Genomic DNA, 72,089 nt, shown 5'->3' on the forward strand with positions numbered 1-72,089 from the left:
ATCTGAATCACAAAAGAAAAAAAAAAGGGTTCAGTGTCCCTTTAAAAATAAAACAGTGACATGTCTCCCATTAAAATCCCCTACTTGTAAATCTGAGAATGAAATCAAGTGAAAACATAACCAATAATAAGTATAAAGAGTAAGAAGCTAATTTAGCCCAATTACATTAAAGAAAATACATCAATTATATTATAACATACAACAAATATTAATTAAAGGGACAGTAAACCTACAAAATAATGTTATATAATAGTGCAGAATTATAGAACATTAGCTTAGCGCCAACTTTATCCATCAAAGTATATCAGAGATATTTTATTTTTTTCTCAACTTCTTTTTATTAAGAATCCAAAAGGGGAAAAAAAAGAACAATACAGTTATTCATGTTGATAACAAATTTGTTTCTTAACAGTATTAACAATAAACAGTAATAGTTACAGCATCTTAAAGTGATGGTAAAGTCATCTGTTGTGCAGTACATAATCCTTTTTCTTTTACCTTAACTAGCACATCGATGTGCTTATATAAATAAAAAACAATTTATTCACTCTGTAATGATGATTTTATTTCCCCTCCGTAGAGTTTTTTAAACAGCCTCTCTATAATTTTTTCACCGGTGCAGCTTTGATTGACAACGCTTTTAGCCAATCATCAGCTCACCATGCGCCCTATGTAAAATATGAACCGCACGCTCCCGGCATCTACACTAACTCTTTGCTACTTACTGCGCATGCGCACTTCTTACGCTAACTGCGCATTGCTATCTGAGAATACTCAGCTCCTGGTTTTAGCCGATGTAAGTAAACAGTAAATCATTCCTTTCGTAATGATTCACTGTTTGCTTTCATTTCTCTCATCAGCCAGATATTTTTCGATGTCTATATGTTTCAATGTTTGCTTTAATTTCTACCATCAATAATTTCTCTCTTCATATATAAAATAATTGTAAGTATTTTTTGGGCAAAAAATACTTACAATTATTTTATATATGAAGAGAGAAATTATTGATGACAGAAGCTGGTTTGATCTATTAGTCGCTTCCCAGGTATGTATGGTTTCTACCGTGATAGGGTTGGTTATCAATCTGAGTATATGTTTGATGTTTGGGTGCCAACATATAGATCTAAGGTTTATTTCAGGATTCAAGTTTCCTTCCAGAACGACCCAACGTTTTTCTTGTGCATGTAGTCTCCAGTCTAGGATTCATTGGATAAATACAGACTGTCAATAGGATTCTATATTTGGTACTCCAAGTCCACCCGAGAATGTAGGAAGTGACATAGTATGTTTGTTTATTCTGGGAGGTTTTCTGTTCCAAATGAAAGAACTAAAATGTTTTGTAATTGCGATATGTAATTGTGAGGTAAAGGAATGGGAAAAGTTTGCAGGATATATAGAAGTCTGGGGAATGCATTCATCTTAATAGTGTGTATTCTACCTAGCAGCGTTAGATTCTTGGAAGTCCAGGAAGAGAGGTCTCGCACTAATGTGTTTTTGATTGGGATGTAATTTAATTTTAATACCGATTCCTGGTTGTCGACTAGTAAAATGCCTAGATATTTCAGTGAGCCCTTACACCAATTAAACGGACAAAGGGTTTTAATTTGCCCCTCTATTTGTGGTGTGAGAGAGATTCCCAAAATCTCTGATTTATTTGGATTTATTAAAAAATTGGATACGTTTTGGAATAGGTTTAATTCTTGTAACAAGTGGGGAATTGCTTTTTCTGGGGTTGTTAGGGAGAAGAGGACGTCGTCGGCAAACATAGACAGTTTATATTCTTCGTCTTTAAGTGTTATACCCGGTATGTCAGGATTGTTTCTAATTTTAGTGGCGAAAGTTACTATAAGACAAGTGAATAGAATTGGGGATAGGAGGCATCCCAGTCTGGTCCCGTTTGTGATTTGGAATGAGTCAGAAAGAATACCATTCAAGGAAATTTGAGCACTAGGGTTTAGGTATAACGCAAAGATTCTATGTAACATGACCTCTCCTATGCCGAATGTGTGTAGTGTTGCTCTAAGGAAAGACCAGTTATCCAGGTCGAAGGCCTTTTCCGCGTCGGTAGAAAGCCAGACAGAGAGGATACCCCTCTCCCTGACGTATCTGAGTAAGTGTAGATTACGGACCGTGTTGTCCTTTGCCTCCCTGTTAGGAACAAAGCCAACCTGGTCTTGATGTATAAGGAGTGGTAGTATTCGATTCATTCTATCAGCTACAATTTTTGCATATAGTTTAGTGTCGATGTTCAGCAGCGAGATTAGGCGGTAGTTTGCTATTTGATTAGAGGGTTTATTAGGCTTAGGGATTATTGCTATATGAGCCTGTAAGCGCCCTCGTCCAGGGAAGGAAATGTCTTTGTCAATTTCATGAAATAGGCTAGTAATCGGGTGCTAGGAGGTCTTTAAATTTTGTGTAGTATATGTTTCCCAGCCCATCTGGTCCTGGGGACTTCCCAGTGGGGAGTTGAAGAAATGGCCAGGTTTGAGTTCTTCCAGGGATAAGGGTGTTTCTAGTTCATTTTGTTGCTCGTGGTAAGAGTAGGTAGGTGTAAATGTGGCTAAATAGTTCTGTATTTCATTTATGTTAGGCCTTGATGGTTTTGACCCTAGGTTATACAATTTGTTATAGTAATTTTTTAAAAGCGTTCGCTATGTCCTGAGAGGAGGACCATTGTTTTCCTAAGTCGTCTGTTATGTGTAATATATAACGTTGGTTTTCTTCTCTTTTTTTAAGTTGCCTTGCCAACATTCTCCCCTGTTTATTAGCCCCTTCATAGTATCTCTTCTGAAGATACGATGCCCTACGTTTAGCTTCTATACCCAGATGTAGAATTTTTAGTTGCTGTCTTTTATGTTCTAAACTATCCTGAAGAGATCTATTATGTGGGAATTGTTTGTGAATTTCTTGAAGTTTATTAAGGTCATATAGTAAAGATTTCAGGTATGTTTGTTGCTGTTTGACTTTGGCTGCTTTCATAGCTATTAATTCCAACCCTTTATTATACATTTATGTGCATTCCATATGTTTTGAACACTAACATCTGGTGTGTGCTTTAGTCTAAAGTATTCCTCTAATGACTTTGTGAGTTGTGCGTTAAATCAAAGGGTCTTCAGTAATGTTTCGTCCAGTTTCCATACTTTGTCAAATCTTTGAGAGGTAGGCCATTTAAGAGAGCAACTAATTATGCATGGTCCTGACCATGTAATTGGGTGTATTTTTGTGTGTTGTACTAAGGTCAAAGCTAGTACCATCTGTTAAGATATAGTCAATTCTAGTGTTATTTCAGTGGGGGAATGATAAAAGGTGTCTGTAATCTTTTGTAGGATGGGTGGTAGATTCGACCATGGGTCGTGTATAGCTAAATTCGGTTACGTTTGATTTAATTAGATTTAAGGTCGGGACTGACGATGTTACTGAGGAACAGTATAAGTTGGATTCTAGACAATGTCTGAAATCCCCTCCCAGTATCAAGCTCCCCTTAGCTGTTTCTAAAAGGTGGTTTCAGAATTGTTTAAAGAATTGGGATGAGTTACTGTTTGGGGCGTAAATGTTAGCTATCGTAATTTGTTCTATTAAACAGTATTCTAGTGACAACAATGTACCTCCCCTCTTTATCTTTGCTAATCAAATTCAATTTGAATGGCCAGGCTTTATGAAAGAGAATGCCTACACCGTTACGTTTGACGGAGTTTGATGGCAAAAAAGGATTGTCCCAAATTTTTTGAAGGATTGTTGTGGTTCGTGACCTCTCTTAAAGTGTGTTTTCCTGTAGCAGAATTATGTTACCTTAAGTTTTGAGTAATCTCTAAGTGCTATGGACCTCTTTTGGGGGATATTGAGCCCCTTTACATTATGGGAAATGAATTTTTAACATTTAGTGGGTCTGAAGGCATTAGTGGTGTATACTGGTGGGTATTTAGAGTAAAGACTGGAGCTATGCGTTATACGGTAGTAAGGGTAAGAGGTAGATAACTTCTGAGACACGGAGTAGAGCTGCATAAATACATACAAAATCACAAAAAATGATAAACAATTAAATATTTTCTCTTAACAGTATAAAAAAATAAGTGTATTTTTCTCATTGTACACCATGGTTGGGGGTAGCAATGCCAAGGTGTATTCTTAGTATGCAAACCAATATTAGGTGTTAAAGAAAGAAACACATAGAAGCCGTTTAAATTATTAATTTAAGTTGAGGACGCTCCATTTATATAGCACTCAGTTGCTAGCTAGAGAAAACTCTTAAACATACAAAGTTTTAATAAAAAGGAAATTCAGTCACAAAACCCATGTTAAGAAACAGCCAAAACATTATAACCTAAATAAACTTGTTATTGTGTAACATATGCCAGAATGAGTGTCCATGTTCATTGGTCCACTTACACAGGGTTACGAACCCATAATCAGTAGAAGAGATCTTCTTACCCTACTTTCCTCTTGGTTATTATTATTGGAGAGGGTCTAAACCAACCATAGGAAATGGATCCATGACCTGATCTTTTTTATATGTATTCCATATACTCATATTTATCAGTTGAATCCATAGTTACCATTATGAGTCCAATGGTGGATCAGGATGGTGAAGGGCTTGTTTTTCTCTGCTTTGGTAGGACCCTACTCCATTGAGGGCGTTGTTTTTTGGGTTTGGTATGTTCCTCGGAAGGTTGAGGGGGTGAGATTGTCATCGTACTATTGGGTGGAGGTACAATGGAAATGTTCAGATGTTTAGCCAGATTGTCCAGATCACTAAAATGCTTGTATGTAAAATGAGAGCCATTGTGGTTTATTATTAGGCTGAAAGGGAAGCCCCACCAGTATCTTATATTATTTTCTCGTAGGGTATTGGTGATAAAACGGACCTCTTTTCAGCGTTGTATAGTTTGTGGGCTAAGGTCCTGGTAGATTATGTCCTCGAAACGAAACAAATTGTCTTGATCTGGCAGCTTGTCGAATTTCCTCCTTAAGGGTATATTTCAGGAAACGCATGATAACGTCTCTTGGAGGTGCAGGTGGCTTTGGAAGCTGTCTCAAAGTCTATGTATCCTCTCTATATCCTCATTATTAAGGTGTAGAGAGCGAGGAGAGATATGTTGAAATAGGTCTTTCACATAAGATCTAAGTTGGTCTTGTGGTATGTCTTCTGGGATTCCTCGGATTCTAAGATTGTTCCTTCTCCCCCTGTTGTCCAAGTCCTCTATTCTATCATGTAGAGTTTGTAGCATAGAGTCTTGGATTGATATTTGTTGCATGTTGGAACTTTCTAGGTTGTTCAAAGTATCTTGGCCTTCTTCTAAATAATCTATCCTGGAACCCATTTCATTGAGGTCCTTCTTAAGATCTCTCAGCTCCTCCTTGATAAAGGATTTTAGGGATTCAAGATCTGTTTTGGAGGGTAGCCCAGCTATTTGAGATTGTATAGCACGTAACGAACCCTGTTGAGTAACTTCAACATCTGATTGTGGATCCATGCCCGTAGTTGTAGATAACTGTTCTGTGGCCGGTGTATCAGGGATTTGAAAAAAAGAGGATACTGAGGGTACTGGGTTAGAGGGTTTAGTGTGCTTGTCTTGCTTGGGGCCCTTTCTTGCAGCCATTTCAGTTATTGCTGAGCTGTTGTGGATTCTTCTAAACATTATATCAGGTTTGATAATAAAGAGTCTCTTATGTTTGTGAGAGAGAAAATTCCCCTTACTGATAGGGGTTCATTTCCAGACCTATTGGTTTGTGTTATGAACTGGGGGATCTTATGCTGTATTGCCTCTTTTCTAGTGTATTCTTATGTAATTTAATGTCCACAAGCTCAAGGCTTATGCTTTCACACTGTCTGATGAAATCAGGGCCGGTAAGGCTGCATGGAAAGCCTCAGTTGCAGTTATATGTTTTAATGGTGCAGTATGGCCTTATGGAGGGAAGCTGCTTGCCATATGTTGTGTTGCCTCCTATTACTTCGGCCAGCTAAGATCCCGAAGTGGACACTACCCAGCATACAGGTTCTGGCCAGAGTCTGAAAGACGCCACAGGTCGGAAGTGACTGGTGTCGTGGTGGTGAGACCGCCCTGCAGAGAGCTCTGCGATGTTCTTTTGGAGCGATCGCGGACTTGTTAGCTTCAATTTCGGCTCCTCTCACCAAGACCAGATGTTGCTGTGTCTCCCTTCTATTACCCGCTGCCGTATTCTTGGGCAAGATGGCGGAGCATCCTCACCTCAGGCCCGCTTGTATGATCGGAAGTCCTCACAGTCCAAAAGCCTCTCAGGTCGAAGTCAAGTGTAGGGGGGAGTATATTAATCTGTATCTGGGCTCCTTAAAGTGTGAATTTGGGCTCCTTGTGACTTATAAATTGGCTGAGATCCTTGGCATTAACAGAGCGCTGCTAATGTGCGTCCATGTACCTGCACGGCGCGGCTCTGCCCCTATATCAGAGATATTTTATTAAAAAATGTTCAATTTTCCAGAACGCCACTCCTGGCTCTACTGAGCGGGTCTTTTTTTCCCTAAGCGCATCGCAGGCACGCTGTCTACTCACAGCGTGACCATTAAACTGAATGTAACAGGAGCAAGCTTCATTCAGTGTAATAGCGCTATCAGGCACACTAAAAGTAGACAGCGTGCACGCAATGTGCTTAGTGAAAAAAAAAGACCCGCTCAGTAGAGCCAGGAGCGGCGTTCTGGAAAATTGAGCTTTGTGATAAAATATCTCTGATATACTATGATGGATAAAGTTGGCACTAAGCTAATGTTATATAATTCTGCACATAGTGCAGAATTATTTAACGTTATTTTGTAGCTTTACTGTCCCTTTAAGTAAAATTTTAGAGTGAGAAAGGCAGTCTGACTGAGCTTCATCTGCCTGCAAACAGAACTAAATCACCTATTAAATTCAATTTTAGCATTGGCCCGTTGCTTTTAATTTACAAGAAACCCGAATATTTCCAAGCATATGGATTGTTATAACGTCATATTGGAGTCGAAAATATTGCAACTTTTTTTTAGAAGTGTCAATCACTGAAGACCAATACGTTTTAACAATATTACACTACCACCAGATATGTAGGATGGTGCCCTCCTCACCACAACCTCTCCAGCATCTGTCTGAGAACGTCAGGATATGGTGCAATCTCTGTGGAGCAAGGTACCACCTGGTGATAGGTTTAATATTGGTTTCCGCCACTGCTGTGGAGATTTAGGATTTGTGCATAGCAAGGAATATCTTACCCCAAGTCTTGTCTTCAACAGACATGTTCAGATCTCTTTCTCATTTGGTTACATAAGGATTATTGGGGTACCATGCTAATGTTAACAATTTATAGCAGATTGAATTTGTATTCCACAGGCATGGGAATTATTAATGCATAAACTCCTGAAGGACGGTAGAGGTCTGCTAAGGTACTTTTTATATGGATATGTTGCAAAGAAATTCCTTACTTGAAAATATGATATCCATTGGTTGAATGGGAAGGAAAAGTCTGCCTTGAGAGAATGGAAGTCCTTTAAACCATCATCACATAAAATAAAGTGATTTGGTATGTTAGAGAGAGCCATTGAGTTCTATTGGTGTTGGTGGTGATCCAAAGGGAAGAAGGGGTTTGTGTAAGGGCATTACGGGGGATGGGGCAGGGGAAATCAGAATTGATTATTTTATCCCAGATTGATAAATTTTCCTTGATTAGATTATTCAAGCAAGTAGACTTCCTATGTTGTTTATCTAACCAGCACTGGCCTCCCAACCTGTTGGTTTGCACAAGATTGTTATCCAGTTTGACCCATTGCTTGCTATTTAATTCCATGACACCAACAAAACTATCCTCCCCAAGTATGTTGCATAATAATAAAGTAACACTGTAACATGGTGCACCTAATCCCCCTTATCCCTAAAATTGAACATAACTTTGTTATTTAGTCTTTGTTTTTTGTCTTTCCAAATAAGTTTGTCCAGTAGGCCCTCCAAGTTTCTGATATACATAGCAGGGGACTAGTCCAGGGATGGTTTGGAAACAATAAAGGATTTTTTGCAAGATAGTCATTTTAGTGGCATGTATACAACTTATCCATGAAAGGTCCGAAAGTGAGTTCCAGGAGCCCAGCTTGAATGCTATTTCTCTAAATAGAGTATCAGTATCGAATTTCGTTCTCTGCACATCAGTATTTTGAAACATGAGATAATTAATACTTGAGATCAGTTTGACCTCTAAACTTACAGACTACACATATAGCAATCAATTGTTCATATACAGGTGTAATATTCTATTAATTATTCCATGACGTGTATATTCCGATTTTTTTTTTTAAATTAACTATTGATAAACTTTATTAAAAAATTAGTGTGCAAATTTAAAGAATATTAGTCAAACTCTTGCAGTGAGTTTAATAAGTACATGTTCATATTTGGAGAAATTAGAATATCTATTGTATCATATCAGCGGGGTTTTATCAGTTGTGTGTATTGCCCAATTGGTTATTAGCTCTGAAACGCCCAAAATATTATCTGCATTAAGTGATATTTAATACGGCAAGTTCATATATGGGCCAAAAATAAGTTACTTATGAGTGTTCTTGCTTTAGTTAATCAGCTGGAGTCTCTATGGATTGTGAGGTCTCAATTACTCAAAATATTGAGTACCTTCAGTGATGCTGCGTATGGTACATTCATATGTAGGCTAAGAATAAGTTGTTTTTTTTTTAAATATATTCTTAGATATGCTCAAATTCATTGCCAAATACAATAATATTTATTGCAATAGGATAGTTAGAGTAATATTTACTATCAGTACCTTAAAGGGACAAGATACCCAAATGTTAAAGCTCTTGAAAGTGATCCAGCAGAACTGTAAAAAGCTGACCAGAAAATATCACCTGAACATCTCTATATAAAAAGGGAAGATATTTACCTCAAAAGTTCCTAAGTATTTACACCCCACTGTAAAAGGACTTTAAAGGGACACAACCCAATTTTTTTCTTTTGTGATTCAGATAGAGCATGATATTTTAAGCAAATTTCTAATTTACTCCTATTATCAAATGTTCTTCATTCTCTTGGTATCTTTATTTGAAATGCAAGAATGTAAGTTTAGATGCCGGCCCATTTTTGGTGAATAACCTGGGTTGTTTTTGCCGATTGCTATATATACATAAAATGACAATTGCACTATAAAGGCAATCTCCTCTTTGTAAATTCTAAGATACTTTATATATCTGTATAAACTGAATTCCTATTTTTTAATGGAGGAGTGGTGGTAGCATTTAATAGAATATACAGACAATTTGTGGGGGGGGGGGGGGAGGAATCCCTAGAAAGAAATGCTTTGTTAGCACTCTTCGCAAAGACTAATTGTGGAAGCAGGAAATGCTTAAAACATAACCTTTATTTGAACTTTTTAAAAGATGGGTAAACAAAACAAATTAAATTTGGCCTTCTCATACTATTATTATATCAGGTGACACTGTAGTATTTGTGAAAAATTGTTTCTATATAATGGATTCGGAATACTAGACAATTAGTCTAGCTGTTTGTACCTACTACAGGGACACGTTGATATTCTGACATCATAATTGCTCAAGATAGGGATTTTAATTTGCTGTGTTCACCCATCTTTTAAAAAGTTAAAATAAAGGTTATGTTTTAATAATTTCCTGCCTCCACATTTAGTCTGGGCAAAAAGTGCTAACCAAGCATTTCTTTCTAGGAAATATTTTTCCCTTCTTTTTCAAATAAAGATAGCAAGAGAACGAAGAAAAATTGATAATAGGAGTAAATTAGAACGTTGCTTAAATTTGCATGCTCTATCTGAATCACAAAAGAAAAAAATTGGGTTCAGTGTCCCTTTAAGCAGCCAATCAGTATACTAGTCCCAGGACTTGCAAGGGAGTGAGCATCTGGCAAGTGCAGGCATAGTCATGTTATTTCCCTATTCAGTTTACCCCTTTGGCCATACTTACGTACCATTAAGTCACAAAATGGATCTTAAGGACCCTAGTGACGTAATGGTACATATTCCCATTCCCCCGTATTTCCTCACCCGCCTGCAGCCCCAGAACTTGCCTCACAACTGAGGCAGTGTTTTTGGGGTGAGTCAGATCCCGAGCGGTCATGTGATGGCCAGTTTAAATACTCTAAACTGGGTACTGGCTGTATTTAAGATGGCCACCACAAGCGGGAGGGTTAGAGAGCTGCTTGGGAGGGATCAGAGAGGTGGGAGGGATGAGGACAGATCCTTACACTGCAGACAAAAAAAAGCCTTAAAGGGACAGTAAACCTTAAAAATAATGTTATATAATTCTGCACATTTAGGTGCTATAGCTATAAATGTGTTTTTTTACCTTTTAATTTGTTAAAAATATGGCGCTTTTACAGACCCGCTCTCTGCTGAGCGGGTCTGTTATATTTAGTCAGCGCATCGGGCCAGCTGTATAGTCACAGCCCGGCCCGACCGCGCCATAAGACTAAGTGCAGCTCGCTCCTGTCACGCATTTATAGCTATAGCACCTAAATAATGTTATATAATTCTGCACTATGTGCAGAATTATATAACATTATTTTTAAGGTTTACTGTCCCTTTAAACTGCACAATGGCAGACTCTCTGCCAGTACCTAAGATGGAGGGAAGGAGTGTGTGTGTGTGTGGGGAGTTCTTTGGGAGGGATCATGGTCCTGGGATGTGACAGGTGGGATGTAATCCCTGCATTACTATACTATTTCCCTTACCAGCTATCTAATTAACCCCTTCACTGCCAGGAATTTCAGAAGAGTGGTGCACAGCTGCAATTAGTGGCCTTCTAATTGAGAAAAACTAATTTCAAAGCCATGCATGTCTGCTATTTCTGAACAAAGGGGAACCCAGAACCTTTTACAACTATTTGTCTGATGACTGCCGTAGTTGTGTGCAAATAATTTCAGTGAGAAACCCAAAGTGATCGCATTTGACAGCGAAATGAAAATATACCAAAATTGGCCTAGATCAGTACCTTGGGTTGTTTCCTTAAATATATAGTTTTGATAGGTAAACAAAACAAGGCTCTATTTCTGTTTAACCTTTTAAAGCCGTTATGCCGTTCCATTCCGTCATAATTAGACTGGGCTTTAAAGCCGTTATGACGGAATGGAACGTCATAACTAACGGCTGTCCTGAGCCTTCTGTGCTTCAGGGATTTAATCGCGGTCTGGAGGGCGTTCCTAGGATTGTAGGGACGCCCCCCAGATGCGATCCAATAATTGAAATCTCGCGATCGTATGCACGATCGCGTAGTTTCAATTTGTCTACATCGGAACAGTTGTTCCGATGTAGGCACTTTAACCCTGTCACGAAAGGGTTAAAATGAAGTAACTGTCACAAGAGCACTTATTCTTGTAAGATGAAGACATTTTGAGCTAAAATATCTTCCTTTTTTACATAGAGATGGTATTTTCATGTCAGCTTTTTACCGTTATGCTGCATCAGTTATAAGTAAATTAGCATATGGGTATTATGTCCCTTTAATCAAGGTTTTAATTTTATTAGCAATATATTAGGTAGATTCCAGCCAATCTCTAGTGATGCAGTTTATTTAGCCATAATATTAACCCATTTTTTTTATAACGTTCTGCTTGTAAAAGTGGCAATCACTTGCTATGCAATTTTTGTTTTGTGATCATATATTTTTTGAATCCCATATGCAAATGATGGTATTACTTAGTGAGTATTATATAATTCCAGCAATTAAGATAATAAAAATACACAAATACTGCACTAAAAAAAGCAGGTACATAGATAAAAATCTCATATAAATAATAATTCACTCAAAAATATAAATTCACTTAAAATATATAAATATGATTTAATTTAAATTGATTTAATATAGTTAATTATAAACAACCACCGGTGGCTAAAATAGAAATAAAAACATATATAAAACACATCAAACACATTCCATATAAAAGAAGGGGGATAATGGAAAATAATGCTGAACGACTGATAAGTTTGTTCAGTCAGGAAATGTGAAATCAATCATTGAATTCACATTACCTGACTGAACGAACTTATCAGTCTTTTTGGGCTTGTTCTGACTTTATGAACTTATTTCTCCTGGGCTGTATAGCCCCATTTGTTGCACAGCATTTTTGGCCATTATCCCCCCTCTTTTATATGGAATGTGTTTGATGTGTATTTTATATATGTTTTTATTTCTATTTCAGCCACCGGTGGTTGTGTATAAATAACTGTATTAAATCAATTTAAATTAAATCATATTTATATATTTTGAGTAAATTTATATTTTTGAGTGAATTAGTATTTATCTATGTACCTACTGTTTTCTAGTGCAGCATTTGTGTACTGCTGTCAGAGTGCTTTTCCATCTTTGATGCTTGTTGGTACTAAAGTAGAGAGAGTAAATATATTTGTTTTTTACATATAATTTCAGCAATTAATTGTATTATTCTATATGAATACCACTTTGCTTATTACATTGCAGCTCTTATTCTGTTATATACTGTTCATAGATATAACTTAGAAGAATAAATATTGTGACGGACTCCGGATACCGCGACTGTGTATCTCTGCCAGAATGACCTCTCTTTACCCTGGAACCTGTAGCTGTATAACGGGAAAAGTGATTCTAGTAGCCCACCCTAATAACCAGACCAGTATTAAGGTTAAACACGACAGACTTTATTTGGACAAACACACAGCTTATATACACATTTGCCATCTGATAAGAGCCTTATCTGATCAAGAAATCACCGCCCCTCCAGATAGGCTGGCGCCTCCATAGGAATGTAGAGATCCCACAATAGCTAGGTTGTAGTTTCGGGGTGATCCAGAGGGAGGGACGGCTATTAGAGAGCCCCAGACCCCAAAATGTCACAGTCCAAAAAGCAACATAACCTGTGGCTGGGGCGGCAGCCTGGCAAAGGTTTACTTAGGACCAGCATGAGGTAGCTAGGTGTCCAAAACCCCAGGTTCCAGAGTGAGCTCCCTCCTAGGGATGACCCCAACCCATGCCCATCAGAGGTATAACGAGTCCCCAAAAGAGCCTATGGAGCGACCTAGGATAAAGTTCAGCAGGGATCTCTAACGAGCCCAGACGGCGAGTAGTTCCATAAGATTTTGGCTGGGCCTTGGCAAGTCAGAAAGAGGCCAGGCAGGGCAGTGATTAGCTCTTTCAGGGCAAAGTGCAGTCATGGCAACCATAAAAGGGGAATTGGTGGGAACACAATAATCAACAGGAGAGGGTGTTGGCCTTGGCAGCCTGGTATCCATGACAAATATCCCTCTGCACTTTCGTCTGAATCGTTACTTAAAGCATATATTTATTATATTCCACCATGCTATATTGTTAGCACTCCCCTGTATATAATTGTATCAACTAGACCTTCCTGTTCCTGGTAATGTACTAAAGGTAACTAAAGTCTGACTTTTGAGTGCTATATGTATATTCTGCAAGTTTAGTGGCCAAAATATATATTTATTTAAAAACACAGCACCATCGTGCCTATTTATAAATTCAATAATGTTTCAATATTATTAAAGAAAGGCAGTTCATAAGTTTTTATATTAGGAGGTGATGCCACTAATTTTTCTATCCACAGAATCAGATAATTGAGTTTGGGTTTTAGGAGAGGTATGAATTTGCATAATTTTAGATTTTGATTTATTAATCGGTAAATTGGACCATATACCATATCTCTCTAGTTCCCTCTCTAGATGTGGGATAGACAATAATTGTATGAATTAAGTATGTTAAATATTGTCGGCAAAGAGAGGCAGCTTGTGCTTGTTTAAAGCAATTCTATTGTCTTTAATATTATCATTAGTTCAAATTCTGCTGGCCAGGATTTCAACCGAAAGAACATATACAATGGGAGAGAGGGGGCAACCTTGTGATGTACCATTAGTAATACTAAATGAATCAGAGTTCCCCATTCACACGTACTCTAGCTCTAGGCTGATTATATAATGCAAAAACGTGTTCTGTGAAAACTGGACTAAACCCAAACCTTGACAGTTTCCAAATATTGCCAATCCACCCTGGCAAAGGCTTTCTCTGCATTTAGCGATAGAATCCATTGAAAGTATATTTTCCTCTTAGACCTAGCTAAATATTTTGCATTGTTTTAATAGCATTATCCCTAGGACAACCCGGATTGGTCAGCATGTATCAACTTTGGGGAGGATGTGTACTACACTGATGGCCAGAATCTGTGTGTATAACTTGATGTCCATATTTAACAGAGAAATAGGACAAACATTTTGTGTGGGTTTGGGTTGGTCAACTATATATGCCTCTAACATTAATTGATTTCTTTTTTTTTTTCTTATTTCTTCACTTCGTTTTTTGTATTTTTTTTTCTTTTCTTTCAATAATAAGTTATGATCCACAATTGTGTTTTCTTTCCTATATGCATGATTAAGAGGTGTTAACCCCGAAACTTTGCTGTAACTTTGATGTCCTAATAAAAGAAATTCATACTTTTAAGTGCTGTGGACATTTATACATGTTGTACTACTATTGGGTGAATGGGCAGCTCACCTGTCTTCACAAGCACTGGATACAGATAGTGCTGTTCTATCATCACAGACTAATATTGATATGAAATGATTATTCCCATTTTTTTTCTCCCACTAATACTAGATAATGGTTCACTGATTCGCCCCCGTTTCTCCTTTCCCTTCCTTTGAGATTCTTCTAGGTGTAATGGCAAGGATGTTATTGGTGAATAATGAATTTGACCATAACCATTAAATGGTTTGTATGAGTTAGTTCCCCAAGAGCTTTAGGATTAAGGCTCATTCATTTTATATTATTTATATTTTGTATATATTTTATATTATTATTTATTTCCTTGCTTTTTGACACTAGCACCATTTTGTGGCATTTCCCTCTTATGTTTGAATTGCACTATTTTTTAGGGTTTGCACCATTATTTTAGTAAATTGATTACTTTATATTAAAAACGTATAATATGGTTCAAGTACCATTTTGAATATATATCTTTTTGTCTTCTTGAAATGTTGGGAGGTGTGACTCCCTGGAGGCCACAAAAAGCAGATTCCATCCATAAATGGAACAGTTTTGTTTCACCTATATATATCCTCTGGAGAGCATCTAAAATAAAGTAGCAAGGAAACTAGAGCATCTGAAATGTATATAATCCATTTCCTGCTCATCAGCCAGGAGGTGCCCTGTATCTCATTAGTGAATGAAGGAAGATAATATCATTACTACTTACAACTTTAAACATATTTAAAATACAGGGAGTGCAGAATTATTAGGCAAATGAGTATTTTGACCAGATCATCCTCTTTATGCATGTTGTCTTACTCCAAGCTGTATAGGCTCGAAAGCCTACTACCAATTAAGCATATTAGGTGATGTGCATCTCTGTAATGAGAAGGGGTGTGGTCTAATGACATCAACACCATATATCAAGTGTGCATAATTATTAGGCAACTTCTTTTCCTTTGGCAAAATGGGTCAAAAGAAGGACTTGACAGGCTCAGAAAAGTCAAAAATAGTGAGATATCTTGCAGAGGGATGCAGCACTCTTAAAATTGCAAAGCTTCTGAAGCGTGATCATCGAACAATCAAGCGTTTCATTCAAAATAGTCAACAGGGTCGCAAGAAGCGTGTGGAAAAACCAAGGCGCAAAATAACTGCCCATGAACTGAGAAAAGTCAAGCGTGCAGCTGCCAAGATGCCACTTGCCACCAGTTTGGCCATATTTCAGAGCTGCAACATCACTGGAGTGCCCAAAAGCACAAGGTGTGCAATACCCAGAGACATGGCCAAGGTAAGAAAGGCTGAAAGACGACCACCACTGAACAAGACACACAAGCTGAAACGTCAAGACTGGGCCAAGAAATATCTCAAGACTGATTTTTCTAAGGTTTTATGGACTGATGAAATGAGAGTGAGTCTTGATGGGCCCGTGGCTGGATTGGTAAAGGGCAGAGAGCTCCAGTCCGACTCAGACGCCAGCAAGGTGGAGGTGGAGTACTGGTTTGGGCTGGTATCATCAAAGATGAGCTTGTGGGGCCTTTTCGGGTTGAGGATGGAGTCAAGCTCAACTCCCAGTCCTACTGCCAGTTTCTGGAAGACACCTTCTTCAAGCAGTGGTACAGGAAGAAGTCTGCATCCTTCAAGAAAAACATGATTTTCATGCAGGACAATGCTCCATCACACGCGTCCAAGTACTCCACAGCGTGGCTGGCAAGAAAGGGTATAAAAGAAGAAAATCTAATGACATGGCCTCCTTGTTCACCTGATCTGAACCCCATTGAGAACCTGTGGTCCATCATCAAATGTGAGATTTACAAGGAGGGAAAACAGTACACCTCTCTGAACAGTGTCTGGGAGGCTGTGGTTGCTGCTGCACGCAATGTTGATGTGAACAGATCAAAACACTGACAGAATCCATGGATGGCAGGCTTTTGAGTGTCCTTGCAAAGAAAGGTGGCTATATTGGTCACTGATTTGTTTTTGTTTTGTTTTTGAATGTCAGAAATGTATATTTGTGAATGTTGATATGTTATATTGGTTTCACTGGTAAAAATAAATAATTGAAATGGGTATATATTTGTTTTTTGTTAAGTTGCCTAATAATTATGCACAGTAATAGTCACCTGCACACACAGATATCCCCCTAAAATAGCTATAACTAAAAACAAACTAAAAACTACTTCCAAAACTATTCAGCTTTGATATTAATTAGTTTTTTGGGTTCATTGAGAACATGGTTTTGTTCAATAATAAAATTAATCCTCAAAAATACAACTTGCCTAATAATTCTGCACTCCCTGTAGATGTGGAATTGTGTCTTTTGGTAGCAAATGAAAGCCGATTATGGGGCCACCAGTAGCATTTGGCTATTTTTACAGCCATATTTCTTCTTGTGAAAATGTAACACACTAAGATCTGGGTTTTCACAAACGTTGCACTTTAACATGAAGAAATAAGTCACTTGAAAATAGTCAAATGCCGTGGGTGGTCACCATATTCAGCATTCATTTGCTGCCGAATGCAAATGTCTAAACTCAGATGGAACATGTTTAGAGCTGGGGTCATGTGACCAATTAAGCAGAATCTGGGTGACTAAGGGGTGATTAGCAATTCACCAACAGATTATGGATGGTCTGAGAAGGTTTTTTGAATGCCTGGTCAGGGCTTGGGCAGTCCCAGGTTTCCTAATGAGAAGCTAGGACAGAGAGAAATGTGGGCAGCAATGCTGAGCTCAATCTCCAGCTAAGAAGTAGGCCTTTATTCGTTCTCATGTACCTAACTTTTGATAACGTTTTACCTTTGTACAAAAGATGTACCTAACTTTTGAAAACTCATGTACTTAACTTTTGATAACTTTTTATCAATCTTTGATAAATAGAACCATAACAAGGGAATATACACATTGGCCTTGTATAACCTGAATAACCAAAACTAGATATAATTTAAAAAAAATCCTAATCTTCTTCATGTCAAGTTTAACATGAAGTCCAGCAAAGTGTAATAAATTAAAGGGATAGTCTAGTGAAAAATAAACTTTCGTGATTCAGATAGAGCATGCAATTTTAAGCAACTTTCTAATTTTCTCCCATTATCAATTTTTCTTTGTTCTCTTGCTATCTTTATTTCAAAAGCTAGAAAGCTTAGGAGCCGGCCCATTTTTGGTTCAGCACCTGGATAGCACTTGCTGATTGGATGGCTACATTTAGACACCAAACAGCAAGCGCTACCCAGGTTCTGAACCAAAAATGGGCCGGCTCTTAAGCTTACATTTTAGCTTTTTAAAATAAAGATACCAAAAGAATGAAGAAATGTTGATAATAGGAGTAAATTAGAAAGTTGCTTAAAATTGTTGGTTCTATCTGAATCATGAAAGTTTAATTTTGACTATACTATCCCTTTAAGAGCCTCAAATCACTTCCGAAATCTATTTATGAAATACAAATTTGCAAATCTTTTGTCTCCTAACATTTATTATGGGTTATTTGTAGAGCCCCACCACTAAAATCATATTTTAGGAAATAGTGCAATGCAATGTATATAATAAGCACATCTGGGATGTGCTGTTACTGTCTTTAGCATTGGAGAAAGAGGTTGAAGGTGCTTGAAGATAAATCAGATTGTACAATATGGATTGTATATTGAACATGAACAAAAAGGCTTCTTTCCTCCATTATTTCCAACATTGACCCTATATCACTAATATTCAGGTTATCAATCAAGTTGAGTTCTAGGCAGGAAAACACCTCTCCTCTCCTGCATGTCTTTTATATTTAAATGTGAACCATTTGGTGACCTTCTGCGCGTCTCCTCAACCTGCTGCTCCACAATGTTTATTACAAACAGAACAAAGTCAATGGTAGAGATCAGAAACACACTGGCTCCTCTAGATCTTTACCGCTCCTGCAACCACATGGTTGCTAAAATAAATATGTTTAGAGCATTTATTCTCTACGTGAAATTATAACTTGAAAAAAGTGGCACTGTGGCACGTGACCAAGAATACTTGGGAGGAAAAAAACAAACTCTAAATTGAACGATCGTGGATGAAATCGTCACGAATGCTACGCCATGATTAATGAGACGTCAGTTTTTAATTAATACTATACAGCAATACGTTTTTTATCCAACGATAATGCGACTAGCTTACTATACGGTATAAATCACACAACACCGAGAACACAGCAGAAGCAAACTTGGTATTCGATACCTGAACAAAAGATGAATAAACAGATTAATTACTTTTTCTAAATACACCAAACTTATACTAACATTTATATGGAGCGCAACTTCCGCCCGGCTTTTAACGTCACATCCGTTAAGCAGGCTTCCGGCGGCGTTGCCAGGCAGCGGGGTTATGATGAGCGGAGGAGGAAAAGCCGAGTCTGACAGGTTTAGTTACCTGCAGGCGCTCGTCACCGAGTTTCAGGACACGGACAATGCGGGTGAGAGACACTGCACGTGCCCCCTTTGTGTTACAGCAGAGCCAGCCCGTGCTACCCCGCCATAATAATACTAACACGTTGTCAAACACATGTAATGACACAGGTGCTTGTTTCATACCAACAGCTGCTTCTTACTATTATATTGCCCTATATAATACCTCTTCATCCACACTCGTTTATTATAACACTGCTTCCTCTTAGCCCATGATGGTGTAAGTGATATCCCATTATAGGCATCTACTCACCATATACCCATTAACACAAAACTACTCCCTAGATACCCAACTGCATCAAAACCACTTCCCAGATCAATATGTGTTCATATTAGAGTTCATTAACCAAGAAAAAAAATCTGTTTAGTCCACTTACCCTTACAAAAGACTATTGAATTATTTATACTAAACCAGAACATCGGGCTAAAGTACTTGAAGGGTTATAAATCTTTGAAAAATCTATACCAAAAAATCTATGTAGTATGAAAAGAAAAATAAAGTACTATAAATTCACTTAAAAAAATATTGAAGTTTCAAAATAAATACATTTCTTATATTAAATTCTCAGTTAAAGGGACATAATACTCATATGCTAAATCACTTGAAACTGATGCAGTATAACTGTAAAAAGCTGACAGGAAAATATCACCTGAGCATCTCTGTCAGTTTACCTCACAATTTCCTCAGCTCACCAGAGTAATTTCTGTGTAAAAAGTTATACTCCGCTGCTGCCCAGCTGCAGGTAATACAAAATTAAGAAATGAACAGCAGCCAATTAGCATCAACAGTGCTGAGGTCATGAACTCTTTTACTGTGATCTCATGAGATTTTACTTAACTCTCATGAGATTTCATAGTAAACTTCCTTAAACTGAATAGGGAAATAAGATGAGTGTTCACAAAGCTCACTCCCTTAGCTGTCCCGGGACAGACATACTGATTTGCTGCTTAGAAGTCCTTTACAGTGGAATGTGGCTAGTGAGGAACTTTTAAGGTAAAATATCTTTCTTTTTTACATAGAGAAGTTCAGGTGATATTTTCTAGTTAGCCTTTTACAGCTATGCTACATCACTTTCAAGTGTTTCAACATTTGGGATCATGGCCCTTTAACCAGCGGCAATGACCGTCCATATAAGAGGCTGATTATTGCAGAAAGTCTGAACCATGCTTTATCCAATCATGATGGAGTAGGAGTATTCTAATTATATTCATTATGCTATGTGGTGCCCGAAATCTCATGCGCAATAACGATAATTGGCAAACGCATGCACACTTTTTATGAACCTTCCTGACGGAAATCTTTGTTATCTTAAATGAGCAAATGCGCAGTTGAAGCGCCATAATCAAAATTGCAGTTATATTCCTTGCTCCTTACCCTAGGGTTGTTTGTAATACACCTAGTATCAATAGCTTCTGCTGCTTCTCTGTCCGCTACTTTGGCAACGTCTGTAGTCTGGTGCGCCACATCCCCTGACTTTGGCATCACAACCACGTTCCCTTTGTGTTCATCGCTTGGTTGCTGATGCTCCTCAATACAGAGCACGTAGATCCATATAGCGCAAGATGACGGTGGACTACAACTGCAAATGCGGGGGCTGCTACGATGGTTCCACCTGGGTAAACCATCATTATAGGGCCCGCATATTGAGGAAAACTGTGGGTTGGGCAGCAATAAGAATTTTGAGGCTTAAATACTGGTAAACGTTAATAAACCTTTAATAACTCATAATTACTAATAATATTGATGTTTAATAATGTTTTAAAATAGCTAACATCATTTTTTGTTTCCTATCCCTTTAACCCTAACTCAAAGAGGAAGTGCACTATACCCTTTTTTCTTTTTTTTAGTTATTTGAGTGGTGGTAGCACAAGGTCAGTTTATCCACAAACCAGACCTTATCTGAATAATAGTGCCAGTTTTTTCTTTCTTCAATATTTAAAACCATCATACACTATTGATCAGTATTCATGGGTTTTGTGGTTCCTGTGTTTGATATCATTTTTGGTAAAATGTTATGGAATATTTGGTTGAGGTTCTAATTTATTGTAGTTTTTGTTTGTTGTCAAAATGTGTGTTGTTAACGTGCCGAGTCTCACACAAATGTTTCTCCTTTAGAGGCCAAAGAGCAGGTTCTGGCTAATCTGGCAAACTTTTCTTATGACCCCCGGAACTTTTCAGACCTTCGTCAACTGCAGGTTCCAGATCTCTTCTTAGACATGCTTACAGAGGACAATGAGACCTTTGTTGAGTTTGGAATAGGTGAGTATTCATGGACCATGAAGAAGTGGAATCCCCAACCAGCATGCTGTAGAACAGTAGTTCCCAATCTTGTTTTTTTGACCAAAGCGCATCAACTTGCTTTTAACTTGATGGGAGATAGAAGTGAGTGCTGGGATTAGCATAGAGGGCACTCGTAGGTAATTAGTGGGAGAGAATACTAGTGAGTCTCCTAAAGCTCAATGATCATAATTAGTTGCACTTTAGTCTAGATCTCTGGTTTTCAAACCTGACATCAGGCCTCCCCAACAGGCCAGATTTTCATGATTACCTTGGATGAGAGCAGGTGAAATAACCATGTTTACTAATCAGCTGAATATTTAACCTGTACTCCAGTTCAGATGGCCTGTTAGGGTGGCCTGAGGACAGGTTTAAAAACCAGTGGCCAGATTTTGAGGATATCTGAACTAGAGCACAGGTGAAATAATAAGCTGATTATTAAACATGGTTGTTTTACCTGTTCTCACACATGGAAATCCTTAAAATCTGGCCTGTTAGGGAGGACTGAGAGCCAGTTTGAAAACCAGTGGTCTAGATTAGAACACATCTGTGCTTCTCAACCCCAGTCCAAAATAAGCCCCTGAGTGACGGTAAGAGGTTAAAGAAGTGCTATTTGTGCTTTGCTTTGTAAAATATAGGATATGCATTGCTTAAAGGGATAGTAAACCCCAAAATTTTCTTTTATGATTTAAATAGAACATACAATTTTAAACAACTTTCCAATTTAATTCTATTATCAAATTTTCTTCATTCTCTTGTTATCCATTGCTGAAGGAACAGCATTGCACTACTGATAGGAAGCTGAAAATACCTATTTAGCCAATCACAAGAGACAAATGTGTGCAGGCACCAATTAGCAGCAGCTCCCACTAGTGTAAGATATGTGCGTATTCATTTTTTTTAACAAGGGGTACTAAGAGAACCAAGCACATTTGAAAATAGAAGTGAATCTAAAAGTGTCTTAAAATGACCGGCTCTATCTGAATCAAGCAAGTTTCATTTTGACTTTCCTATCCCTTTAATTATCACATTGTTTACTCTCAGGAAACACCATTACATTTGTATAACTATCGCTGGAGTCACAGCACCTCACAATAGACGGCAACTGTTCTGTTCTGCGAGCTCCCATCCCATACATGTGTTTCTAGCATGACACTGGGGACCAGTACATCAGCTTACCCTCTGCTGTATGTGCTGCAGACACCTTCCTGTACTACCCTGCATGCTGCGCTCTCACTATCCATATGCTGTTTTCCTTTTGGCAGGATGATGTTCATGTACTTTGGAATTCATCCCCAGAATAATTTGGCAGTGTCTAGCTTAACCTAAGAGTTACTGAAGGATCTTGCAGTGCAGTGGTAACTATCAGCCACTGATAACCACAAAGCCCCCTGGCCCAATCCATCTCTGGTCCAGAAGTAGTGCCCATGCATGGGCAGCTGCTCACTTTGGCTAGATCTAACAATGGGCCTGGATGCCACCCTAGTTCCAAATCTACCAGTGTACTTGTAGTACACTTAAAGTTATGTGCCGGCGCAACAGTTGAAAACCACTGCTGTAGGAGTAAGCACGGCTGTCCTGTTTGCCACTTCCCTTTTTTCCTCTTTAAGTTTCTATTACTTCATAGTTTTTTTTTCTTTGCATCTTCATCACTCATAATCTCCACGTGACATTTGTGATATGACAAGGTGTTTTTATTTATTTTTTTAAAAATAAACAGGTAGACATAGCAATCACAGACTTTAATTAGCATCTGTGATGAATTTGACAAGGAACAAAAATTTGTTGTATTAAGAGACACATTCTAGTGTTAAATAAAACGCTCTGTATCTTAACCCCCTAATGACCACAGCACTTTTCCATTTTCTGTTCGTTTGGGACCAAGGCTATTTTTACATTTTTGCGGTGTTTGTGTTCAGCTGTAATTTTCCTCTTACTCATTTACTGTACCCCCACATATTATATACAGTTTTTCTCGCCATTAAATGGACTTTCTAAAGATACCATTATTTTCATCATATCTTTTTCTAACTTTGACCCCCAAAATCTGTTGCGTATCTACCACCAAAAAACACCCATGCTAAATAGTTTCTAAATTTTGTCCTGAGTTTAGAAATACCCAATGTTTACATGTTCTTTGCTTTTTTTGTAAGTTATAGGGCCATAAATACAAGTAGCACTTTTTTTTTCTTCAAAATTAGCGCTAGTTACATTAGATCACTAATATCTTTCAGGAATCTCTGAATATCCATTGACATGTATATATTTTTTTTAGTAGACAACCCAAAGTATTGATCTAGGCCCATTTTGGTATATTTCATGCCACCATTTCACTGCCAAATGTGATCAAATACAAAAAATCGTTCACATTTTCACAAATTTTTTCACAAACTTTTGGTTTCTCACTGAAATTATTTACAAACAGCTTGTGCAATTATGGCATAAATGGTTGTAAATTCTTCTCTGGGATCCCCTTTGTTCTGAAATAGCAGACATATATGGCTTTGGCGTTGCTTTTTGGTAATTAGAAGGCCGCTAAATGCCACTGCGCACCACATGTGTATTATGCCCAGCAGTGAATGGGCTTAATTAGGGAGCTTGTAGTGTTAAGTTTAGCTTTAGTGTAGTACACCACCCAAAATATTGATCTAGGTCCATTTTGGTATATTTCATGCCACCATTCCACTGCCAAATGCAATCAAATAAAAAAAAAAAAGTTCCCTTTTTCACAAACTTTTTCACAAACTTTAGGTTTCTCACTGAAATCATTTACAAACAGCTTGTGCAATTATGACACAAATGGTTGTAAATGCTTCTCTGGGATCCCCTTTGTTCAGAAATAGCAGACATATATGGCTTTGGCGTTGCTTTCTGGTAATTAGAAGGCCGCTAAATGCTGCTGTGCATCACACGTGTATTATGGCTAGCAGTGAAGGGGTTAATTATGTAGCTTGTAGGGAAATTACAGGGTTAATTTTAGCTTTAGTGTAGAGCTCAGCCTCCCACCGGAAACATCAGACCCCCTGATCCCTCCCAAACAGCTCTCTTCCCTCCCCCACCCCACAATTGTCCCCGCCATCTTAAGTACTGACAGAAAGTCTAAAATAAAAGGTATATTTGGGCTTTTTTTTTAGTTTTTTTTTTAAGCATATTTACATATGCTGCTGTGTAGGATCCCCCCTTAGCCCCCAACCTCACTGATCCCCCACCAAACAGCTCTCTAACCCTCCCCCTCTGCCTTAATGGGCGCCATCTTGGGTACTGGCAGCTGTCTGCCAGTACCCAGTTTAGTAAAAAAGTATTCTTTTTTTTTAAAAAAAAAATTGCCCTTTTCTGTAGTGTAGCTTCCCCCCCCCCACCCCTTCCAGATCCCTTAGATGGTTATTTAAATACTAATATAAATACTTTTTTTTGTACTTTTATAAAAAAAAAATTCTGTAGTGTAGCGGTTCCCGCACGCGTCCGCCCGCCGCCCCCCGTGCACGTGCCCCCGTCGGTCCCGCCCCCCTCCACGCCACACGGCCCATCGATGGCCGCCCACCCGCCTCCCAGACTGGCTCCCACCCACCAACGATACCGGCCATCGATGTCCGGTGCAGACAGGGCCACAGAGTGGCTCTCTCTGCATCGGATGGCCAAGGGGGGTTATTGCAGGTTGCCTCGATATCGAGGCATCACTGCAATAACCGGAAAGCAGCTGTAAGCGAGCAGGATCGCTTCCAGCTGCTTTCCAGACCGAGGACGTATGCCATGGCTCTGTCGGTAGCGTGACCTTGCAATAGTGTAACATAGAAACATAGAATTTAGCGGTAGATAAGAACCAAAAAGGCCCATCAAGTCTACCCATATTACATGTTACTTTTTCCTTAGGATAGCCTTATTCATGTCCCAGGCATTTTTAAATTCCTTTACAGTCTTTGTGTTTACCACCTCAAATGCAAGTTTATTCCATGAATCCACCACCCTTTCTTTAAAAAAATGCTTAATCAAATTTCTCCTGAATCTACTACCCTCTAACTTTAGATTGTGACCCCTTGTTTTGGCATTTATTTTTTTGTGAAAAATGCTTTCAGCTTCTATTTTATTAAGTCACTTCATATATTTGAAGGTTTCTATCATGTCACCTCTTTCCCTTCTATCCTCTAAACTATACATATTTAGATCATAGAGTCTTTCTTTGTACGTTTTATATTTTAGACCATGTACCATTTTAGTAGCCCTCCTTTGGACAGCTTCTAGTTTATTTATATCTTTCTGAAGATATGGTCTCCAGAACTGTACACAGTATTCCATATTTGGTCTAACTAATGATCTGTAAAGTGGCATAAGAACCTTGCTATTTCTGCTACTAAAACCTCTTCCAATGCAACCAAGCATTTGACTGGCCTTGCTGGCTGCACTGCGGCATTGTGTACCAAATTTTAAATCATCTGAAATAATAATTCCCAAATCCCTTTCTTCTTTAATTACAGTCAGTAATGTACCATTGAGACTATAATTGGCCTTTGGGTTTTTGGATCCTATATGCATAATTTTGCTCTTGGTAATATTAAATTTCAGATCCCATTTATTTGACCAGTCCTCTAGTTTATTAATATCACAGTACATTTGATCAACTCCTTGTGGAACATCTACCCTGTTACAAATTTTTGTATCATCAGCAAACAAGCAAACCTTCCCCTTAAGCCCACTTCCAATATCACTTATGAACATGTTAAACAAAACAGGCCCAAGAACTGACCCTTGGGGAACACCACTAGTAACTGATGCCTTATTTGAATGTACTCCATTAATTGAAACCCTCTGTCGTCTATCTTTAAGCCAGCATTCTACCCACTTAACAATCTTAGCATCTATTCCAAGGCAATACATTTTGTGAATAAGTTTGTTGAGTGGGACGGTGTCAAATGCTTTGCTAAAGTCTAGATATGCAACATCTACGGCTCCTCCCTGGTCTATTATTTTAGTTACATGGTCAAAGAAATCAATTAGATTAGTCAGGCATGATCTTCCAGCAGTGAAACCATGCTGTCCCTTGTCTTCTAAGTTGTTTGTCTGAATGAAAGATACAATTCTTTCCATTAATTTCCCTGCAATTGAGGTCAAACTGACTGGCCTATAGTTAGCAGAATCTTCCCTACTACCCTTTTTATGAAGAGGGACTACATTGGCAATTTTCCAGTCTTTTGGAACAACTCCTGTTAGAAGTGACTGATTAAATAAATCAGCTAATGGAGTAGCTATTACGGATCAAAGTTCTCTTAGAAACCTTGGATGAATATTATCTGGACCCACAGACTTATTAACTTTTATTTTTGATAAAGCCCTTGAAACCTCTTCCTCTGTAAAAAGAAAAGTACTACTCACATTATTATTTACAGTAACATACCTTAATAGAATCTCACTATCTTTACCATCTGTTGTAAAGACTGAACAAAAGTAATCATTTAAACAGTTTATTTGTTTATCTTCTTCCAATACTCTATCCTCATTCTTGAGTCTAACTATCCCTCTGTTAGTTTTTCTCTTTTCGCTGATATATCTAAAGAAGCTTTTGTCACCGTTTTTTACAGATTGTGCTATTTTCTCTTCTGCATCAGCTTTAGCCTTTCTGATTAACTGCTTTGTCATCTTTTGATGGGTTCTCCATTTTTCTTTATCCTCTTCTGAGCCAGTGAGTTTGAATTTTTTATAGACTGTCTTTTTTGTCTTAACTGCATGTGCTACTTCTCTTGAAAACCATATTGGTTTTCTTTTTCTTTTACTTTTACAAACAAGCCTAATACAGTGTTTAGTTGCATCTAGAATAACATTTTTAAAATATTCCCACTGTTCTTGTACTCCTGTAATCTGTGCCATCCCTTTTAGGGATTCATCTAGGTATCTGCCCTTGTAAGAAAAATCAGTTGATCTAAAGTCTAAGACTTTTTTGTTTTACTATGGTTGCTTAGTACCTTTGCCTGAATATTAAACCATACAGACTGAAGATCACTAGAGCCTAAGTTCTCACCCACAGACACCTCAGATACTATATCACTGTTTGTAAGTACTAAATCTAATATAGTTCCTTTTCGTGTTGGTTCTTTTACTAGTTGCTCAAGAGATTCCCCTTGTAAAGATTCCAGGATATATTTACTTCTAGTTGATTTGGCAACAGTTACTTCCCAGTCTACATCAGGCATATTAAAGTCCCCCACTACAATAACATTGCCCTTCATTGTAATTTTGGCTATTTCATCAATTAATAAATTGTTTGATGCTTCATCCTGTAATGGTGGTCTATATACTACTCCTATTCTAAACACCTGTTTCCCTTCAGTTTCTATAGTTACCCAAACACTTTTTACATTGTCATTTTTTTCTACAATTTCAGTTACTTTAATATTGTCTTTCACGTACAGAGCAACTCTGCCGCCTTTTTTACCTACTCTAGTTTTTTTAAAACAAGATGTAACCAGGTATGACTGTTTCCCAGTCGTGAGAGTCATTGTACCATGTCTCTGTTATAGCTACTAAATCCAATTTATCTTGAATCATTATTGCAGTAAGTGTAGGTAATTTACTTACAAAACTGCGAGCATTTTGTGCACATTGCACGTAGAATATTTCTAGAATTCTCAAATCCTTTTGCATGGTCAATACAACCCCTGCCTACATTATTCAAAGTCTTATTCCTTAAAGTAATGCTTTTTTTCTTAAATAAACAAGAATCTAAAATTTGGTTGACTGTCTTGGCATGTTCTGGGGGACAGATGGGTATATTAACTCTGTCCCCCTTCATAAGTTTAAATTGCTACTAATAAAGTTTTTAAATTCTTTACTCAACACTCCTGTCCCTTTAATATCCAGATGCAAACCATCCTTCTTATACAAACTACTATCAAGCCAAACAGGGCATTGATGGCTAACAAAACCACATCTTCTCTCCCTACACCACCTCTCTAACCAAGAGTTAAATTCTATAATACGCTGCATTCTTCCTTCTTCCTGTCCATACACAGGTAAAACAGCAGAAAAGGACACAGATGCAGTCACATGATCTAAACAACTTCCTAGTTTAAAAAACTCCTTTTGCACAGCAACAACATCATTTCTAGCCAGATCATTTGTACCTAGGTGAACAATAACTTCTAACTCACTGTCTTTTCTAGCTGCCTTAACAATTCTTGAAATACGATTTAAATGTCTGTGAGCGGTAGAACCTGACATGAGGATGACATGAGCAATGCTTCAGGGCTAATCTATACGTATGGCATGAGTAGGCAGTAATGTAAGGCAGATACTGTGAGGAGGTGCTGAAATGAGTGACATTGGTGTGATTGACACAGGCTTTATGTGATCCTTGTGATACGGACCGGAAGGAGCAATGCTTCAGGGCTAATCTATACATATGGCATGAGTAGGCAGTAATGTAAGGCAGATACTGTGAGGAGGTGCTGAAATGAGTGACATTGGTGTGATTGACACAGGCTTTATGTGATCCTTGTGATAAGGACCGGAAGGAGCAATGCTTCAGGGCTAATCTATACATATGGCATGAGTAGGCAGTAATGTAAGGCAGATACTGTGAGGAGGTGCTGAAATGAGTGACATTGGTGTGATTGACACAGGCTTTATGTGATCCTTGTGATAAGGACCGGAAGGAGCAATGCTTCAGGGCTAATCTATACATATGGCATGAGTAGGCAGTAATGTAAGGCAGATACTGTGAGGAGGTGCTGAAATGAGTGACATTGGTGTGATTGACACAGACTTTATGTGATCCTTGTGATAAGGACCGGAAGGAGCAATGCTTCAGGGCTAATCTATACGTAAGGCAGATACTGTGAGGAGGTGCTGAAATGAGTGACATTGGTGTGATTGACACAGACTTTATGTTATCCTTGTGATAAGGACCGGAAGGAGCAATGCTTCAGGGCTAATCTATACGTATGGCATGAGTAGGCAGTAATGTAAAGCAGATACTGTGAGGAGGTGCTGAAATGAGTGACATTGGTGTGATTGACACAAACTTTATGTGATCCTTGTGATAAGGACCGGAAGGAGCAATGCTTCAGGGCTAATCTATACATATGGCATGAGTAGGCAGTAATGTAAGGCAGATACTGTGAGGAGGTGCTGAAATGAGTGACATTGGTGTGATTGACACAGGCTTTATGTGATCCTTGTGATAAGGACCGGAAGGAGCAATGCTTCAGGGCTAATCTATACATATGGCATGAGTAGGCAGTAATGTAAGGCAGATACTGTGAGGAGGTGCTGAAATGAGTGACATTGGTGTGATTGACACAGGCTTTATGTGATCCTTGTGATAAGGACCGGAAGGAGCAATGCTTCAGGGCTAATCTATACATATGGCATGAGTAGGCAGTAATGTAAGGCAGATACTGTGAGGAGGTGCTGAAATGAGTGACATTGGTGTGATTGACACAGACTTTGTGTGATCCTTGTGATAAGGACCGGAAGGAGCAATGCTTCAGGGCTAATCTATACATATGGCATGAGTAGGCAGTAATGTAAGGCAGATACTGTGAGGAGGTGCTGAAATGAGTGACATTGGTGTGATTGACACAGACTTTATGTGATCCTTGTGATAAGGACCGGAAGGAGCAATGCTTCAGGGCTAATCTATACGTATGGCATGAGTAGGCAGTAATGTAAGGCAGATACTGTGAGGAGGTGCTGAAATGAGTGACATTGGTGTGATTGACACAGACTTTATGTGATCCTTGTGATAAGGACCGGAAGGAGCAATGCTTCAGGGCTAATCTATACATATGGCATGAGTAGGCAGTAATGTAAGGCAGATACTGTGAGGAGGTGCTGAAATGAGTGACATTGGTGTGATTGACACAGACTTTATGTGATCCTTGTGATAAGGACCGGAAGGAGCAATGCTTCAGGGCTAATCTATACATATGGCATGAGTAGGCAGTAATGTAAGGCAGATACTGTGAGGAGGTGCTGAAATGAGTGACATTGGTGTGATTGACACAGACTTTATGTGATCCTTGTGATAAGGACCGGAAGGAGCAATGCTTCAGGGCTAATCTATACGTATGGCATGAGTAGGCAGTAATGTAAGGCAGATACTGTGAGGAGGTGCTGAAATGAGTGACATTGGTGTGATTGACACAGGCTTTATGTGATCCTTGTGATAAGGACCGGAAGGAGCAATGCTTCAGGGCTAATCTATACGTAAGGCAGATACTGTGAGGAGGTGCTGAAATGAGTGACATTGGTGTGATTGACACAGACTTTATGTGATCCTTGTGATAAGGACCGGAAGGAGCAATGCTTCAGGGCTAATCTATACATATGGCATGAGTAGGCAGTAATGTAAGGCAGATACTGTGAGGAGGTGCTGAAATGAGTGACATTGGTGTGATTGACACAGGCTTTATGTGATCCTTGTGATAAGGACCGGAAGGAGCAATGCTTCAGGGCTAATCTATACATATGGCATGAGTAGGCAGTAATGTAAGGCAGATACTGTGAGGAGGTGCTGAAATGAGTGACATTGGTGTGATTGACACAGACTTTATGTGATCCTTGTGATAAGGACCGGAAGGAGCAATGCTTCAGGGCTAATCTATACATATGGCATGAGTAGGCAGTAATGTAAGGCAGATACTGTGAGGAGGTGCTGAAATGAGTGACATTGGTGTGATTGACACAGGCTTTATGTGATCCTTGTGATAAGGACCGGAAGGAGCAATGCTTCAGGGCTAATCTATACATATGGCATGAGTAGGCAGTAATGTAAGGCAGATACTGTGAGGAGGTGCTGAAATGAGTGACATTGGTGTGATTGACACAGACTTTGTGTGATCCTTGTGATAAGGACCGGAAGGAGCAATGCTTCAGGGCTAATCTATACATATGGCATGAGTAGGCAGTAATGTAAGGCAGATACTGTGAGGAGGTGCTGAAATGAGTGACATTGGTGTGATTGACACAGACTTTATGTGATCCTTGTGATAAGGACCGGAAGGAGCAATGCTTCAGGGCTAATCTATACGTATGGCATGAGTAGGCAGTAATGTAAGGCAGATACTGTGAGGAGGTGCTGAAATGAGTGACATTGGTGTGATTGACACAGACTTTATGTGATCCTTGTGATAAGGACCGGAAGGAGCAATGCTTCAGGGCTAATCTATACATATGGCATGAGTAGGCAGTAATGTAAGGCAGATACTGTGAGGAGGTGCTGAAATGAGTGACATTGGTGTGATTGACACAGACTTTATGTGATCCTTGTGATAAGGACCGGAAGGAGCAATGCTTCAGGGCTAATCTATACATATGGCATGAGTAGGCAGTAATGTAAGGCAGATACTGTGAGGAGGTGCTGAAATGAGTGACATTGGTGTGATTGACACAGACTTTATGTGATCCTTGTGATAAGGACCGGAAGGAGCAATGCTTCAGGGCTAATCTATACGTATGGCATGAGTAGGCAGTAATGTAAGGCAGATACTGTGAGGAGGTGCTGAAATGAGTGACATTGGTGTGATTGACACAGGCTTTATGTGATCCTTGTGATAAGGACCGGAAGGAGCAATGCTTCAGGGCTAATCTATACGTAAGGCAGATACTGTGAGGAGGTGCTGAAATGAGTGACATTGGTGTGATTGACACAGACTTTATGTGATCCTTGTGATAAGGACCGGAAGGAGCAATGCTTCAGGGCTAATCTATACATATGGCATGAGTAGGCAGTAATGTAAGGCAGATACTGTGAGGAGGTGCTGAAATGAGTGACATTGGTGTGATTGACACAGGCTTTATGTGATCCTTGTGATAAGGACCGGAAGGAGCAATGCTTCAGGGCTAATCTATACATATGGCATGAGTAGGCAGTAATGTAAGGCAGATACTGTGAGGAGGTGCTGAAATGAGTGACATTGGTGTGATTGACACAGACTTTATGTGATCCTTGTGATAAGGACCGGAAGGAGCAATGCTTCAGGGCTAATCTATACATATGGCATGAGTAGGCAGTAATGTAAGGCAGATACTGTGAGGAGGTGCTGAAATGAGTGACATTGGTGTGATTGACACAGGCTTTATGTGATCCTTGTGATAAGGACCGGAAGGAGCAATGCTTCAGGGCTAATCTATACATATGGCATGAGTAGGCAGAAATGTAAGGCAGATACTGTGAGGAGGTGCTGAAATGAGTGACATTGGTGTGATTGACACAGGCTTTATGTGATCCTTGTGATAAGGACCGGAAGGAGCAATGCTTCAGGGCTAATCTATACATATGGCATGAGTAGGCAGTAATGTAAAGCAGATACTGTGAGGAGGTGCTGAAATGAGTGACATTGGTGTGATTGACACAGGCTTTATGTGATCCTTGTGATAAGGACCGGAAGGAGCAATGCTTCAGGGCTAATCTATACATATGGCATGAGTAGGCAGTAATGTAAGGCAGATACTGTGAGGAGGTGCTGAAATGAGTAACATTGGTGTGATTGACACAGACTTTATGTGATCCTTGTGATAAGGACCGGAAGGAGCAATGCTTCAGGGCTAATCTATACATATGGCATGAGTAGGCAGTAATGTAAGGCAGATACTGTGAGGAGGTGCTGAAATGAGTGACATTGGTGTGATTGACACAGACTTTATGTGATGCTTGTGATAAGGACCGGAAGGAGCACTGCTTCAGGGTTGATACGTTAGGATGGAGGCTTGTGCGCACAGCTCATATGTGTTAGCCTCCTGACTGAGGTGTGTACAGCCACTGTAGGTAAAATCTGAAAAGTGACAAAAGGACTTTGTACCAAAAGAACCATAAATTAAAATAATCTTGTTTCAGAAAATTATTTTCAAAACACACCTTACATCTTAGCTTTAGAGGCAAACGCCAATGGCAGGGTCCTAGTGACCTAAAATCTATTTATATGACTTCTGGTCATGTCCTGTTGTCATTTGCACAAACTGATGAAATATCCCTTAAGAACATTAAACACTAAATAAATGCCTGACAGAAGGATTAGTCTGAGACTAATATGCAGATATATTCTTCAAGATTATATTTAAGGATTAAATATTGGGAAAAAAGTGTAAAGTCTTAGCACACATGATGTAACCTAGTAATTCTTCGAAGCTGAGGCTATTTAGGGAGTTATAAATGAGCCACTAGAGTGTGCAGTGTTAAATTGACAGTAAAGACTAAATTAAATATTCATAATTCAGACAGAACATGTACATTTTAAATAGCTTTCCAGTTTACTACGATCAAATGTTGCTTTGTTCTTTTGATATCCTTTGTTGAAAAGCATACCTCATTTTCACAATTAAATTATAGGAACAACAGACAAAATACATGAAGTATATTACAAAGGTGTTTGTTTTTTCATGTACTTAAAGGGACAGTCTAGTCAAAATTAAACTTTCATTATTCAGATTGGATTTGAATCAACTTTCCAATTTACTTTTATCATCAAATTTGCTTTGTTCTCTTGGTATTCTTAGTTGAAGCTAAACCTAGGTAGGCTCTCATGCTAATTTCTAAACCCTTGAGGGCTGCCTCTTATCACATGCTTTTTAAATTGCTTTTCACAACAGGATACTGATAGTTCATGTGGGCCATATAGATAACACTGTGTTCAGGCACAGGGGGTTATTTAAGATTTAGCACAACACAATGCTAATCAGAGGGCTGTCAGAAGGTTCTTAGATACAAGGTAATCACAGAGGTAAAAAGTATATTAATATAACTGTGTTGGTTATGCAAAACTGGGGAATGGGTAATAAAGGGATTATGTATTTTTTAAAACAATAACATTTCTATTTTAGACAGTCCCTTTAAAGGGACAGTCAAGTCCAAAAAAAAAAAATCATTATTTAAATAGAGCATGTCATTTTAATCAACTTTCCAATTTACTTTTATCACTAATTTTACTTTGTTCACTTGGTATTCTTAGTTGAAAGCTAAACCTAGGAGGTTCATATGCTAATTTCTTAGTCCTTGAAGGCCACCTCTAATCTGAAAGCATTTTGACAGTTTTTCACTAGAGGGCCTTAGTTCATGTGTTTCATATAGATAACATTGAGCTCACGCACGTGAAGCTCCTAGTAGTGAGCACTGATTGGCTAAAATGCAAGTCTGTCAAAAGAACTGAAATAAGGGGGCAGTTTGCAGAGGCTTAGATACAAGGTTAAACGTGTATTATTATAACTCTTTTGGTTATGCACAACTGGGGAATGGGTAATAAAGGGATTATCTATCCTTTTAAACAACAAAAATGCTGGTGTTGACTGTCCCTTTAAACATTTAATATTACAATCTTAAAGTGTTTACTGTCACTTTTAATTTCTAGTTGAAGATGTCATCCACTGACATAAGCAAAGTGAGCCAGAGTTGTTTTTTGTATTAGGTAGAGGAAAGAGCAACAGATAAAGGTGTGACATTCCAGTACGTGCGGGTAGAGGCACAGATAAGACAAACTCAAATACCTACACTTCAAGTCACAGTAATGCTGTTAGGTTTCATAAAGAAAACAGTTAACCCATTAAAAAGCCAGAATAATAGCAGTACGTGGCTGGAACTAAAACTAGCACAGGAGGTGGAATATTAAAGTGAGTACACCCCTCACATTTGTAAATATTTTATTATATCTTTTCATGTGACAACACTGAAGAAATTACACTTTGCTACAATGTAAAGTACTGAGTGTACAGTAAATTTTCTATCCCCTCAAAATAACTCAACACACAGCCATTAACCCTTTCGTGACAGGGTTAAAGTGCCTACATCGGAACAACTGTTCCGATGTAGACAAATTGAAACTACGCGATCGTGCATACGATCGCGAGATTTCAATTATTGGATCGCATCTGGGGGGCGTCCCTACAATCCTAGGAACGCCCTCCAGACCGCGATTAAATCCCTGAAGCACAGAAGGCTTCAGGACAGCCGTTAGTTATGACGTTCCATTCCGTCATAACGGCTTTAAAGCCCAGTCTAATTATGACGGAATGGAACGGCATAACGGCTTTAAAAGGTTAATGTCTAAACTGTTGGCAACAAAAGTGAGTACACCCCTAAGTGGAAATGTCCAAATTGGGCCTACTTAGCCATTTGCCCTCCCCGGTGTCATGTGACTCGTTAGTGTTACAAGGTCTCAGGTGTGAATGGGGAGCAGGTGTGTTAAATTTGGTGTTATCGCACTCACACTCTCTCATACTGGTCACTGGAAGTTCAAAATAGCACCTCATGGCAAAGAACTCTCTGAGCATCTGAAAAAAAGAATTGTTGCTCTACATAAAGATGGCCTAGGCTATAAGAAGATTGCCAAGACCCTGAAACTGAGCTGCAGCTCGGTGGGCAAGACGATACAGCAGTTTCACAGGACAGGTTCCACTTAGAACAGGCCTCGCCATGGTCGACCAAAGAAGTTAAAGGGACACTGAACGCAAATATTTTCCTTTGTGATACAGATAGAGCATGACATTTTAAGCAACTTTCTAATTTACTCCTATTATCAAACTTTCTTCATTCTCTTGGTATCTTAATTTGAAATGCAAGAATGTAGGTTTAGATGCCGGCCCATTTTTGGTGAACAACCTGGGTTGTTCTTGCTGATTGGTGGATAAATTCATCCACCAATAAAAAAAAGAAGTGCTGTCCAGAGTCTGAACCAAAAAAAAGCTTAGATGCCTTCTTTTTCAAATAAAGATAGCAAGAGAACAAAGAAAATTTGATAATAGGAGTAAATTAGTAAGATGCTTAAAATTGCATGCTCTATCTGAATCACAAAAGAAAAAAATTGGGTTCAGTGTCCCTTTTAAGTGCACATGCTCAGCGTCCTATCCAGAAGTTGTCTTTGGGAAATAGACGTATGAGTGCTGCCAGAATTGCTGCCGAGGTTGAGGGGGCGGGGGGACAGCCTGTCAGTGCTCAGACCATACGCCGCACACTGCATCAAATTGGTCTGCATGGCTGTCGCCCCAGAAGGAAGCTTCTTCTAAAGATGATGCACAAGAAAGCCCACAAACAGTTTGCTGAATACAAGCAGACTAAGGACATGGATTACTGGAACCATGTCCTGTGGTCCGATGAGACCAAGATAAAAGCATGGTGGTGGGAGTGTCATGGTCTGGACCTGCATGAGTGCTGCCGGCACTGTGGAGCTACAGTTCATTGAGGAAGCCATGAATGCCAACATGTACTGTGACACTGAAGCAGAGCATGATCCCCTCCCTTTGGAGTCCAACATGATAATGATCCCAAACACACCTCCAAGACGACCACTGCCTTGCTAAAGAAGCTGAGGGTAAAGGTGATGGACTGGGCAAGCATGTCTCCAGACTTAAACCCTATTGAGCATCTGTGGGGCATCCTCAAACGGTAGGTGGGGGGAGCGCAAGGTCTCTTACATCCACCAGCTCTGTGATGTTGTCATGGAGGAGTGGAAGAGGACTCCAGTGGCAACCTGTGAACTCCATGCCCAAGTGGGTTAAGGCAGTGCTGGAAAATAATGGTGGCCACAAAAAATATTGACCCTTTGGGCCCAATTTGGACATTTCCACTTAGGGGTGTACTCACTTTTGTTGCCAACTGTTTAGACATTAATGGCTGTGTTGAGTTATTTTGAGGGGACAGCAAATTTACACTGTTATACAGGCTGTACACTCACGACTAGGGATGCACTAGAGCCGTAGAAACATTTTGGCCGAAAATGGCATTTTTGGCTATTTCGTTTTTTTTGCCTGTTATTTTCGGTAAAATTATTGTGTAGCATGTTTCAAATTTGATGCTAGCCTAGAGCTGCTGTTTAAGTTCATTACTTGACTTACTGTTCTGCATATAATGAGTTTTCTAGGACTATACTTTATTTGGATAATTGGTAAAAAAAAACCCTGTTAAATATGATTCTGTTACATAGAACCAAATGAAGAATAATACAGTATATTGATATTTAATATTGTTTTAAGTAGTGATGCTGCAAAATTTTGGTTGCAGAAACATTTTGGTTGAAAATGGCATTACTTTTTGCCTGTTTTTTTTTTGTTTTTTTTTCCTTCGTAAAATTATTGTGTAGCATATTATTGTTTTAAGATATTTTTGCCATTTTAGTGTGTTACTTTCAATAAAAGTGTGGGCTTTTTTATTGGCTATAATTATGCAAAAAAAACTAAAAAAAAAAAAATATTTGAAATAAATACATTTTCGGTATCAGTTTCGGTTTTCGGCCAAGTGCATCCCGGTTTTTCGGCTTCGGTCCAGAATTTCCATTTCGGTGCATCACTACTCACTACTTTACATTGTAGCAAAGTGTCATTTCTTCAGTGTTGTCACATGAAAAGATATAATAAAATATTTACAAAAATGTGAGTGGTGTACTCACTTTTGTGAGATACTATATATATATATATATATATATATATATATATATATATATATATATATATATATATATATATATATATATATATATATATATATATATCTTAATAATCACTGCAAAAATGTTTTAAAACCTTCATTTTTCAAAGCCAGGCGGATGTAAATGAGCTTCTGCGCTGATCTAAAAGCATTGATTTTCTGAGGATATCTGAACTGGAGCACAGGTGAAATAATAAGCTGGTTAGTAAACATGGTTATTAACCCCTTGAGTGCTGATGGCTCAGTACTGTCGCTAGCACTCACCTACCTTTATGGAGATCTGGGGGCTCCCACCCACTCCCACCCCGGCAATCTTGCCTGTATAGTGAGAGGCATCGCCGGCGTTTCATGTTTTACGTGGAGACGTCACGCGCAATGACATTACCGTGCAACTTTATTTGAAAATGACAATTGTCAGTTATAGGGAAATGGGGGCATGCTGCTTAGATGCCTGTATCTCGGGCATATTAGCAGCTACATACCCCCAATACCCATCATTGGTAATCGTCTACCCTTTAGTATTTGGGGTCTACAATAAAAAAAAATATATATATTTAAAAAAAATATGAAAACTTTAAAAATAAATATTAGTTTTAAGTATTATAGCTAAATGATCATGGTGGTAACAAGCGTTACCCCAGTGATCACCTAGCTGAGAAATGTTGCATTCCCTTTTACAATACGGACTGATATATTTGTAATCCCATGATCACCTGGATAATGTGGTTACATATTAATAAATGGTAGAGGAATGCTATTTAGAAAAAAATTAAAATAAATAATATTTTTATAATCATTCTTTTAGCGTGCGTGGAAGATGAGTAAAACACCCTCTTTATGCAGCTCTCTCCATCTTTTAAAACTTCTGTATTTTTAATTCAAAGAAGCTTATTTTTTGCAAAAAAATGATATATTTTCTAGCGACATTATTCTTTTAAAAATATCTTTATTTTGTAAAGAGAATTATGGCGAAGCGTCTCAGTGCTGAGGAAGCAGCAGAGTTCTCTATGAACTCAGACTCTTAATTCCTTCACTGATGATGCATATGGTATATAAACTAAATATTTCTAGAAAGTACACACCAAGCCGCATCAAATGAGGGGCCACATGTATTGCTAGCACAAAAATAGACAATGTAAGTGGAATATGGCTCTTTGCTAAAAAAAAATATATATATTTTTTTTTATGCAAAGCACCATGTTCCATTAATTGTTGCGCACCTTAATTATGTGCTAGAGATACATGTTGCCCCTCATTTGATGCGCCAAAGGGTGTACTTTCTACAAATGTGTGCTTTGTGTACCAACTTTTTTGGATTATGTCTGCAATCAGACAGCTGTAGAAACCTGGGTAACTAAGATACATTTAAAAAAAGTACATATTTTTGGAAAGTACACCCCTTGGCGCATCAAATGAGGGGCTACATGTATTGTTAGTACAAAAATATACAATGTAATATTAACTCAACGTCCAGCGCCGTATGTCCTAAAGGACCCTGTACGTCGCTGCAGTCCTGGGCTTCTCTCTGCTGCGATCTCGCTCAAAATTGCGAGATTGCGCTATTTCTGCATGCCCCATGTGTGGGGCACTGCAGAAATAGATTTGCAGAGTTACCGATGCAGAGCATCGGACAGTGGTGGTACTGATCGTGGGTGGGAAGGTAAGGAGGGAGGCGGGTGGGCGGCCCATCGCTGGAGGGGGCGGGAGGAGGGCGGGACCGCTACGCTACATGCGATAAGGGAAAGGGAAAAAAAAGCTGGTGTGCTGTCATCTACACTACAGAAAAAAATGGGTAATTAAATTTTTTTTAAAAAAAAAAAAAAAAAAAACCCTAATTTGCAGTAAACTGTGTACTGGCAGACAGCTGCCAGTACCTAAGATGGCAGCAATTAGGTAGAGGGGGGAGGGGAGGTAAGGGGGGATACTACCCTGCAAAAAATATAGAATTTAAAAAACTAAAAATACCCTCCCTGCCAGTACTTAAGATGGGGGTGGGTGACCTTTGGGGGGTGGGGGAGGGAAGAGAGCTGTTTGAGAGAGGTCAGGGAGGGAATCGGGGTGTGGGAAGTGTCAGGTGGGAGGGTAATCTATACAATAAAGCTAAAATTAACCTTACAAGCTACCCAATTAACCCCTTCACTGCTGGGCATAATACAAGCGTGGTGCTAAGCGGCATTTAGCAGCCTTCTAATTACCAAAAAGCAGTGAACAAAGGGGATCCCAGAGAAGCATTTACAACCATTTGTGCCATGATTGCACAAGCTGTTTGTAATTAATTTCAGTGAAAAACCTAAAATTGTGAAAAACCTAAAATTGTGAAAAAGTTAACGATTTTTTTTTATTGGCGGTGAAATGGTGGCATGAAATATATCAAAATGGGCCTAGATGAATACTTTGGATTGTCTACTAAAAAAAATATATATAGTTTTGATAAAAAAAAATGGTAAATATAAAAAAGGCTCTGTTTCTTTTTAAATGTAGTGATGTCAAAAAAGCTAAAAATGATCTGGTCTTTTGGGGAAGTTTTTGTCTGAAATGCCTGGTCCTTAAGTGGTTAAGTGGAATATGGCTCATTGCTTAGAATTTTTTTTTTTTTTTTTTTTTTAAGCAATGCAACTTATTCCATTAATTGCTGCGCACCCCAAATTCATGCTAGAAATACTTGTAGCCCCTCATTTGATGCACCAAGGGGTGTACTATCTGCAAATGTGTGCTTTGTGTACCCCATTTTAATTTCTCAGGTAGCTAAAACTGTTTAATTGCTGAAAACAGTACAGTAAATTCTAAGGTGCTGTTTTTGATCATTTATTAAATTGACATGGCTGCAATAAAACAGTGGGAAAAACTGTGAAATGTTCTTAATTTCTGCTTATTTCAGACAGGTTACCTACTACAAATATTTATCCACACAGGTTTTGATGATAGAGCTTAGAAAAATAAAATTACATACTATTATTGAGTCAGGATTCAAAAAATACTTTTTTTTCACATTTTATGTGGTATTTTTAAAATCTGATGATGCATACACATATTATAATTGTATATTTTGAATCTGCTGGGTCTGCTTAAAAAACAATATATAGTTTATTCACACAAACTTTACTTCTAAAAGTGTTTAAACGTGAACTGCAACAAAAAGTTTAAAACCAGCTTAGCAGCCAAAGGGTTAACCTGCTCTCACCAAAGGTAATTCTGGCCTGTTAGGGAGGCCTGCGGACAGGTTTGAAACCATTGATCTAAGCAAACAACTTGTATTTTATTTATTTATTTTTATTTATTTATAAAATATTTTACCAGGGAGGATACATTGAGATTTCTCTCGTTTTCAAGTATGTCCTGGGTTTTCAAGTATGTTCTTATGAATTGTAGCATGTTACAGGGTCAGGTTAATTGCAACAAAAGGGAAAGTGAAGAGATAAATAACGGAATATGTCCCATTAAATTCAACAAACTACAAATTATAAATAAAGCTCCATACTATATACTGTGTGTATATGTGTGTGTGTGTGTGTGTGTGTGTGTGTGTATATGTGTGTATGTATATGTATATATATATATATATATATATATATATATATATATATATATATATATAATTTATATAAAATATGCTAAATATACTATAACAGATAGAGAACTTGTATGAGAGAGACTACATATTTCTCAAGTACAACATACAAGAGCCTAGATTACAAGTGGAGCTCATATTACAAGTGCAGTTATTATTTTTGTTTTATCACTTATTAATTTATAGTCAAGGGCTCACTAAAATGTGCGTGTGGGATAGCGTGGGTGCTGTATCCCTCACGTAAAACACTTCTATGGGGGAATTTTAAACGGACATTAAACACTTTGAGATGGTAATATAAAATAAATCATATAGCTAAAAAAAAACTGCAATATACTTAAATTATTTATTTTGTCCCCTTTTTCTGTAATTCCATTCCGAAATTGTGAGCTTTTCAGTTCCTGTTAGAAATAGAAGTGCAGAACACACAGCCATTGGCTGCACACTCTAGTGACCTATTTATAGCTGTCCCTAATTGTCCACAGCAGAGAAAGTAACCTAAGTTACAACATGGCAGCTTCCATTGTTTTATAGACACTAAAACTTTTTACATTTATTTTTTCAATATTTAAACAGCAAATTAAACTTTATAAAATACATCTACATGTTATTCTCAGACTGATCTTTTCGTTAAAGGGAGATTAAACACTTTGAGATGGTAATATAAAATGATAAATCGTATATTTTAAAAAAAACTTTGCAAAATACTTTCATTATTTATTTTGCCCCCTTTTTCTTTAATTCCATTCTGAATTTGTGAGCCTTTCAGTTCCTGTTAGAAATGGAAGTGTAGAACACTGTTATATTCCACACAGCCATTGGCTGCACACTATTTTTGTATTTTTATATTTGTGACCTATTTTTAGCTGTCCCTAATTGGCCACAGCAGAGAAGGTAACCTAAGTTACAACATGGCAGCTCCCGTTGTTTTATAGACACTAAAATTTTACACTTATATTGTCAAAATTTAAACGGCTAATGAAACTTTAAAAAATACATTTACATGTTATTCTCAGACAAATCTTTTATTTGCATCATTCTATCTAGCATTTGTTTAGTGTTTAATGTCCCTTTAAATACTACATTTTACAAAGGTATTTTGGATTGAGCTTGAGCACAACACTTAATTTACCTCTTTAAATAAGATTATAGGGCATGCTAAAAATGTCCGCTAGTAATAGCAGAGCGTGTGTTCTTTGTAGGAGGTCGCACAAAACATAATGCACCCTGCGCTATTGAGTGTGCTCCACTTGTAATCTAGCCCAAAATGTTTCTAATTAGATGAGCAGTAGGCGAGAATATAATGAGTGCTGGCCTCATTGTATATTGTTAGTATGTGACCCTTACAGCTGCATTGGGTTTAAAGGGACAACAAAGTGCAAAAATAAAAAACTCCGTGTTAGATCATTTCTTTATTGCACTATTGCGAAGTAGTTAAACACAAAGCTAAAGTCAGCTCCATAGCAGCAGTGTACTACTGGGACATAGCTGAACACATCTGGTGAGCCAATGACAAGAATCATTTGTGTGTAGCCACCAATCACCGGTTAGCTCTCAGTAGTGCATTGCTGCTCTTTCAACAAAGCAAACCCAGAGAACAACATAGATTTGAAAACAGAAGTAAATTGAAAAGTTTCTTAAATTGGATGCTGCATCTACACCATATCCCTTTAATTTTACCTGTAATGTGATAGAAGTTATATTGTTTTAGTAGAAATGTGTCTCAATCCTTCCAGAAGAGCCATAACGACCCCTTTAGAATAGGTGCACTGTATCTCTATTATATCCGTTTGGAAATGCACTTCTTTTAAAAAAAAAAAAAAAAGCCACAGAGAAAATACGTATAACACAGCAAGCGATAAAAGACTGTAACTAAGTGGAAACATTTTAATCACTCAGAAACAGTATAAACACCTCCGTTATTTGTATAATTCACACGTGGCCTAGAAATGGAAGCAAAGTGCATACTCTAAGCCAGGTGCAGCAAACCATTTCTTTCTTAAGACACGGTGAGTCCACAGAATCATCAATTATTGTTAAGAATATCACTCCTGGCCAGCAGGAGGAGGCAAAGAGCACCACAGCAAAGCTGTTAAGTATTACTTCCCTTCCCACAACCCCCAGTTATTCTCTTTGCCTTCTGTGCAAGGAGGAGGTGAAGTTTTTGGTGTCTGAAGAAGATCAGCTAAGTTTCTTTAGGAGAAAGGTTCTTCAAGCAGTGGTGCCTTCTGTTTAAGTTACCTGTCTTGTCCCTCCCTAATCATCTGTGTCCTCTAGCTTGGGTATTGATTCAGTAATTGATGATTCTGTGGACTCACCGTGTCTTAAGAAAGAAAACAAAATTTATGCTTACCTGATTAAAAAAAAATAAAATCTTGACACGGTGAGTCCATGGCCCGCCCTTATTTTTAGACAGTTTTTTTTAATATAAACCTCAGGCACTTCTTCACCTTGTGTTATTTCCTTTCTCTCCTTTTCCTTCGGTCGAATGACTGGTGGTTGTGGGAAGGGAAGTGATGCTTAAAGGGACAGTCAACACCCGACACAACAGGATTCCATATTTTTGTAACGCAAACGAAGATCCGCCTGCACTGCCTCCCTTCTCTATTACCTCTATCCTTGTCCTAGTAATCCTTCCAAATACACCCGTTAGTCTCCTCGAAATATGGCCGCCAGGGGCGTGTCTCTGGGCGGCACCTTGAATGGATGCAAAATTGATCGCTCCGTGTGATATGCTGAAAACTTGCCACTTATCAGCTTTTTATGAAGCCATCTATTTACTGTTTGGGGACTTTTGAGGCTTGTAAGCTCCACTGTGTTACCGGATACAAGATGGTGCTCATATCTACACTAACTGACTGATCCGGAGAGTTGAGGCCTACGGCAGTCCTCGTAAGGGAAAGGTCTCAACACCCCCCCCCCGCAACCATAATCGGGGTAAAAGCAGTTTTTATGCTGCATTGAATATACTATCCTATTGAAAAGATGAAGGACACCTACGTTGTTACAGCTGAGCTAAAAGCTATTCTGGAGGAGCACAGAGATAGAGCATGCATTCCAGTCTACTCCACATTGAGTGCAAGATGGCGGCGAAACAGTTGTCTGCAGTGAGTCTGTCACCCCCAACCCAGGAACTCCATAAAGAAACAGCAATCGCAGATGTAGGGTACGTCCAGAGACTAGCAGCTGGTCTAGGCAGGAAGGAGAACCCTGACTCCCTTGTTTCTACACACTTTGACAAAGAGGTTTCCCTGCTACCTCCGAAAAATGCTTGTTGGAAAGACCAATTCTCACAACTTCCACTACTTAATGGAGTTGCCCTTTCTGAGCAAGAGAATGCGTCCAGAGGCCGGTATACCCTCAATATGGCATCTCCCAATAGCAAGCTAATCCTGCACGCATCTGCCGTTCCTGACACTTGCAGAGATACATCACAACGGCTAACCTCTTATCTTAAATTAGGAAGTCACGGACTCCTTGGAGATCTATCCGTCAGGGCTCAGTTCCATCTGCTTGCACGAGCAGAGCATGGGCATGCTGGCAGAAAAGTTAAAGTGGGAGTCGGCTGAGTCCTTGGTTATTTATAGACTTCAACAATATAAATAGTCTGGGAATAATCCTTGTTGCCTTAAATCTTAACCCTCTACTACCTTTTCCCTAATCTGGCTGTCTATAGTTTCACTCCTTGAGCTCACTGCTATCTGTTCACAGACGGACTTTCCTTAAATGAAGGCAACCAAACCTGATGCCGGGGGACTTACTGTCAATCCATGTATTTCACAGCCTCAGTTGATGACTCTTATACGGTAGTCATAAACTCCCTACACCACTATTTTTTATTAATCTAACTAGGTGTTATAGTAGTATCTATTGTCCGGTCTGCTTTAATAACAAGTGCTTCCCAATACTTTTTATGGTATGCTTGGACTGAACTTTATGTAACTCACAATGAGCACGGGAATGACTGACAATCACTGGCTTGATATGTTGTATACATATAGCAATTTGTAAATACGTATTTCTTTCCTTACAGTATGTTTGTCTCTATTTTGTATAGACTTCTACACCCTTGGATTTACTAAATTACCACCGGGGTAAATGTAATTCCTACACAGAGAAACAAATTGTCTGGAGCACAGTATATTAAATATGAACCGTTGCATATTTAAATTCAGCTAGCTTCCAACACTGTTTAATTCCACCCTAGTTCACTAGATGGCAGTATAACCACATCAGATCAAATGGTTCACGTTGAAGAGCAGTCCCTTTACTTGCACATAGTAATGTAGCTGTTCATGAGGACTGAATAGCCTGAAGCTTATAGTACTTTGCTGAGTGTATTGCCCCGAAATGATGCTTTGTCTATATGTAATACTATAATAATACTATTACTACTATATGTAATACTATATATATATATATATATATATATATATATACTTTCTACTGCTTGTACTCTGTTGATACAGTTGAGAGGCTTCTATACATCAAATAAATCAGTTTAATCTTATTACCCTGAAAGTGAGAGTGGCTGGAGTGTTAATCCTTGCTTACTGGTAGAAAGCACAAACTCACCATATTGAATAGCTGATCATGCAGTAGACATGCATTGTGTTATCTATCATTACATGTAACTGTATATACTAATACAACTGCAATGGCGTACCCCATGTTATATACTATATGTTTACTGTTATGGTGCTGATACTATAATTTTCTTATCGCTAGATTTGCAGCCGAGACTCTTTGTGCTCATATAGTATATGTTACTCTGCGCTGGAACAAGGAATACTATTAGGCCAGTGGGAAAAGGAGACTCCCCAACCTCCACACAATAATTCAAAATTGAAAAATTAAGATCCCAATCAAAAAAGAGAAAGATACTTAAACCCACAATGCCGAAGATACAGCTTAAAATACTGTAGTAACAAAAGGTAAAGTGTTGCTAACACAGCTAAATAGCTCAAATGATATGAATGTATCAAATATATTGTCGTTTAAATGATGAATATAAATCAAAATATATGACAGATGTAAAGGCAATAGTGACACTTCAGTAGTAAATTGGCCCAGAAAATGCTGATAATTATAAAAAGAAAATATTTATTACAGGAAATAAATTTTAAGACAGCAATAAGAGCATCTAAACAATAAAAACAGCAAATAAATACGTTGATCAGGCGTATTAAATGCTATATGTGCAGCATCCAATAATCATATAAAATATAAAAATAAACATTCACATTCACAAACAAATGCGATAAAAAAGGCTGGGTCCGGTTTGCAGTCACTGGAAATCCAAACAACAACGTCAGGAGAAGCTGAAATGAGAATGATCCCAAATCAAAAGCAGAAAGAGAACCACATATAAGGTGTACACTTTTACTTACACCGTAATGATTCTCTGAAGTTTGGAAGATTTTCCCTTTTCTCACCAAGGAATTTAAGCTGAGTCCCTCTGTGGGCCGTAGGTTTACCGGAGATGCCTCTTTGGTTTCAGGATCGATACCGGGTGAAACAACTAGCTCTGGGGATCCAGAAAACAAACAATGGAAGCCGGTCAGGAACACGTGAATACTAGCTGGTGGGAGGAGCAACGCCTTTCAGCCCGTGCAGGGCCTTTGTCAAGCTCCAGATGATGAAAAAAGCAGGACTTTTAAACCAACTCACTTGTTCTTATTGGTTCCTGCATAGAAGGGGGCATCTTGCATATATAAAGACATTTCAGTACTTAGTATGTGTGGATCACCACAGAAATATAAACAAATCGAACCATATTGCAATAACATATTAACTACAATGTTAGACTGCAAATGGCAATTTAAGTAAAATAACAAAGTGCAATTCAACAATACAGACCGATACTAACCTATTTCAGAATTCTTAAATAGATAGCATTTATTTAGGCCAATACAACATAAAGGTCAATATTAGCCGATATCATGTCATACATTATAGACATTAAAGATGAAAACATATCTATAAGTTAATGGTTTTAAGATGTTAAAATTTGAAAAATTAAGTTTTTTTTAAAAAAAATTATAACATTTTCATGGTTAAAAAATCAACTAATTATGTAAAAATTAATTTCTATAAAAAATGGATATTTATGAAAAATAATGAATTAATTAAAAGAAATTAGCATATATATATATACAAATAAAGTGTATAAGAATAACTAAACCATCTAAACTATAAATAACTTTAACTATAAAATTAATTGTCAATTATGACCAAAAAGGATGTCCAATCAGAATAACCATACAGTAGTTCCGTTAGATATCCTATGCTAGAGATCACAATGCTAGTGACTGATGAAGTGAAAACAGTTTCACGAAACGCGTAAGGGCACGCCCACTTGTGACGTCACTTCCGGTCCGGCGAGACCGCAGCGCTTCAGAGCGCTTCACATCAAAAGTGAATCTAGCGCCATCCTATTGAGTGGGAAACCTAAGAAGGAATAAAACTACCTTATCCTTTCAAAAATTACATCAGGTACTCTCCACCAACTGTATTTACCTATAATCTGAAAAACGGAACTTCACATTTCTAATCTATTGAACTCGTTGAGACTCTTCATTGTTTCTGAAAAATAAGGCATTTATTCAAATCGCCTTCTGTTGTGGAAAGAAGTTTTTTTTCAAGTCTCTGCACAAGCACTCACCAACACCATCTTGGGTCTTTTTAACCATTAGCACTGACTGGTTGTTTGTGCTTAAATAAAGGATTTGTATTTTTCATCAGTCACTAGCATTTGATTCTTTTCCAAAAGGCATCTACCATACCCCAGAGAGGGGAAGTTTGTTATTATTCTCCCATAAAGGCGATAATACAATACTGGAAAAGGAAGTTTTCTACCTACATCATACAGATGAATTTCATCACTGGAATTTAAAAGTTACCATACTCCACAGAGGAGAAGCACTTTCCAAAGGCACAGGAAATAAAGAAGTATCGAATTACATATGCACCACTAAGACTAACCTCTTTAAAGGGACAGTCTACACCAGAATTTTTATTGTTTTAAAAGATAGATAATCCCTTTATTACCCATTCCCCAGTTTTGCATAACCAACACAGTTATATTAATATACTTTTAACCTCTGTGATTATCTTGTATCTAAGCCTCTGCAAACTGCCCCTTTAGTTCAGTTCTTTTGACCGACTTGCAGTTTAGCCAATCAGTGCCTGCTCCCAGATAACTTCACGTGCACGAGCACAGTGTTATCTATATGAAACACATGAACTAACACCCTCTAGTGGTGAAAAACTGTTCAAATGCATTCTGAAAAGAGGTGGCTTTCAAGGTCTAAGAAATTAGCATACGAACCTCCTAGGTTAAGCTTTCAACTAAGAATACCAAGAGAACAAAGCAAAATTGGTGATAAAAGTAAATTGGAAAATTGTTTAAAATTACATGCCCTATCTGAATCATGAAAGTTTATTTTGGCCTAGACTGTCCCTTTAATACAGATAGGGATTAATTCCCCACAAGGCTCCTCACATACCTCACATGTTTGAGGTTTAAAAAGGTGAACAACATTCCTTACTTTTGCATCATACTGTAAACTAGTATATTCATACCAAAAATTGTTTTCTTTTTTATGTTTCCTCCATTCTACGAGCGCTATAGTTTGGAACCCCCTACCTTTACTACTACTTTTTCCATTTGATGATAGTGGAATTTCCAGACCAAGCTGCTTAGAAATACATCAGGAGGGACTATATATATAAGGCAAAATAATTATTTGCATAAACACAGCGCAAGCCAAAACAAAACAATATATATATATATATATTTAAGCAAATAACAAAACAAACCAATATATATATTTAAGCAAATAACAAAACAAAACAATTAGGTTTGTCTTGAGGCCCACAAGAGGTCTCCTTTAGTCCAGTATAAGCTTCATTATTAGTTTCATTTTGTCCAAGAGTGGCCTTCTGGGTACCTAGGAAGGTTCACATTTAATATGGCAAGCTATTTTCCTACTGCATGATAACATTGTTTCCGAATGTTTATTTTTTGTATCTTCCACAAACATTTGACATTGTAATGTATTTGAAACTTATTGTGATTTTTCACTTGTATGCCTCATGTTTACCTCAATAAAAGAAAAAGAAATATGGCCGCCAAACTGCCGCACCATTACGTATTTACCTTCTCTTTCAAGCCATCCGCCAATCAGAATGGAATCCTTGATCAGATTCTTCAAACTCGTTCACGGCATTTAGCGCATGCACGATTCAATAGGAACCAAAAAAGCGGAACTTTACATTTTTGAGAGCTAAGAAATGAATTGGCTGCGGAAAGTCCGATTTCTGTTTCCGATCTGACTGAATTACAAATGCGCAGGCACGATGACATATGAGGAGCGTCGTCAATCTCTACATGAACGAGCCTGAAATGGAAGAGAGATGGGGAAGAAGTAGGAGGGGGAGGAGTTTGGAGGCCATATTTCCAGGAGATTAACGGATGTATTTGGAAGGATTACTAGGACAAGGATAGAGGTAAAACAGGAGGGAGGCGGTGCAGGCGGATCTTCGTTTGCGTTCTAAAAATATGGAATCCTGTTGTCGGGTGTTGACTGTCCCTTTAACAGCTTTGCTGTGGTGCTCTTTGACTCCTCCTGCTGGCCAGGAGTGATATTCCCAACAGTAATTGATGATGAATCCGTGGACGTGTGTCAAGAAAGAAATTAATTTATCAGGTAAGCATACATTTTGTTTTTAAAAGTCTGTGCCCAAATTGTTGGTAATCTGAAACAATTTATCACTTGCCTAAGTAACAACTGTTTCTTTAATGTCACTTTTAAATTTAAAAAAACATCACATTATCTTATAAATCCATGGGTTGAAAAAAATCACTGGATTACTAGTCGGGGGTAAAAGCCGCTAACCCAGTGGTAAAAGGTTACTAGTCCACTCAATGTTAAAGATAGGAAAAAGTAAAATTGTCCGCTGCAATTTCTAAGGACTAGTGGACTACTGGAAATTTCAATATATATACAGTATATACACACACACACACAATAATTATAAGGTGTGGTGCCCTCTAGTGGTAAGAGTTTTTACAGCCATGAAACAAGCATATACATTTGCTTTCTCAAATCCCCTGCACAGACAGCTAGATCATTGACTTTCTATAAAAACCCTGGTTTATATTTGCATTATTTTCTTAATCCTACAGCTGTAGTGATTAAAGCTCCTACGATTATTAGTGAAACAGAGAGTAGTAAAATATTTTTATACCAAAGGTAACCTACAGAAAATGTAGCCAACCTCGTCCTGTCTTCCCCATAACATTTCATTAACAAACATTCCCCTTGCTCTAAACTGTTATGAGATTGTGATAGTTTTGCAGCGTGCTGTTTGTGAAAAGGGGCTGCTGGCTTTTTCCTGATTGCCTGTGGCTGGATATTGGAGACTCTTGTGTCCAAGGAAGAATTCCCCTGGAGGTTGTTGCCGTGAGCAACAGTCAGCTGGTGACTGCGACATCCAGCCTGCCTATTTGCACTATCCATCAATATAGTTCCATCTTACTTGTGAGTGACCTATTTGGGATCCTTTTATCCGTTTCATGAATCATAGTCTACACCATAAGGCGCCCTTTTGTTTTTACCTTGTAGATAATGTTGTTTTTTTACCTTGTAGATAATGTTGGTTTTTCTGCACTTTTAGCAGAGGAGCTGCTCTGGGACTGATTTATTCTTTTTTTTTGATTCAATAATTTTTATTGGGTTTCAGATCACATATAATTACAACATATTATTCAACACCAGTTCAGAATTGTTAACAAAATAACATTATCTTGGTGGTAGAATATTTCAGATGATCCCAAATTTTTTAATAATTAACTGATAACTAGTTCCCTTAAGCATCGTCTAGTGGTTCTGTTGGAGGCTGTAGACAAACAGGAAAGGAGAGAGAAATAGTAAAGAGAAAGAAAGAAAGATATAGAGGAGAGGAAAAGGGGGAGGAGAAAGGGAGGGATATATGAGATAAATTGCTAGATCCCAGATTTATATTTAGATCAACTTAGTCTAACTGAGTAAGACCTTGCTCCCAAATAAAGAGTATGTCTGTAATAAACTCGTGTTTACCCATGTAGTGGTAGTGTTGTCTTTCGAGTGTTAGTATATGGTGAACTTCAGCTATCCATTGTGAGTGCGTGGGGGTCTTTTTGTGTTTTCCACTGCCTTGGTATTAATCTTTTTGCACATGTAAGCATCAACTGGAGTAATTTTTTACGGTAGGCACAATATATTGGTGGTAAGATATTAAGCAAGATAGCCCTAGATCCAAGAACTACTCTCAAGCCTATAATCTTATGTATGCTACATTCTACCTGTGTCCAAAAGGCAGCTAGCAGGGGACAATCCCACCATATGTGTAATATAGTGCCCGTCCCACCGCATCGTCTCCAGCAAGCAGAGGAAGCAGAGGGGTATATGCTCTTAAGTCTCTGGGGAGTTAAGTACCATCGGGCAAGGGACTGATTTATTCTTCTGGCTCAGATACTGACATTTTTCTTTTACTTAAAGGGACCATTGTAAACTAGATTTGTCTTTGCATAAATGTTTTGTAGATGATCCATTTACATAGCCCATCTGGGGGTGATTTTGTAAAGATTTAAAGTCTTGCTTATTTTTAAATAACATTCATTATGCTGATTTTCAGAATCCTAACCAAGCTCTAAAGTTTTAGATGTATACCGATGACTACAGACTCCTGGTTGTGTAATGAGTCTTTTCATGGGGGGGGGGGGGGGGGGGGGTCTGCATGTTCCTGTTTTCCCAGCCCCTTTCACTGGTTGTCCCAGCCTAACCTCATCAACAGCGTTTAAACTGGGAGCATCTAAATATGTTTTCAAAAGGTTTTATAATGTATTTTAGATCACTATCTGCATATTCTTCTTTTTAGTAGTGCATATTAGCATGCAGTTATATGAAAATTGGTGTATACTGTCCCTTTTACAGTATTGTGTGTAGTATTGAGCCTCCTGTTTACTTTGTATACAAAGTGACTGTTGTTTTGAAGCCTCCCCTCCCTTTTGCCTATTACTTTGATCATTAGCACATGTAGATCATTGGTTAGGAAAGGAGTTGTCCATATGCTATGTATCTTCATTGCCCTCTGGCTATGTCCTGCTCAGACATAGAATGTCTTTTTTTCCATATCTTTTGCAATGCATTACTTAATTGTTAATATACTGAAAAATACTTCTACACATACTCATTATATACATATACACACATGGGGAGAAATAATCCAGCATGGAAAAGTAATGTCATTGGACTGGAGATTCTTTATTTGATTGTGCACATTGTTGCTGCATTCTGTTTGGCTGCATAATGTATTTGCATACCAGTAAAAAGGAAGAGTGTGACTTTATCTCAGGATTTAAATGAGGAGATAATTCTTTCCAAAAATAGCTGATCTGTAAAACTGTCCAGTGACAAACAACAGCCGTATACCATGGTGACAGCAGCATGTGTATGATTTCCAGTATCTAGTGCAGAGTTTGTTACACTTAACTATAACTGTAAATTTGACATTGCCTGGATATTGATTTTCTGCTCATTTTTATATGGTATTTAAATTCACCGTTATGCTTTAGAAATCCAAATTTGATGTCACCTTTTATCTAATGCTTGGCTCTGCAACTAAACGCGTACCCATGCTTGGTGACTGGCAGGCAGTACCAAAAAATGGATATTTGGCTCAAGAACCTTGGTGCTTTTGCCAAATAGGAGCCCATTATTTACCTGCTTAAAAAGTAACATTATCTGATCAAGTTACCTCAAGCACACCTGTGCCGCAGTGCTATCACAGGTTACCTGTATCCTGCTAATTTAATCTCATCTTTTTCTTTCCAGGAGGTCTCTGTAACATGTGTCTGGACAAAGTGATTAAGAGTCACATTTTGGCATCAGGTGGCCTAAGCTTGGTCATTAACTGCTTATCCAGCCGCAAGGAGGAAACTGTGCTCTCTGCTCTCACCACACTCATGTACCTTAGCACAGCAGCATCCCGCCAGGACATCACTACTCCCCCGGTCGTGGAATGCATGGTCCGCTTCTCCCTCTCCAGCAACCGCAGGATCAGTAACCTGGCCACAATATTTCTAGAGGACTATTGCACTGAAAAACAAATACAGGAAGCTAGGGAACTGAGCCAACACACAGCACTGGGAATCCCACTACCAGAGACTCCTCCACCTGTAAACACAGACTGAACCAGCCTTCAGTATGCACATAAAAAATAAATTTCCTTATACAAGAAAGAAACCTCAGCCAACGCTTTCCATTTGCAATCTGCTGTGGAGTCACCAACAACACCATTGGGTTTTCCCTTTCAGAGGCACACCTTGTTGCAGCACTTATTTAAACCTATATAAAGTAACAGTAACTGCTTTATAGATTTTGGACACATTTTGCGCACAGAACCTAAAGTGCTATGATACTGTGTAGCATTGGCAAATACAGCAATGTGGAATGCAAACATTTTCTATCATACATGAAAAATAGCAGAAATGAAAATGCATTAGCAACATATTATATTCCTTGTGATGTTAAAGGACCATTACATTTGACATTTCAACAACGCATAAAATGTTTCATTATTTTAAGTGAAGCATTTTCAATACACATTAATGATCTTGCTGTAAAATACATCTAAGCATTTGTTACTTGTTCCACTTTCTCACAGGGAGGTTTGGGTTAATACTTTTTCTGTGAGCCTGTTACACAATCACACTCTCTGTACTCATTTGATTTTCTTAAGGTGGATTATACTCTTTGCATCAAAAACCATGATAGGAAAAGCATTCTTCACTTCACAATATAGAAGTGTGGCATACAAGGTAGTTTAGGTGAGAAAATTGTGTTTATATAAACATATAATTATATTTAGCTATTAGATGGTGATTAAAAAGGAATATATGTCTGGTAAATACATTTTCAATATATTATTACTAAGCAGCTAAACTGAATCAGCGCTAAACCACCTTAAGGGAAGAGGGAGGTGTTACTCCAATCCCTTTCTTGCACACGTGTATTCCGAACTTATGCTATATATGTGCATTAGTTTATTGCATATATTCAATACCAACACCTGTGCTGCCTAGGTGAATTACCTGCTACGTCACGCAGGTAGAATGCTGCTACTTCTCCGGTGCTGTTAGGGCTCTCCAATGCCCCTATTCTTCCATCCAAGGAACAAACATCAATATCACACACTTTCACAGTACCGGTAAAGAAAGGCAGGGAGAGAAAGCATCCATTTAAAAGTTAGTCTTTATTATACTTGCATTAAAATCATACAAAGGCACAGCACACTGTCAGAATCCACGGCTGACGCGTTTCCTGCCTCACGAGCAGTTCATCAGAGCACAGGGTAGAGCGCTAAACACAGCTGTTAAATCTAGGATGTGTCTCACATAAGAACCAATCAACATGTTCAAATGGAGACACACACATTAACTCCATGTTTACTTTACCAAACAGTATGTATAACAGATAAAGGTAAAAAACACACTCTTATTTAAAAACAAAGTTAGTTTTCTTAAAAGTTAAGACATTACTAGCGCTTGGGACCATATCTTTAGATAGATTAACAAATAAATAAATATAGAAAAAGTTCCACTTCACGTTTCCTAACATAAAGCCAGTAGCGCTGCCCATGTCAGCCGCAATCCATGTAGCTTGGATATAAAAGTTAAATGCAAACTGACCATATAGAAAGCTATTGCAGGCAGACAAGAGCAGCAAAAGCCACTAAGCTAACTGCTACGCGTCAGCCGTGGATTCTGACAGTGTGCTGTGCCTTTGTACGATTTTAATGCAAGTATAATAAAAACTAACTTTTAAATGGATGCTTTCTCTCCCTGCCTTTCTTTACCGTTACTGTGAAAGTGTATGACATTAGTTTATTGGTAAGCAAGGGTTCCTTTGTTCTGGGGGACAGGGAAATCAGTGAAGTGAAAAAAAACCCGACAATATGCTTGTTTGCCAAAATAAAGCTACATTTTTCATTGCAAAATTCTTCTCAAATATGAAGGTACATTAGCATGCAGTCTAGCTTTTTTTTAATACATACCTCCCAACATGGTTCAGAGATGGTGCATGCAGTATATTAAACAATTTACTTGCTTAATTTTTTTGGCATCCTTTGTTTTAAAGCATACCTAGGTAGGCTCGAGCAGTAATTTACTACTAAGAGTTATGCTGATTATTAGGTGCACATGTATGCCTCTTGTCATTGACTTATTCAATGTGTTCAGATAGCTCTCAAGTGCTTTATTGCTCATTAAATTAGAAAGTTGTTTAAAATTGTATGCTCTGTGAATCATGAAAATAAAAATGTGAGGTTTCATGTCCCTTTAACTGATTTTTTTTGCATTATAAAGTCTGTTTGCTTCTTTTAGCACCATTTAAATGTAGCCAATGCTGCCTGATCTTGCAACCACGATGGTGTCAGATCGGTATATATATATATATATATATATATATATATATATATATATATATATATATATATATATATATATATATATATATATATATATATACAACATTAAAAACAAAATACTTTTCATGCACTTCTCTAATCATGGGTGCCGCCATTTTGGAACCAAGGTTCCATTGCAGGTGTCTGAATGAGAGTTGCTGCACGTGTGCAAACACGTGACGTCAGCACTGGAATGCAATGAAAGGCAAATTTTAAATGGCAACACCCCTGACTAGAGGGAGGCAGAGAATATTCCCAATACTATGAATATAAACTGTACTTGGTGTTTAATATCCCTTTAAGGGCTTAGATGGTTTGGAAGTACTGAGCATGCGCAAGATGTCCTGTGCTGATTTTAATGAGCCATGTAGCCTGCATACACATCAGAGTTGTCAGTAGCAGCATCTTCAAAATAAAGACAAGGGCTACGGGGAAAGTATGTCTGTTTGCAGATAATATACCAAAAGTGTTGATGTTCAGTGGGGGGGGGGACACCAAATGAAAAGTGATATAAAAAATTGGAGGAATGGACATTTTAATGGGATCTAAAGTTTTAATGTTGCAAAATTATAGACTCAATGTCGCTTTACTGACTTACAAATGAGGAACTGGATTTGAGATTATTTCAGATTATTTAACATTTGGTAAGAAATGTAGTATTGCAGCAAGTATGGCCAGTAGAATGCTTTGTTGTATTGGTAGAGATATTTGTAGCACAATTGTGGAGACCATATCTACAGCAGGATAGAAATACATTGGAATCTGAGCTACTAAAATGGTACATGGTCAAAAACATAATTTATGTAAGAACTTACCAGATAAATTCATTTCTTTCATATTAGCAAGAGTCCATGAGCTAGTGACGTATGGGATATACATTCCTACCAGGAGGGGCAAAGTTTCCCAAACCTCAGAATGCCTATAAATACACCCCTCACCACACCCACAAATCAGTTTAACGAATAGCCAAGAAGTGGGGTGATAAGAAAAAAAGTGCGAAAGCATAAAAAATAAGGAATTGGAATAATTGTGCTTTATACAAAAAATCAAAAATCACCACAAAAAGGGCGGGCCTCATGGACTCTTGCTAATATGAAAGAAATGAATTTATCAGGTAAGTTCTTACATAAATTATGTTTTCTTTCATGTAATTAGCAAGAGTCCATGAGCTAGTGACGTATGGGATAATGACTACCCAAGATGTGGATCTTTCCACGCAAGAGTCACTAGAGAGGGAGGGATAAAATAAAGACAGCCAATTCCTGCTGAAAATAATCCACACCCAAAATAAAGTTTAATGAAAACATAAGCAGAAGATTCAAACTGAAACCACTGCCTGAAGTACTTTTCTACCAAAAACTGCTTCAGAAGAAGAAAATACATCAAAATAGTAGAATTTAGTAAAAGTATGCAAAGAAGACCAAGTTGCTGCTTTGCAAATCTGATCAACCGAAGCTTCATTCCTAAACGCCCAGGAAGTAGAAACTGACCTAGTAGAATGAGCTGTAATCCTTTGAGGCGGAGTTTTACCCGACTCGACATAGGCATGATGAATTAAAGATTTCAACCAAGATGCCAAAGAAATGGCAGAAGCTTTCTGACCTTTTCTGGAACCGGAAAAGATGACAAATAGACTAGAAGTCTTTCGGAAAGACTTAGTAGCTTCAACATAATATTTCAAAGCTCTAACAACATCCAAAGAATGCAACGATTTCTCCTTAGAATTCTTAGGATTAGGACATAATGAAGGAACCACAATTTCTCTACTAATGTTGTTGGAATTCACAAACTTAGGTAAAAATTCAAAAGAAGTTCGCAACACCGCCTTATCCTGGTGAAAAATCAGAAAAGGAGATTCACAAGAAAGAGCAGATAATTCAGAGACTCTTCTGGCAGAAGAGATGGCCAAAAGGAACAAAACTTTCCAAGAAAGTAATTTAATGTCCAATGAATGCATGGGTTCAAAAGGAGGAGCTTGAAGAGCCCCCAGAACCAAATTCAAACTCCAAGGAGGAGAAATAGACTTAATGACAGGTTTTATACGAACCAAAGCTTGTACAAAACAATGAATATCAGGAAGATTAGCAATCTTTCTGTGAAAAAGAACAGAAAGAGCGGAGATTTGTCCTTTCAAGGAACTTGCGGACAAACCTTTATCTAAACCATCCTGAAGAAACTGTAAAATTCTCGGAATTCTAAAAGAATGCCAGGAAAAATGATGAGAAAGACACCAAGAAATATAAGTCTTCCAGACTCTATAATATATCTCTCTAGATACAGATTTACGAGCCTGTAACATAGTATTAATCACAGAGTCAGAGAAACCTCTTTGACCAAGAATCAAGCGTTCAATCTCCATACCTTTAAATTTAAGGATTTGAGATCCTGATGGAAAAAAGGACCTTGCGACAGAAGGTCTGGTCTTAACGGAAGAGTCCACGGTCGGCAAGAGGCCATCCGGACAAGATCCGCATACCAAAACCTGTGAGGCCATGCTGGAGCTACCAGCAGAACAAACGAGCATTCCTTCAGAATCTTGGAGATTACTTTTGGAAGAAGAACTAGAGGCGGAAAGATATAGGCAGGATGATACTTCCAAGGAAGTGATAATGCATCCACTGCCTCCGCCTGAGGATCCCGGGATCTGGACAGATACCTGGGAAGTTTCTTGTTTAGATGAGAAGCCATCAGATCTATTTCTGGAAGTTCCCACATTTGAACAATCTGAAGAAATACCTCTGGGTGAAGAGACCATTCGCCCGGATGCAAGTTTGGCGACTGAGATAATCCGCTTCCCAATTGTCTATACCTGGGATATGAACCGCAGAGATTAGATAGGAGCTGGATTCCGCCCAAACCAGAATTCGAGATACTTCTTTCATAGCCAAAGGACTGTGAGTCCCCCCCTGATGATTGATGTATGCCACAGTTGTGACATTGTCTGTCTGAAAACAAATGAACGATTCTCTCTTCAGAAGAGGCCAAGACTGAAGAGCTCTGAAAATTGCACGGAGTTCCAAAATATTGATCAGTAATCTCACCTCCTGAGATTCCCAAACCCCTTGTGCCGTCAGAGACCCCCACACAGCTCCCCAACCTGTAAGACTTGCATCTGTTGAAATTACAGTCCAGGTCAGAAGAACAAAAGAAGCCCCCTGAACTAAACGATGGTGATCTGTCCACCACGTCAGAGAGTGTCGTACAATCGGTTTTAAAGATATTAATTGAGATATCTTTGTGTAATCCCTGCACCATTGGTTCAGCATACAGAGCTGAAGAGGTCGCATGTGAAAACGAGCAAAGGGGATCGCGTCCGATGCAGCAGTCATAAGACCTAGAATTTCCATGCATAAGGCTACCGAAGGGAATGATTGTGACTGAAGGTTTCGACAAGCTGAAATCAATTTTAGACGTCTCTTGTCTGTCAAAGACAGAGTCATGGACACTGAATCTATCTGGAAACCCAAAAAGGTTACCCGTGACTGAGGAATCAATGAACTTTTTAGTGAATTGATCCTCCAACCATGATCTTGAAGAAACAACACAAGTCGATTCGTATGAGATTCTGCTAAATGTGAAGACTGAGCAAGTACCAAGATATCCAAATAAGGAAATACCACAATACCCTGTTCTCTGATTACAGACAGAAGGGCACCGAGAACCTTTGTAAAAATTCTTGGAGCTGTAGCTAGGCCAAACGGCAGAGCCACAAACTGGTAATGCTTGTCCAGGAAAGAGAATCTCAGAAACTGATAGTGAGCTGGATGAATCGGAATATGCAGATATGCATCCTGTAAATCTATTGTAGACATATAATGCCCTTGCTGAACAAAAGGCAGGATAGTCCTTACAGTTACCATTTTGAATGTTGGTATCCTTACATAACGATTCAATATTTTTAGATCCAGAACTGGTCTGAAGGAATTCTCCTTCTTTGGTACAATGAAGAGATTCGAATAAAACCCCAGCCCCTGTTCCAGAACTGGAACTGGCATAATTACTCCAGCCAACTCTAGATCTGAAACACATTTTAGAAATGCTTGAGCTTTCACTGGGTTTACTGGGACACGGGAAAGAAAAAATCTCTTTGCAGGAGGTCTTATCTTGAAACCAATTCTGTACCCTTCTGAAACAATGTTCTGAATCCAAAGATTGTGAACAGAATTGATCCAAATTTCTTTGAAAAAACGTAATCTGCCCCCTACCAGCTGGGCTGGAATGAGGGCCGCACCTTCATGTGGACTTAGAAGCTGGCTTTGCTTTTCTAGAAGGCTTGGATTTATTCCAGACTGGAGATGGTTTCCAAACTGAAACTGCTCCTGAGGATGAAGGATCAGGCTTTTGTTCTTTGTTGAAACGAAAGGAACGAAAACGATTATTAGCCCTGTTTTTACCCTTAGATTTTTTATCCTGTGGTAAAAAAGTTCCTTTCCCACCAGTAACAGTTGAGATAATAGAATCCAACTGAGAACCAAATAATTTATTACCCTGGAAAGAAAGGGAAAGTAGAGTCGATTTAGAAGACATATCAGCATTCCAAGTTTTAAGCCATAAAGCTCTTCTAGCTAAAATAGCTAGAGACATAAACCTGACATCAACTCTGATAATATCAAAAATGGCATCACAGATAAAATTATTAGCATGTTGAAGAAGAAGAAGAATATTATGAGAATCATGATCTGTTACTTGTTGCGCTAAAGTTTCCAACCAAAAAGTTGAAGCTGCAGCAACATCAGCCAATGATATAGCAGGTCTAAGAAGATTACCTGAACACAGATAAGCTTTTCTTAGAAAGGATTCAATTTTCCTATCTAAAGGATCCTTAAAGGAAGTACCATCTGCAGTAGGAATAGTAGTACGTTTAGCAAGGGTAGAAATAGCCCCATAAACTTTAGGGATTTTGTCCCAAAACTCTAATCTGTCGGACGGTACAGGATATAATTGCTTAAAACGTTTAGAAGGAGTAAATGAATTACCCAAATTATTCCATTCTCTGGAAATTACTTCAGAAATAGCACCAGGAACAGGAAAAACTTCTGGAATAACCACAGGAGATTTAAAGACCTTGTCTAAACGTTTAGATTTAGTATCAAGAGGACCAGAATCCTCAAATTCTAATGCAATTAGGACTTCTTTAAGTAAAGAACGGATAAATTCCATTTTAAATAAATATGACGATTTATCAGCATCAACCTCTGAGACAGAATCCTCTGTATCAGAAGAATCATTAGAATCAGAATGATGATGTTCATTTAAAAATTCATCTGTATAAAGAGAAGTTTTAAAAGACTTTTTATGTTTACCAGAAGGAGGAATAACAGACATAGCCTTCTTAATGGATTCAGAAACAAAATCTCTTATGTTATCAGGAACACTCTGAACATTAGATGTTGATGGAACTGCAACAGGTAATGGTACTTTACTAAAGGAAATATTTTCTGCATTAACAAGTTTGTCATGACATTTAATACAAACAACAGCTGGAGGAACAACTACCAAAAGTTTACAGCAGATACACTTAGCTTTGGTAGTTCAGGCACCAGGCAGCGATTTTCCAGTAGTATCTTCTGACTCAGTTGCAACGTGGGACATCTTCCAATATGTAATAGAAAAAACAACATATAAAGCAAAATTGATCAAATTCCTTAAATGACAGTTTCAGGAATGGGAAAAAATGCCAGTGAACAAGCTTCTAGCAACCAGAAGCAATAAATAATGAGACTTAAATAAAGTGGAGACAAAATTGACGCCCACATTATTTGGCGCCTAAATGCTATTAGCGCCAAAAATGACGCCACATCCGGCGACACGTATGACGCTGGAAACAGAAAAAAAATTTCGCGCCAAGAAAGTCCGCGCCAAGAATGACGCAATAAAATGAAGCATTTTCAGCCCCCGCGAGCCTAACAGCCCACAGGGAAAAAGTCAAATTTTAAGGTAAGAAATTTTTTTTTATTGATTCAAATGCATTATCCCAAATATGAAACTGACTGTCTGAAATAAGGAAATGTTGAACATCCTGAGTCAAGGCAAATAAATGTTTGAATACATATATTTAGAATTTTATAAAAAAGTGCCCAACCATAGCTTTAGAGTGTCACAGAAAATAAGACTTACTTACCCCAGGACACTCATCTACATGTTGTAGAAAGCCAAACCAGTACTGAAACGAAAATCAGCAGAGGTAATGGTATATATATATATAAGAGTATATCGTCGATCTGAAAAGGGAGGTAAGAGATGAATCTCTACGACCGATAACAGAGAACCTATGAAATAGACCCCGTAGAAGGAGATCATTGAATTCAAACAGGCAATACTCTCCTCACATCCCTCTGACATTTACTGCACGCTGAGAGGAAAACCGGGCTCCAACCTGCTGCGGAGCGCATATCAACGTAGAATCTAGCACAAACTTACTTCACCACCTCCATAGGAGGCAAAGTTTGTAAAACTGATTTGAGGGTGTGGTGAGGGGTGTATTTATAGGCATTTTGAGGTTTGGGAAACTTTGCCCCTCCTGGTAGGAATGTATATCCCATACGTCACTAGCTCATGGACTCTTGCTAATTACATGAAAGAAAGTAAATTTATGCTTACCTGATAAAATAATTTCTTCTACGATACGACGAGTTCACGAATTTCATCCTTACTTGTGGGATATTAACCTCCTGCTAACAGGAAGTGGCAAAGAGCACCACAGCAGAGCTGTATATATATATAGCTCCTCCCTTCCCTCCACCCCCAGTCATTCGACCGAAGGTTTAGGAAGAGAAAGGAAAAGCTAAAAGGTGCAGAGGTGACTGAAGTTACAAACATATAATTTAAATCTGTCTGAAAAATGACAGGGAGGGCCGTGGACTCGTCGTATCGTAGAAGAAATTAATTTATCAGATAAGCATAAATTTACTTTTCTTCTACAAGATACGACGAGTCCACGGATTTCATCCTTACTTGTGGGATACAATACCAAAGCTACAGGACACGGATGAAATGGGAGGGACAAGACAGAGACCTAAACGGAAGGCACCACTGCTTGAAGAACCTTTCTCCCAAAAACAGCCGTAATTCTTTCAGGAGGCTGCTGTCCAGCAGTCTCATATGCCAGGCGGATGATACTTCTCAGCCAAAAAGAAAGAGAGGTAGCCGTAGCTTTCTGACCCCTACGCTTTCCAGAATAAACAAGGAATAATGAAGATGATTGACGGAAATCCTTAGTCGTCTGTAAGTAAAACTTCAAGGCACGGACCACATCCAGGTTATATAACAGACACTCCTTCTTAGAAGAAGGATTAGGACACAAGGAAGGAACAACAATTTCCTGATTAATATTCTTATTTGAAACAACCTTAGGAAGAAATCCAGGTTTGGTATGCAAAACCACCTTATCAGAATGAAATATAAGATAAGGCGAATCACATTGTAACGCTGAAAGCTTAGAAACTCTACGAGCAGAAGAAATAGCAACCAAAAACAAAACTTTCCAAGATAACAATTTAATATCTATGGAATGCATGGGTTCAAACGGAACCCCTTGAAGAACTCTAATTCAAACTCCAGGGAGGAGTAATTAGTCTAAATACAGGCTTAATTCTGGTTAGAGCCTGACAAAAAGACTGAACATATGAAACATCTGCCAAACGTTTGTGAAGCAAAATTGACAAGGCAGAAATCTGTCCCTTTAAGGAACTTGCTGATAACCCTTTCTACAAACCTTCTTGGAGAAAAGACAGAACCCTGGGAATCCTAACTTTACTCCATGAGTAGTCCTTGGATTCACACCAATAAAGATATTTACGCCATATATTATGATAGATTTTTCTAGTGACGGGTTTACGTATCAAAGTATGAATGACCGAATCAGAGAATCCCCGCTTAGATAGGATCAAGCGTTCAATCTCCAAGCAGTCAGCTGCAGAGAATTTAGATTTGGATGTTGGAAAGGTCCTTGAATGAGAAGGTCCTGTCACAGATGAAGTTTCCATGGTGGCAGAGAGGACATGTCCACTAGATCCGCATACCAAGTCCTGCGTGGCCACGCAGGCGCGATCAGGATTACCGAAGCTCTCTCCTGTTTGATCCGAGCAATCACGCGTGGAAGGAGAAGAAATGGTGGAAACACATAGGCTATTCTGAACGACCAAGGCACTGCCAAGGCATCTATCAGTTCGGCCTGGGGATCCCTCAACCTGGATCCGTATCTTTGAAGCTTGGCATTCCGTCGAGATGCCATCAGATCCAATTCCGGCCTGCCCCATTGGAGAATCAGTGAGACAAACACCTTCGGGTGGAGTTCCCACTCCCCCGGATGAAAAGTCTGTCGACTTAGAAAATCCGCTTCCCAGTTTTCTACTCCTGGGATGTAGATTGCCGACAGATAACAAGAGTGGGCCTCAGTGTAAGTAGGCACCTCTAGATATATGTCCATTTTACACTATTTCTCTGGTGGTATCACAATAGGGTCACAATCATCCAGAGTCGCTAAAACCTCCCGAAGTAATCGGCGGAGGTGTTCAAGCTTAAATTTAAAGGACATGAAGTCCGAATCTGTCTGAGGTAACATATTTCCTGAGTCTGAAAGTTCTCCCTCAGACAGCAATTCCCTGACCCCCAACTCAGAGCCCTGTGAGGGTACATCGGAAATAGCCAATAAAGCATCAGAGGATTCAGTATTCACATTAATACCTGACCTACTACGTTTACCCTGTAACACTGGTAGAGATAATACCTCTGTAAGGGTAGTTGACATAACTGCAGCCATATCCTGCAGAGTGAAAGAATTAGACGCACTTGAGGTACTTGGCGTCGCTTGTGTGGGCGTTAAAGGTTGTGACACTTGGGGAGAATTGGATGGTATATCCTGATACTCTTCAGACTGAGAATCATCCTTAGGCACGCTATCTTTACCTAAAATATGCTTTTTACATTGTAAGGCCCTTTCAGTATAAGAGGTACACAAAGTAAGAGGGGGTTCCACAATGGCTTCTAAACACATAGAGCAATTAGTTTCCTCAATGTCAGACATGTTGAACAGACTAGTAATAACCACAATAGTCGTATAACACCTTATTTATTGATTTCAACAATTTTTTGAAAAATGTGTACTGCGCCTTTAAGAAATAAAAAAGCGCACAATTTTTCCTAAACTGCTTAAAACGTTAAGTAACGCTACACAATTAAATATACTTATTCAATTGGGCCAAAAATTATTGCACCCTATGAGCAAAGGGTGAATTTAACCTCTAAGCGACATTTTATAGCAAAAAAGATATCTTAGTTGAAAAAAATGACCCCTGCACCTCGCACAGCTCTGCTGTGGCGCCTACTTGCCCCCAGGGTACTGCAAAATGACTCGACAATGATCCGGTGAATAGAACACAAGTTTAGGCCCCACCGGAGCTAATGCCTGCTGCCTTCTCAGTCAGAGTAAACTGCGCGTCTGAGCGCGCGAAAATAGGCCCCGTCCATCATGGACGTCGTTCTACCAGTTTGTATAACCGCATGGGAGGCGGTTTGCAAAGTAAGCCATGTGGTCCTTTTAAACACTACTATAACACTGCAGCCATACTGACTGTGTTTCTATATCAAATAAAAAAACGTCAAGCTGCCTCTCCCAGTGTCCCATAAAATCTTGCTTTCAGCCCAGTACTATGTCAAATAAAGATATAAACACAGGATTTTCAGTAATACCCTCTGTGTACAGGTCTACTGCTTACCCCTTCCCTTGCAGGGAAAAAATGTCAGCCAGTTCTGATATACCAAGTCTCCTCAGAAATAAAAGACTGAACATACCTCAATGCTGCTTGTAGCATGAAACCGTTCTCCACACTGAAGATTTCTCTTGCACTACCTTCAGAAACTCTGTGGGAACCAACGTGGATCTTAGTTACATCTGCTAAGATCATCAACCTCAGGGCAAAAATCTTCATCTTCCATATCTCCCTGAGGAAAATAGTACTCACTGGTACCATTTAAAATAAAAAACTTCTTGATTGAAGAATCTAACACTAACACCTCACTTTACCTCTTCCTATTACTAACACAGGCAAAGAGAATGACTGGGGGTGGAGGGAAGGGATGAGCTATATATACAGCTCTGCTGTGGTGCTCTTTGCCACTTCCTGTTAGCAGGAAGTTAATATCCCACAAGTAAGGATGAAATCCGTAGACTCGTCGTATCTTGTTGAAGAAAAAAAATCTTACCAGGAAAGGCTCAATAACCTAAATATATATTAATAAGAGGAGAGAAAGAGGTAATATAATAGTAACTTTAAAGTATATTAAGGGGCTAAGTAAAACTGAGGCTGTGAGCAATTTTCATAAAAAGAAGAAATCAAGAACAAGTTGAAGGGTAGTAGACTCGGGAGTCATTTGGGGAATCACTAATTCACTTTGGTCCAGCAGCAGAACTGTCATTACTTATTTTGGCTGCTCATGTGAGTGCACAACAAGAGACAAGATGGCAGAACACATGCTCCTCAGGAATAATAGCACAGTTCCCTTGTGAGCAAGAAGCTGGAAGTAGTAGTATTTAACCCCTTTTCAGCCGAGCCATTTCACACACCCGTGTCGTTATATTTAGCACTTGTTGCATTTATATTTTATAAATCATTTTTTAGTTAGCAGAATTACCACAAGATAACAAAAATAAAGTTTTGTATTTTACAGGATTTTTTTGTAAAACAAAATGAATACAAAAATAATAATCAGATAACTATTTTTGTCACTTTACAACAAATATGTACAATAAGAGTAATAAATGGAAAGCTATATGTATTTATCTGTGTGTGTAAAAAAGATACACTATCACCTTTAATTAGCATGGATTATTTGTCAAACTAGAGGGGAAAAAAGGTGAGTTGGCGTTTTCCCTCATCTTTGTGCCTCAAAGAAAAAAAGAGTGCAAATGATGCGATATTGTATTTGATCAAATGTTCAAAACTAGGGTTCTGAAACATGTAAGGAACCCAAAACTATCTGGTAACTATATAATGTCCTCTAACCTTAAAGAGTAAAAAGTCAGTGTTATCCAGCAATCACGCCAATGGTATAAGCTCCAGGGAGTAACTACCAAACTCCCATATATCAATGAGAAAAGTAAAGAATTGAAGCTCACCAATATGCCAAAAAGTGATTCACTTTATTGTAGAGACAGCAGGGTCCAAATACCACGACGTTTCGGGGCAGTATGCCCCTTAATCATGTGATGCATACTGCCCCGAAACGTCGTGGTATTTGGACCCTGCTGTCTCTACAATAAAGTGAATTACTTTTTGGCATATTGGTGAGCTTCAATTCTTTACTTTTCTCTCTAACCTTAAAGACACAGTCAACACCAGATCTTTTGTTGTTTAAAAAGATAGATAATTCCTTTATTACCCATTCCCCAGTTTTGCATAACTAACATAGTTATATTAATATACTTTTTACCTCTGTGATTACCTTGTATCTAAGTCTCTGCAGACTGCCCCCTGATCACATGACATTTTATTATCTATTGACTTTCATTTTAGCAAATAAGTGCAGTGTCTGCCACAAGCCACAGGCATGATCACAATGTTATCTATATGGCTCACATGAACTTGCTCTCCCCTGTTGTGAAAAGCAAAAAAAAAAAGCATGTGATAAAAGGCGGCCTTCAAGGGCTTAGAAATTATCATATGAGTTTGAGTTTTTCAGTATCAAAAGCCTTTTGAAATCCTGGGGCTTCCTCCAAAACCCTCAAAGGCAGGTAACTGAGTGGAAAAAAAGATCAGGCGCAATGATACCCTGGATGTGCTCTTTTTCTTATACAGATGTAAAAAGTCCACACACAGCAGCACTGAAAGTGAATTACCTTTTATTCCAAAGGAACTAGGGTTACAGCAATAGCGACATTTCGGGTCTCACCCTTAAAGGGACAGTCAACACCAGAATTTTTGTTGTTTTAAAAGATAGATAATCCCTTAATTACCAATTCTCTAGTTTTGCATAACCAACACAGTTATAATTATACACGTTTTACCTCTGTAATTACCTTGTATCTAAGCCTCAGCAGACTGCCCCGTTATTTCAGTTCTTTTGACAGACTTGCATTTTAGCCAATCAGAGCTGTCTCCATGGTAAATTCACGTGCATGAGCTCAATGTTATCTATATGAAACACATGAACTAATGCCCTCTAGTGGTGAAAAACTATCAAAATGCATTTAGATTAGAGGCGGCCTTCAAGGTCTAAGAAATTAGCATATGGGGGAACTTCCGGGTAGCGTTCCTGATAGGACGCTTTCCTGCGTGCTGCTTCAGCATTCCAACAACAACTTTAAAATATTGCTATATCACCAAACCATCCAGAAGAATGTTACACAGCATTGAACTCTGTATTTGATAGCGATCAAAACAATACCTTTATATCTGGAATCGCTGTTGGCATCAGTGCCGGAGCTGTCGCAACATCACAGCACTAACTATAACCCCCCGGCGGGCTGCTTTTGGGCCTGTCGTTAAGTGGCACATAGTGTGTCTGATACTATACCCTACTATTAACACTTGCAGCAAATGAACGTTGCAGATCCATGTGGAGATGGCAAACTATTTTCTTCTAGAGATCAGCAGGCTTTTAACCTCGCATCATGCCGCATTTGAGCAGATCCTAATGGCTAACGATTGCCCCACGCAACTACATTTGAACCACGGGGATGTACAAGATAGGGACCTGAGGCAACACTGATTATACGCAGTACAATGTGAAACTACTTTAGCAGCTGACACCACGGTCCTGCTTGATGACACTAGGATCTTGGAGCCTTTGGCCTGCTATAACGGTGAGGAGACATGTGTTACACCCCTTATCCTTGGTACGGAATTGTGGAACCTAGGTGGAGACGTTCCCCGGAATTTCAACCTACCTGTTCAGATTGCGTCCTTAGAGGCTTTGCTCCCCAACCTTCAACTAATAGAGTCCATGGACGAGCGACCGCAGTGTTGCGGTGACCACGTGCGGCCTCTGCTGGCGGAGATCCCTGCTGTCATTCTTTCAGCTCCCTCAGATAACTTTGCACAGCTTCATGGGCTCACAGGTATGGTGCAAGGTTCGGATCTTCCTCTGCTCTCATACCACAATGTTTCTGGTACATCCCAGTCAATACAAGGTATTCTGGCCTTGATGCAAAGACTCATTTTAGCTCCTACACCGCAACTCTCCTGGTATTTTTCAGTTAGCACAAGGGGACATTGCCTCAGTATAAAGACTCATCTTTTGTTTGGGTTGTTTTGGCTACATAAAATTGAGCAGCTTGGTCAACCTTACCAGTTTAGGAGTGGGATAAGATAATGTGACTACTATTTTGATATTACCTAATCCTCTATAATCTGGGGTATCTGTGGACTTTAGGTATTTTACAGTTTGATTGTTACTAAACCTATCCAAGGATTATCTAGGATGTTTATAGCAAGTTCAAGGTTTATGAATCATAGTCCTTAGTTTTTCAAGCTATGTTTTCTCTCTTTACACCCTGGATTGTAAATGTAATGTTTGTGTGTTTTTCTATTGCACAGTATTTGGGGGGAATTGAATCTCTAAAGGACATATGGGATGTCCTCATCCCTAACTTACTGCTACAACTAACTGGTTACACTCTTAAAATACTACGGATCTCTGGGATTAGCCTTGGGAGTGATCGTTTGCCCACCTCATTCTAAACCATGTACGCATTACCTTAGCTATCCTAGTTCATGTCTTGCTGCCTACGGCCGGGGCGGCGGGACATGTATATAAGTATATTTCTGCGTTAGTAAAGTAAATCTCCTTAACACAAAATTTAAATTTACTAAGAGCTCTGTAATAGTGACATTATAGCTGCCTGCCCCTCTATCCCCCCATACTATTCAAGTGCAACCCCTCTTGGTACAGTACCATTCCATATCATGTGCCTAGCCCTTCCTTCTATAAAACCTCACACAGCTTGAGAGAAATTGTATATATGAAGTATAGCTCAGTGTTTCTTTTATAATCGTATACAAAGGTGCGCAATACTTATTGTTAGAAAACTCCCTAATATATTATGTAGTCTCCTTAAGCATAGTCAAAATAATTGGTTTGCGCCTTACCATTGATCTGGCTCCCTCCTTATTTAGTACCTACCTTAGATTATATTTTCTCCACAGGACCTGTAACTATAAGTATTCTTCATGTGTTCAAGCAATTTGCTGCAACCTTATACTGTAGACCATCCATGTTTGGTTATCATTATCCCTTTTGTTCACCGTATAATTTACATTATAACTTATAAGATTTAATAAGTGATCACATAAAAATTATAAAAATGAGGTGTGCATTGTGAGGCCCAAGAGTGGTCTCTTTGGATTCAGTCACCTTCTATTCCTCTAATTGTCTCGCATCTTTGAGGCCCAAGACCTCCTATGTTTCAACTAGAAGGTTTGCATTTTGAAAGACGATCTATTTCATTAATCAAATATTGTACTTACCACACGTGATGTACCTTGAAGTTCACTTTAATGTTGAATTAACTTTACATTGTTTTCTATTTCTTGTACTATGTTTATGTCTTGAAAGTAACCTCAATAAAAACATAAAAAATAAATAAATAAATAAATAAAGAAATTAGCATATGAACCTCCTAGGTTTAGCTTTCAACTAAGAATACCAAGAGAAGAAAGTAAATTGGAAAGTTGTCTAAAATTACATGCCCTATTTGAAACATGAAAGTTTTTTTTTTACTTGACTGTCCCTTTAATCATGCATAGTTAACATAATGCAATACATCCTTATAGAGGCCAATACTAATTGGCCCACCAATCAAAACCCTTCAGAGAACACCCCCCTCAGTGGTATACAAACAATCAACTGACAAAAACAGAATTTATGCTTACCTGATAAATTTCTTTCTCCAACGGTGTGTCCGGTCCATGGCGTCATCCATAACTTGTGGGAATATTCTCTTCCCCAACAGGAAATGGCAAAGAGCACAGCAAAAGCTGTCCATATAGTCCCTCCTAGGCTCCGCCCACCCCAGTCATTCGACCGACGGACAGGAGAAAAACAGGAGAAACCATAGGGTGCCGTGGTGACTGTAGTTAAAGAAAGAAATTCATAAAACCTGATTAAAAAACCAGGGCGGGCCGTGGACCGGACACACCGTTGGAGAAAGTAATTTATCAGGTAAGCATAAATTCTGTTTTCTCCAAAATTGGTGTGTCCAGTCCACGGCGTCATCCATAACTTGTGGGAACCAATACCAAAGCTTTAGGACACGGATGAAGGGAGGGAGCCAATCAGGTCACCTAAACAGAAGGAACCACGGCTTGCAAAACCTTTCTCCCAAAAATAGCCTCCGAAGAAGCAAAAGTATCAAATTTGTAGAATTTGGCAAAAGTGTGCAGGGAAGACCAAGTCGCTGCCTTACATATCTGATCAACAGAAGCCTCATTCTTGAAGGCCCAAGAGGAAGCCACACCCCTAGTAGAGTGAGCTGTGTTGCGTTTGGGAGGCTGCCGTCCGGCAGTCTCGTAAGCCAATCGGATGATGCTTTTCAGCCAAAAGGAAAGAGAGGTAGCAGTAGCTTTTGACCTCTCCTCTTGCCAGAATAAACGACAAACAGAGAAGACGTTTGTCTGAAATCCTTTGTTGCTTCTAAATAGAACTTTAAAGCACGAACTACATCTAAATTGTGTAACAAACGTTCCTTCTTTGAAACTGGATTCGGACACAAAGAAGGCACAACTATTTCCTGGTTAATATTCTTGTTGGAAACAACCTTTGGAAGGAAACCAGGTTTAGTACGCAAAACAACCTTATCTGAATGGAACACCACATAAGGCGGATTACACTGCAGAGCAGATAAATCAGAAACTCTTCTAGCAGAAGAAATAGCAACCAAAAACAGAACTTTCCAAGATAACATCTTGATATCTATGGAATGTAGAGGTTCAAACGGAACCCCTTGAAGAACTGAAATAACTAAATTCAGACTCCAGGGAGGAGTCAAAGGTCTGTAAACAGGCTTGATCCTGACCAAAGCCTGAACAAAAGCTTGAACATCTGGCACAGCTGCCAGTTGTTTGTGTAACAAGACAGATAAAGCAGAAATCTGTCCCTTTAGAGAACTCGTTGATAATCCCTTATCCAAACCTTCTTGGAGAAAGGAAAGGATCCTAGGAATTTTGATCTTACTCCATGAGAATCCCTTGGATTCACACCAACAGATATATCTTTTCCATATTTTATGGTAAATTTTTCTAGTTACAGGTTTTCTGGCTTGTACCAGAGTATCTATCACAGAATCCGAAAACCCACGCTTAGATAAAATCAAGCGTTCAATTTCCAAGCCGTCAGCTGGAGGGAAACTAGATTTGGATGTTCGAATGGACCCTGTACTAGAAGATCCTGTCTCAAAGGTAGCTTTCATGGTGGAGCCGATGAC

General features: G+C 38.6%; 1 protein-coding gene across 1 annotated transcript; it reads left to right on the forward strand.

The window, feature by feature from the left end:
- Nucleotides 1-18,352: 18,352 nt before the first annotated feature.
- ARMC7 (armadillo repeat containing 7) lies at nt 18,353-53,830 on the forward strand. Its single transcript, XM_053708888.1, has 3 exons — nt 18,353-18,918; nt 21,027-21,170; nt 53,038-53,830. Exons 1-3 carry the CDS (start codon nt 18,831-18,833, stop codon nt 53,394-53,396), a joined length of 591 nt encoding a protein of 196 aa, XP_053564863.1. The 5' UTR covers nt 18,353-18,830; the 3' UTR covers nt 53,397-53,830.
- Nucleotides 53,831-72,089: the final 18,259 nt, after the last annotated feature.

This window comes from Bombina bombina, chromosome 1 (genome assembly GCF_027579735.1).
Source record: "Bombina bombina isolate aBomBom1 chromosome 1, aBomBom1.pri, whole genome shotgun sequence".
Lineage (NCBI taxonomy): Eukaryota > Metazoa > Chordata > Amphibia > Anura > Bombinatoridae > Bombina > Bombina bombina.

Bases quoted from the DNA above. Each gene is read 5' to 3' on its own strand.
- ARMC7 (XM_053708888.1), top strand. From the start codon at position 18,831: ATGATGAGCGGAGGAGGAAAAGCCGAGTCTGACAGGTTTAGTTACCTG. The intron at 18,919-21,026 runs GTGAGAGACACT...TTTCTCCTTTAG, and splicing joins TCAGGACACGGACAATGCGG to AGGCCAAAGAGCAGGTTCTG. The intron at 21,171-53,037 runs GTGAGTATTCAT...TTTTCTTTCCAG, and splicing joins CTTTGTTGAGTTTGGAATAG to GAGGTCTCTGTAACATGTGT.